The 72,089-nt window shown below is 43.7% G+C and overlaps 1 protein-coding gene across 5 annotated transcripts; it reads right to left on the reverse strand.

The window, feature by feature from the left end:
- Window positions 1-222: 222 nt before the first annotated feature.
- Window positions 223-45,718, reverse strand: MFSD1 (major facilitator superfamily domain containing 1). Of its 5 annotated transcripts, none has more exons than XM_081190335.1 (17): window positions 45,533-45,718; window positions 44,391-44,443; window positions 43,791-43,903; window positions 42,128-42,170; window positions 41,788-41,855; window positions 41,411-41,519; window positions 40,258-40,360; window positions 38,475-38,573; window positions 37,989-38,100; window positions 35,632-35,688; window positions 34,813-34,969; window positions 33,262-33,359; window positions 32,153-32,265; window positions 29,136-29,183; window positions 27,735-27,795; window positions 23,015-23,126; window positions 223-427 (listed from the first exon to the last, which is right to left on the reverse strand). In XM_081190335.1, exons 1-17 carry the CDS (start codon window positions 45,690-45,692, stop codon window positions 272-274), a joined length of 1,662 nt encoding a protein of 553 aa, XP_081046461.1. In that variant the 5' UTR covers window positions 45,693-45,718; the 3' UTR covers window positions 223-271. The 5 variants fall into 5 exon arrangements, with proteins under 5 accessions (XP_081046461.1, XP_081046463.1, XP_081046464.1 ...); XM_081190337.1 differs by lacking the exon at window positions 223-427 and adding an exon at window positions 13,513-13,808 and having other exon boundaries at window positions 45,533-45,717; XM_081190338.1 differs by lacking the exon at window positions 223-427 and adding an exon at window positions 13,513-13,811 and having other exon boundaries at window positions 45,533-45,717.
- Window positions 45,719-72,089: the final 26,371 nt, after the last annotated feature.

Raw genomic sequence — 72,089 nt, forward strand, 5'->3', positions numbered from 1 at the left:
TATAAGGCAACTGCTTATGTTTAGCAACCAGTGATCAAAGTGGGTTGCGAGAGCCTAACCATCCCACTTCTTCTCAATGGGCAAAATTGAGCCTGGCCTAATTTGAAATGAAACCATCCGACTTCTTTTTCCTCTCCCAAATAAAATAATTCTACTTCCCCTTCCTGCCCGCCCTGCCCCCCATCTAACACTGTTCAGGAATCTTCATTTCTAGTTCACACCAGTGCCTCTGGTATAAGAAAAGTGCTCTACATATATTCAAAAGCACAATTCAATTATAGACAATGCTTTTTCGTTCCTTCTCTTCCTTTTGCTGAAATTGCATGTCCTGCAGAAATATCTGAGATATTGAAGCCACACATTGCCATACTCTTCTCTCGCCTTTGTTCCTCATATTCAGTCCATTGGCAAGCGCTGTCACATCTCCCTTTACAAAAATAAAAATAAAAAATTAAGCCCTTTTCCCTAAAAGCACTGGTCAATACTCTGATCATGTGTTCCCCAGATTTCTGGGAGTTTCTGAAGATATGAATATCAGAAGAGTCTTGCTGGACCATCTACTCCAGCTTCCTCACAGCATCCAACCAGATGCCCACGTCATAAAGCAATTACCGTATTTTTTGCTCTATAAGACTCACTTTTTCCCTCCTAAAAAGTAAGGGGAAATGTGTGTGCATCTTATGGAGCGAATGCAGGCTGCACAGCTATCCCAGAAGCCAGAACAGCAAGAGGGATTGCTGCTTTCACTGCGCAGCGATCCCTCTTGCTGTTCTGGCTTCTGAGATTCAGAATATTATTTTTCTTGTTTTCCTCCTCCAAAAACTAGGTGCGTCTTGTGGTCTGGTGCGTCTTATAGAGCAAAAAATACGGTATATATGTAATGGACCAAGGTATTAATTTGTCCCCAGTGTTTTCCTTTTGCCTTTTGCATGCAATTAATGGGGGAAAGTGCATTCATTCCTTTAACCTAATTGTGGCGTTCCAAGCCATAGCTGCTTGTACAGGGTATATCTCTTGAAATCCATCACCTGAGTATTGCCTAATAAAGTTTGTAAATGGCTTCCAAATGAGCAAAAATTACTTTTCCTAGCTCCGTAACAAACGTGCTTTCTATCCAAGAGGAGATTGGTTTTAGATCCTCCATTCATTCCTTTAATGATCAGCTAATTTGAATCTCAAGTCCCAAGAGTGCCACTGTTTCGGTTCAGAGTAATGCAACATTTACAATGTTTTATTGACATGAGGGCTGTATAAGTGCAGCTTCACGTATGCATTATACAAGAGTCAGCAAATTTAGGTGGATTAATAAAGATATCCATTAACTGTTGATCATGCAGGCTGATTGGGGTTTTTTTTTCTCCAGACAAATCAACTTTCTGTTCACAGGAAGTCACTCACACACATATTCAATCTTTCCCACAGTAGTGGAGCTTTATATAAACGCTGAGAGGCTGCTTTAGAGATAAGTGTGTTGGACTTAGCCCGAGACTCATGTTCAAATCCTTACTTAGTTATGGACCTGTCACTTGACCTGTGATATTAAATCATATATATCCGTATTCATGTCCTGTGCATATCCGTTCAAGCGGTTGTAAGAATGAAGCCCTCTTCAGGTGCTGTGCCAGAATTGTTGTTGTTGTTTAGTCGTTTAGTTGTGTCTGACTCTTCGTGACCCCATGGACCAGAGCACGCCAGGCACTCCTGTCTTCCACTACCTCCCGCAGTTTGGTCAAACTCATGCTGGTAGCTTTGAGAACACTGTCCAACCATCTCGTCCTCTGTTGTCCCCTTCTCCTTGTGCCCTCCATCTTTCCCAACATCAGGGTCTTTTCCAGGGAGTCTTCTCTTCTCATGAGGTGGCCAAAGTATTGGAGCCTCAGCTTCAGGATCTGTCCTTCCAGTGAGCACTCAGGGCTGATTTCCCTAAGAATGGATAGGTTTGATCTTCTTGCAGTCCATGGGACTCTCAAGAGTCTCCTCCAGCACCATAATTCAAAAGCATCAATTCTTCGGCGATCAGCCTTCTTTATGGTCCAGCTCTCACTTCCATACATCACTAGTGCCAGAATAGGATAGGTAAACACCATTAGGGGTTGGGGAACATGCTCAGTGGTCTTGCTGCTAACATTCCTGGAGGCACCATCTGCAAGCACACCATTCCCATTCCATTCCAAGTGTATCGATTTTCCAGGGACATTCCGAGAATTACAAAAGCCATCCCAGCTCCTGATCTGATCCCAGAATGTCCTTGTTTTTCCTGCCAGGGTTGCTGCTGCCAAGTTCAAGAAGGAGGGTGAGCCGGCGTTTGTCCCAAATAGCAGCGGCAGTGAAGGAGCATCCTGTTGCCTCTCCGTGGCCTCTGCATGGCAGCTGTTGCCACCTCATTTTCCTTCTTGATCAGTGGGATCGACAGAGCTTTACCACCCAGAGGATAGGAGTGCTCTATGAATGAATCCATTTTTGTTTTTATTGCTTGATTCCTTGGTATGTGGAAGGCAGAGTAAAAATGCTTCAAGTCAATAAGTTCACCTTAGCGCCTGTTTCTTGCAGCACCCTGGCTGCGATACCAACTGAGATCTTGCTTATTAGATCAGCAAGGCTGAATGAACATGCCAATAAAGCATGACTGTGCATGAGAACCGAACAGTGAGAATGGTGCAACATGTGCATTTGCAAACATGCATGCAAACATAGACGCATTTCAAGACAATGTCCGGCAGAGTTATGTCCCTCTTTCTAAACTACAAGTTGCAGCTGAGGGTTGTTGCGAAGAGAAAATAAAAAATGCAAGAGTCAAAGCAAATGGGGAACAACTATAATCTAATAAATAGTTCCCAACTGCATTTCATCATATTCATCAGGGGAAATGGTTCCAAGAGTTAAACCAAAACTGCATCTCCTTCTAGCATTCATTGACAGAAGAATTTGATTGAGATGTGATGCTGAGGAAGGTTTTACTTAGCTGTTCTCTCTGTACCACTTGCTTTAATCAAAATCATGCACCACAAACACATATCCTAAAGAAATGTATTAGCCATACTGGGGAATAAAGATAGGCATAGTACCTTGCTACCAGTATATATTCTCCTCCAACAAACCTGATAGCAGCTTTGGGGAAATGAATTTCACAGGGGAAATAGCACAGAGAAAAGATTCAGCACCTGCCACCTTAAGCTAGGTAAAGGTAAAGGGACCCCTGACCATTAGGTCCAGTCGTGACCGACTCTGGGGTTGCAGCGCTCATCTCGCTTTATTGGCCGAGGGAGCCGACGTACAGCTTCTGGGTCATGTGGCCAGCATGAGAAAGCCACTTCTGGCGAACCAGAGCAGCGCATGCAAACGCCGTTTACCTTCCCGCCGGAGTGGTACCTGTTTATCTACTTGCACTTTGACGTGCTTCCGAACTGCTACTGCCCCAATAAAAGTTGAAGTTCTTAAAGGGGGGGAGGACAGCAAATCACAGTCCAGATCTTATGAATCAAATCCATTTTTGGCCCCCTAGTTCATAGGTACCAGTGGCAGAGCTTCATGCTCCAGCACCAGGGGGCGGAGAGCAGGTGGGAGCGGGGCTGGCGTGTGTCCTGTGGGCGTGGCACCCAGCGTATGGGGGGAGAAGCTGCGATGGCACCCCACAAGGATCATGCTGCCGGGGGCGGTGCGCTCCCCCCACTCTCCTCTTCCTCCGCCAGTGATAGGTACAGAAGGCTACTTTCAGCATCAGTCCAGCAATACCAGTGCACAAATTGGTTGAAAGGTTTATGGTAGGCTTGCCATACATCAGGAAAATTCCTGACATGTTCTGGTTTTCAGGTGTAAAATTGGCGTCGGGGGGAATCAGTAAAATTTATGGGAAAACCTGAATGTATGGCAACATTGTGGGGAAAGCAGCGGAAACAGCTCAATAAGCTTAAAATCACTATTTTTGTTTCCCCAAAAATGCTCAACAATTTGGGTTTGTTCCCCAAAAAAGCTCAACAATTTTGGGGTCTCCCTACTTCCTGTGCACTTCATGAGTGTCAGGAATTTTACATTTCGAAATATGGCAACCCTAATTTGGGGTAAGTTAGCATGTTAGTTCTATTTAGAGTAGACCCACTGAAATTAATAGATGTGGCTAACATGGATCCATCAGTTTCAATGGACCTACTGTCAGCGCAACTTAGCTAGAGATGACCCTTAAAATAATATCTTAAAATATTAATATAATGGAAAAGGCGGGGGGAGGTAATGGAGAGCAAATTAGAAATAACAAGATATCCACATATAAAAAATGGCAATGACTTACACTGAGACTTACATTGAGAGCCAGTGTGGTGTAGTGGTTAAGAGCGGTAGTCTCGTAATCTGGGGGACTGGGTTCACGTCTCCGCTCCTCCACATGCAGCTGCTGGGTGACCTTGGGCCAGTCACACTTCTTTGAAGTCTCTCAGCCCCACTCACCTCACAGAGTGTTTGTTGTGGGGGAGGAAGGGAAAGGAGATTGTTAGCCACTTTGAGATTCCTTAAGGGGAGTGAAAGGCGGGCTATCAAGTCCAAACTCTTCTTCTTACACTGTAAACAATTAGCTAGTTTGGAATTATTTGAGATTCATTATTTAAGACACACCGAACCCTTTCTACACTCTTCGTACTAATTCCCCAAGTGAATATAGTACCCTCAGACAGTTTTCTCCTTGCAAGTTTGATTTATTACTTACACCATTAACCCACTTCCCTCTTTCAAGTTATCATATGAAGGGTCCTTCCATAAGCCCCAGACTTATGTTTCTCTCCATACAGAATTTTATTCATCGACCAGCCTTGTTTTCAACAGCACAAAGCACATTCGAGAACAAATTCCACCCGATTCTCCCCCAGCTAACAGTTCAAATGGAAAGCAGTGCAGCTTGCAAAACCAAGGCAGCCCGAGTCTTTCTTGAAAGCACTTTTAGAGACTCTGCTTCTGGGTTCTGCAGAGGCAACAAGACGACCACTGTGGGGAAAGTATAAGATTGATCGAAGTTTGGTCTGATCCAACAGGGCTCTCATGTTCTCAGGTTATCTTTGTACTCTTTCGGTATTTTGCAAGGCACCTTGAGGGCTCTTTGAAGCCACCTGCCAGGATAGAAGCCTACTATATTTTTACAAAATAATTAAGTCATTCCCAGTGTTCTGGGCTTGCCTCCTCCCAAGTTCTGAATCATGCCAAAATGCAAATAGGGTTTATCAGAAAGCAGATCATATTTACATTTATACACTTGAGCTGTAAATGTGGTATGCTTACAGTTTTAATTCGGGTGTGTGTGTGTGCCAATGTAGCTCTGAGAATCTGCAGGAACATTGAACGAGGTTGTCTGAAGACAATGACTGCATGATAGTCTCTTCAGGCAATATCCCTCTTTGAACAAGCTAGAATTTCCATATCAGCTTGAGCTGAGCACAGAATAAAAAGACTTTGGAACTTCACAGATGGAAGAAACACCCCCCAGGTCTTCATAATGGGCAAATAAATCCCTGGGATCTGGAGCTAAAGGCACTGATTTGTACTTATGGGGAAGAAATCCATAAAGACCTTAGAAAAGATATATATATAAAACACCAAAGCAGAGATGCTGGCATTTTTGATGGCACAGAATTGAGGTAACAAGGCCTGCATATCACCATTTTACCACATTTGAAATATGGCCTGACATTCAAATTTTTGCTAGCTATAGAATTCCAAGGAAGTTTTGCACCTGTAAATTATTGTGATACACTATTTTCAACAAAGTGAGAGAGTACATACATCTGTGCTTTGCTTGGATCTGATAAGCTCCCCTAGATTCCTTATTGAATGTAAAAGATATTTCACATACAACCAAGAGACATTGAGGCCAGGAATTATGCAGTATCTCTATACAAACCTTCAGAAAGATTTTCACACTGAACAGAAAGAAAAAGGTTAAATCCAGGCTGTATTTTCAATGGTTTTAAAAATGTTTGCTCCTCTCATAAAACTTAGCATGTATATATCAGCAGCAACAATGAGGTATTCTTCTTGAGTCAGCTTTAAAATAATGTTGACATTGCAGTCGATACGTTATGGATTGCCATATTTATGTCAGAACGTATTGGCACAAGAATACATCAATAATATAAAATATTTAAGGATAAGTCTTAAGTTTAAATTAAACCTTACGATTCCACGTTCCTTTCTTCATCTTTTTTGCTCTGCTGATCTTAAATGACAGGTTCCGCAGGTAATGATTTTAACATCTTTCTCTTTTTTGTCAGCAACTAAAACTACTATTTTTAAATAAGTCTCTGCAGAGGAAAACTGGAAGTCAGATCTTGGCTAGCTGATTCTATACATCTGTAATAAATGCCTATATTTGCACCTGAATTTGCAGCTAAAGAATTGTATCCAATGGTGTACACACACACACACACACACACACACACACACACACACACACACAGTTACTGGTTCTCTGCATTAGACAAGCAAGAATGTCAATACCATACTTTTTTTACTTTAAAATAAGGTTAAAAATCTGGGGCATCTTATACATGGATAGTGCATATGCCCATTTTCTAAATTTGGGGTCCCCAAAAGTAGGGGGCGTCTTATACATGGGGGCGTCTTATACACGGAAAAATACGGTACCCTTCAGAATCAAAACAAAGTTCCATTAGGCACAAATTAGAATGGCATTAAGCAGATTATTCCTAGTTGGTCCCAAGGATCTTAATGCAACACTAGTGCATCTGAATTACCAGGCATGTTGATAGATTCAACCTTCATAAAGCCCTCTCATCCTTTTAGGTCATCAGTCCAGCAGGCTAATCCCGATAACTACATACTCACATGAATGGCCTACTTATGTCAACTAAACATCTTAGGTTAATAAATATATGTAGCAGTATAGCTCCTCTTCTGCAAATAGGAAAATCACAACTTGGAACTAATGATCTTTTGAGAGTTTCATCTTTCTACTTTACTCTGACCACATGCATGAGCAGCCATGGATTATCCAGTGACAGCAATGTCTACATAGGCTATAAAATGATAGCCATGTTGTCTCTTGTGATAGTAAATTCTAAGTTATTCATGCATTGTGCAAAAATCATTTCCTTTGTCTGCCCTTAACTACTTCCAATCAATTGCACTGGGCAACCCAAAGTATGAGAATGGAAGGGGGGGGGATCTCTTATCTACTCCATTTGTAATTGCATAATCTTCTGTCACATACTCCCTGACCTTAGTCAACTTTTCTCTGAACTAAAAGCTTCAGCTTTTTTGGTTACTTCTCATAGGTAAGGTATGTCATATTTCAAAAGGTGAAAATCCAGGCACAAAAGTTGTTGAGGTTTTTTGCCCAATATGAAAACTGTAAGGTTGCCATATGTCCAGACACAGTTTAGCTCTATGGAAAAAACTGCTGGATTGTGGTGACAAAGTAACAAATATTGAAAAGAGTCATAAGATGGCGGCTCAGCAGGGAGTTGCATAAAGGGGCTCTGCATTGTTCCTCCAAGAAAGGTTTTATCAGCTGTTTTTAAAGTGTTTTAAAAAACCTTATCCATCTGTAATTTGGATGTCTTTCTGGGACTCGGAACCTTGTCTGAACTGTTTATCTCCTCTAGAAAGCAATCCAAACATGGCTGCAGAGATGTGATAGCTTGACTTATTTAATAATAGTTTGGTTCAGACATAGCAGACAATGAGCCAATGGCTCATCAACCCGATAACAAGCCACAGGCCTGCATGCTCCCTGCTGCCATCCTGTGCCCACTTTGGTTCTTCTGTCCCCGCTTGTTTCCTTTAACGTCGGAATGAGGAAATTGCAGTTTCCTCGTTCCTCATTGGATCGATCATATTCCAGCTTGTAAGCAGTGATTAAGCTAGTGTCAGGTGTGCGTGCAGGAGCCAGGCCCTGTGAACAGTGAACAATAGGACTTTGCAGGACTGGGGCCTTCCTAAGTTTGTTCTGAAGAGACAAGGCGCATCCTCACAGGTGAGGCCGATTGGTAACTCACAGCACCTGGTGGCAAGAGAAGGGAAGGGATATAAGGTCAGCATTTCCCTTCGGCTCTTTGCCACAGCAACACGCTTCCTGCCTTGGGCTTCTTGCTTCCTGATCCTTGAACCTCAACTTCTTGACTCCTTGCTTCTTGATCCTCGGACCCTTGCCTTTGTGCTTCCTTGCTTTCTGACCCTCGGACTCTTGGCTTCCTGGCTTCTGGACCCCCGTTCCTGTTCCCACCCCGCCATCTTGCCCCTGATCCTGACTTCCCCTGCAGGGACTTCGATCGCCCGTGAACCAGACTGTGACAGCTAGTTTCTCAGTTAAAATGGTACAGGGAGCTGAGCACATGAGCAAGAAAGGCCCCTGAGTGCATTGTTTGTCTCAGGCTCATAAACCATGGTTTATCGTGACTTTATTGAGACAGTAATTGTTGTTTTATTTTTAACTCCCCCTCCTAATAATTCCTAGCATTGTACTTACCCTTTTCAACAAACTGATGCTCATCACAAGCTGCCCATTAGGACCCCAAGATCTGTTTCTTGGATAGTCGCAGCTAATTGGCAGCCCATCAGCATATATACCTTAAGTTAGTAATGTATTCTAAAAGTTGTTGTTGTTGTTTAGTCGTTTAGTCGTGTCCGACTCTTCGTGACCCCATGGACCAGAGCACGCCAGGCACTCCTGTCTTCCACTGCCTCCCGCAGTTTGGTCAAACTCATGCTGGTAGCTTTGAGAACACTGTCCAACCATCTCGCCCTCTGTCGTCCCCTTCTCCTTGTGCCCTCCATCTTTCCCAACATCAGGGTCTTTTCCAGGGAGTCTTCTCATGAGGTGGCCAAAGTATTGGAGCCTCAGCTTCAGGATCTGTCCTTCCAGTGAGCACTCAGGGCTGATTTCCTTCAGAATGGATAGGTTTGATCTTCTTGCAGTCCATGGGACTCCCAAGAGTCTCCTCCAGCACCATAATTCAAAAGCATCAATTCTTCGGCGATCAGCCTTCTTTATGGTCCAGCTCTCATTTCCATACATCACTACTGGGAAAACCATAGCTTTAACTATACGGACCTTTGTTAACAAGGTAATGTCTCAAAAGTAGTAGCCATGAAAACGTATCTAGGAAATGGGTCATAACCACCACTTCTGCAAGCCACACAACTGCTACTGTCTACCTAGGAGACCACTTCCTACTTCTGTTAAAGTGGACTTTGGTCTTCATAAATTTTGGCCATGATAGATTTGTTAAATTTTAAGTTGGTTTTCCTACAACAGACTATACAAACTCTGTCCCAGCTAAACTGTCATTACCGAGGCCTTTCCCATAATACAGTCTTATCTCATGATATTACATCCAGTCCACTTGTTTATTGGTTGCATCCATCAGCTGTATTATTTGGGCAATCAGTAAGGCCTCTGAGGAATGGAACATCGAGTCACATGTCTGGGCAGTATCAGTACCTAAGACAATTAAATCCTGATCTAATTGACTGCAGCTCTGGGACAATCTGACAATAATGAGTAAATCAGCAGCCTCATTGATTTCACTGGCATTACTCATGCCGGTAACATTACATGCCCAAAATACCTTTTCAGAATTGGGTCAATATAGTAAGGGTCCCTTGCTTGTCAGGAAGGCTTCAGTTTGAATTGCCCAGGCAGGGCAAATGCAAAGTAGTAGCTAACTGGCTTCCCCGTTGCTGACATTAACAGCTGCATAATAGCTCCATGAGCAAGCTTTGCAAACATGTAAACAGCACAATTAATTGCAGTGATTATGCTCTTAGAAAAATAGAGCATTTCAGTAATTTGGAGCACATTATAGCTTCGTGTTTACAGAACTCCAGGCACATCAGAAAATTAAATATATTTAATTTAGGCTTCAATTGTCTCCTCTTCAAGAAAACGTAAGGCAACAAAATCTTGCACACACAGTCAATTCCATAATCTGGCAAGTCAAACTGAGGGCAGGACTGCATGCATGTAATCTTCCTGAGGGGGGAATATATTTTAGGCCTCAACCCCTCAAAGAGGACTGTGGTTTCTTTACATGCAGTGAGTGTGATCAGTCCCAGTGTCACAATTTGTATCCCAGTAGGATATCATATGCTGAATGAGCAATGAGAGTGGCTCTGTGTCTTGCTTCACATAGGTGTGTTCTCCATTGGAAAGTTGTACAGTCCAACTCTTGTTTAAAGATAAACAAGCACAATAAGGAAGATCACAGGGGCAGCCAGCTGCTGGACAGCAGACTGAGCAGGCACACAGGTTGCCTGGCCACAGTCTTACCCATCAATATATATTTTGCATTTTTATTTCAATTGCAGTAATTATTTCTAAATGCTGGATCAACAATACATCTTAAGGAGCACACACAACTCTTATGGAAATCTGTCATCCGTGGTATGCCCCACAGAGGACCTTAAGGTCCTTTAACAGCAACATCCTAGAGGTCCTGGACCCTAAGGAAGTCAGATTAGCCTCAACCAGAGCCAGGGCCTTTTCAACACTGGCTCCAGCCTGGTGGAACACTCTGTCTCATGAGACCAGGGCCCTGAGGGGTCTGTAAGACAGAGTTGTTCCACCTGGCCTTTGGCTTGGAATCAACTTGATCGCCTTCCCCTATTTTCTTTTTCCTTTCTCCCTCTGTGATGGAACTCTTATTTGGGGACTTCCCTGGCTTTTTTCTGGCCCACGTAGGACCAGTCTGGTTAGTTGGCCTTGGTGAAGATTTGACGTTTTCATCCCTAAAAAGTTTTTGATTTGAGTTTCCACTGAAATGAGGCTGCATTTTAATGTTGCATTTTAATCTTACATTTAAAGAATATCCAACACACAATTGAAGTTCATAGTTTGCTATGACTGTTGGGAATTGTAGATCTGTGAGGGGGGAAATGAGTCTCCAGGACTCTTTAGGGGGAAGTCATGTGCTTTACATGAACACTGGATGTGCTTAAAATATATGGTGTGCTCCTACCCTTCACGTCCACTCTGTCAGTCACTAGTTTTATTTCTCTCCTACATCTACCTTTTCCAGCCATCCCATCCAGCTTTCAGGGTCGTCCCCTTTTGACCATCAGTCAGCATCTGTAGGCACTGAGCACGCTCACTCCTCGCTAGGGTATTGGGCAGTGTCCTTCATTAGTTTTTCTTTTTCAAATGGCTGCATCCAACACTACCATTTAACTCCAGCAGCAAGCTGTGCAGTGGATTCCCCCATTCTCTAGCCCTAGAACCCCCTCAAAAACTGCTGTGGGGGGCCTGCAGGCATTGGAAAGGCAAGAGCAGAAATCATTCTATTTGTGACTTAAAGGCTAATTCTGTTATTTGTCAGCCAACCAAGGGGTGTTGGGTGGAGGTGAAGCTAGTGACCAAGCAGAGACCAAGCATGGTCTTCATTGAGGTAGCTCTGCGGGAGTCTTTCCCTCCATATGATTGGCTGAACGAACAAGGTCTGAAGCAGGAAATGCAAAAGCTCTCTGTTCCTTTGTCCTCAAACTGCACACTGGTTTTTCTTCCATTTGCTCAGTAAAGTGTTATCAGGGCTTTTCTCTCTGGCTCTGTTAATAGAAGCACCCTCAGGAGTATATGGGAACACAGAGAAGGTAAAGGGAAGTCCTTTTGTGGCATTGGCTATAAATGTTAGATGTTTTATTATGTTTTTCTATTCTGCTGGAAGCTGCCCAGAATGGCTGGGGAAACCTAGCCAGATGGGCAGTGTACAAATAATAAAATTATTGTTATTATAACCCCCAAACTTTGGCATTTCTTCAGATTCCCCCAAGTATGCTGCTACCTCTGTCTTGTCCAAAGCTGTTGCCACTCTGACTGCATAAACAAAAACAATAGGAGAACTGAGTCAGAATTTAAAATTAGAAGGATTTGGGTTGATCAGAAATGGCTGGGCCAACTTGAGACTTTAGTCCTATGGCAATTTATCCCATGCTTAGTGAAAAGATTTAAGTAGTAGTGTCATTAAATGAAGGGGACTTATTCATAGGCGGGTTTTGCTTTACTGAATAAAAGGCTCCCACACGTTGACTTTTTAAAAACTGGTCGTACTCTCTCAGGGGAAAGATGTTGCCAAATTTGGCTTGAGCTAACTCTTGATAATGTGGAAATTAAGTGATACTGTGAAGTGAGTCCAAGAGATGTGCTCTACTTCAGTGATTACATCTACAGGAGTTGTCATTATTTATATAGACTGTCACTTTTCTGTATGAAATAGTGGGGGGGGGGAATTCCATTGATTTGTATTAATAGGATACTGGTGACATCTAGTGGCTGGCTTAATAACATATCTCCAGTGTGAGTAACTCTGGGATTTCACTTCTGAAATGTAAAATAACATCGCAGTTCTCCACAGGCTTATTAAAGGTTCCAATCTAGCAACACTCTTAGGACAAGCCATGGGACCAAGTGCACGTCAACAAATGTTTCCACCAGAACTGAGTCTCTAGGCTATACTCCAAAATACACTGAAATGGAAAATCGGTAATGGGGATCAGTGGCTAAGCTATGCTCTAAGAAGCCCTCCAGTCAAGTAGAACTTCATTATTCTGGAGGCATGCAAGCATTTCAGTGCTAAACCAGCAGGATGAGCCCATGAGAAAGACCCATGCAGTCAGCCACGTTCAAGCAGTTGTGCTACTCATACGCACTGCAGCCTCAAGCAATAACACCATGTGGGAATGTGGTTCTTGCAGCTGTGGGTATGAACAAGGGGTTTGGGTTGGGGTAAAAATAAAACCAGATGCTGCTTGAAGACTTGCTAAAACTACTAGTGTATAGAATCTTTAATCTGCAAATAAATACAGCATGCTCCCTGTTATACACCCCACAGCCCTGGGAGTCCTCATAAGGGAGCTGTGCCTGCAGGAAGAACTGTGAGGGGAGAGACTCCATCAGGCAAGGCCTTCTTCCACCTGCCTTGCCCCACCCTCCAGTCTCTGCTTCTCAGTTTGTGTTGTATTATTTTATGCACTGTGACCCGCCGTTTTTTTACTGATTATAATTTAGAAATTATTTATTATAATTGTTAAGAGTGGATTTCTGTTTATTTTTTATGTGCCGGTATTTAATATTATTCTATACTATTCTAATGGATTGTTGAATATTACTTTATTTGATATTAGTTGCTTGTTTAAAAGTTATGTCTTATTATCACGTTTTTGTATTGGATTAGATTGTTACAAGGTGTATATTCTTTGTTTCTTCAGCTTGTAAACCGCCTTGGGTATTGTAAAATAGAAAGACGGTATACAAATTAAAAGGGAAAGGAAAGGAAAGGAAAGGAAAGGAAAGGAAAACACTACGCAAGCTCTAACAACCAATTTGGTTTTGTCGACAAAAATGCTGGCAAGGGAATCCAGAAAGTATTTCATGATGATTCAGACTCTCAGAAGTGACCACTGGAAAACATTGATCCACAGGTTGACAGATGAGGCACTGCACTCGCTTTCAATCTCTGGGATTATTGAAACAACTTTGAGGCGACTCTCATGAGGGTGTCGGAAACAGAGTATGCAGTATCGATTTCCATTACAGTCTTTATTGTGCAACCATCTATTTGGTAAGTAGGGTATTAAACAGCAGATAACAACACTGGTGTTTTCTGAAAAGCCAGTGCTAAAGCATTCTTTATGGTCCTACATCTGGTATTCAGGTACCATATTATTTATAGGGCTCCCCAACACTTTCGCTGGATGGTGGACTCTTATTTTTAACTGCAATCGGCAGAAACTCAGAAGAGGAAATACTTGCAGTTGTAATGGTGGAAAATGTTTCAGCTGATGGATTTTGCTCCTGCCATGAAAGGTATAGTAACCTACTAGGAAGAAGAGGAGTTAATCCTAGTTAAATGTTGGTGTTATAGTTAATATTCCAGCTTCAGCCTATGATGGCTTAATTGATTTCCCCCACAATTCATTCCATGCTATGAGTTGAAGTATTTCCGGGGTGGGGGAGAGAGATTTAAAAAACTTATTTGAAGTGGGATGCAGATTTAACATCTTTTCTTTCCCGGATGAATAGAAATCTTACTCCCTGCAGTCTCACACAAGGGACCTGCTGGTTAAATATCAAAAACTTGTTTCACGAACTTCCCTAATTAGATGTGAATACTGCAAAGATGTGTAAAGGAAGCGGGAAAGCAAAAATATGCAAAGCGTTCCCTAGGTTGTACATGAAGCCTGATAAATATCTCCTTAGGCTGCAACAAACACCTACCTCTGCGCCACAAAAAAGTCCTCCCCAATGCAGGACCACTATGTAAGCCTATTTATAGACCAAGAAGCACCTCCACCTGGGGTTATCAAACCAACTCTTTGTTCTTTACAACCCAAGCAGCAGCTTGAGTTACACCACATATTAACCCTCCTGCTTCAAAATAAGCAAAAAAAAAGCCCATCTTGATTATCAAGAAAGGCTTTGTGCAAATAGTGATCATTAACCTGGCCTCCCATACGAACGACTGTGGTCTGCTGGAAGATATGTACCTGACTAAAAACCAAATACTGCCCCTCAGTGTCTTCCATTTTTATACCAATTTATTTGCCGGTGTATATTTTTGCAAACCACTTTCGGAAGCTGCTTTTTTTAAAAGCACTCTATATAAATTTTGTTAGGTAAACAAAACAAAGATTTGAGGAGTGGCGTAGCGTGGGTTGCCAGTGCCCAAGGCCATGCATTGGTGGTGAGTGGGAGGGAGGGAAATAGAGGAGAATACACATGTGTATTCAACAGCCTAACGGTGTCCACGACACCCAGGAGATTGCAGTTGCAGAGATAAGAAGAGTCATTCCATTGTCTGGAGAAGTAGCTTCCTGGTTCACATGGAGAAACCTTTTTTAAAAAACAAATAAATAAAGGATACAGGATATTCTCTCACAAAAATATATTAACTTTTGTCCCATACAGAAAAAGTGGTGTTCTCCTAGCTCTTCACTGGCTGGCTCCATGCCTCTGCATTCAGCAAAGCTCTGAATGGAAAATAGCTGTACTCATGCAGCTCCTTCATGCGATCAGGCCTTCCCAAAAGCTGAAGTGAGTGCAGCTGGCTTCTTCTTCTTCAGAATGTATGGTGCACTCTTGTCAGTCAACATTAACAGTACGTCACCTTCTTTGTTCCTACAGGTCCAAGGATTAAAAATGGTGCTGCTGTGTTTTTTTACTGATTACCTAATCACTTTTTATTAATTAGCATAATCAGCTACAGTCTACAGTGGTACCTCGGGTTAAGTACTTAATTCATTCCGGAGGTCCGTTCTGAACCTGAAACTGTTCTTAACCTGAAGCACCACTTTAGCTAATGGGGCCTCCTGCTGCTGCCATGCCGCCGAAGCACGATTTCTGTTCTCATCCTGAGGTAAAGTTCTCAACCGGAGGTACTATTTCTGGGTTAGCGGAGTCTGTAACCTGAAGCATCTGTAACCCAAGGTACCACTGTATCAAGAAACAAAGTAGATTGCACAAACACAAAGTCTGCCCCCCTGCCGCTGATATATACATTCCCCCAACCAGAATGTTCTCAAGTTTTTAACCAAGTTGAGTTTTGAACCAACTGCCTTAAAGCACACACAGAGACACACACCCTGCCCTAGAAAACAGAACCCGCCCACTCCAGCACTCTCATTTCTGACAGTGGGTAGATGTAAGTCTTGGGGAAGGTCAGAGCGTCCTTGTGTTTGGAATGCCAAGAGGATGGGTGTCCTCTTTCACAGAGTGATATGGGAGCTGGCCTTCAGAAGAGGTCAAAGTGTACAAGCCAGGGTGAACTTACAGGTGGGTCTCAGTGCTGCAGTCTGCCCAGTCCTTATCATTTGCCTGGCCCAGCCCCACCACAGACTTTCAGATGAACCAATGCAGACACCAAACTCCTTGCATGTTGAGCTGAGGCAGCCAGGAGATAGGGAGGAAGGTCTCAGAGAAGAAAAACTTGGAGGTGTTGAAGGGAATCCGAAAGTGAGACAAAAGGTTTAATATTATTAATCTAACAATAGCAAGGAAGTAGATATGAGAGGAAAGCTCTCAGAAGAAGTGAATGTGGAAAGGTTAAAGAAAATGGCATTTTGGGTGGAGGGATAAGGTACAAGTTGCGTGTGAAAGAATCAGAGAAGTTACAGGAAATGGGTGAAAATACTTTTGCGAGGAATATGGGGGTAAAAAGATAAATTATGAAGAAAAAAACCTCCTCCACTAAGAGTCTCAGCAAATTCTGCCTAAGCTCAGGAGGCTGTGACAATACCTGACTCTGTGGTCAGAAGCTCAAAGTTCCCCAGTTGGAAGGCCCATATGTTATCAGGTAAGCAATAAAAAACTCAGCAACCACAAATAAGTACTTCTGAATACAGGTGCTAGAAGACAAAAAAGCAGTGGGCTGCTGCCATCCCACCCTGTTTGTTAGCTTTCCAGAAGCATCTAGTTTTGGAAGTCAATGCTGGACAGATCTTTGGGTCCAATCCAACAGGGCTCCCTCCCTGCCCTAGACTGCAAAGCTGCTTTGCTGGGGAAACAAAGAGCACCATAGTTCAACGGAACAGCCATTTCAGATAATTACCTTTCAATTCAAGCCAGCCATCAAACATAACTTGTTCATTGAGACATAATGGAACCATAAAATTCATACAGAGTAATTTGTTTTGAGTATAATGTTTCCCCATTTGCTTCTGGCAGCACTCAGTAGAAAAAGCCTTAATAACCAGCTTCACAATGGCGCAAGTTTCTAAACAGCAGAAAATTTATCGGCACTTGGAGGAGCTGGGCGACTGCTGTCCCAAAACCAAAAGCCATCAAGCCAGAACACACACACACACACACACACACACAGAAACACAAACCTCCCCAGCGGCCATCACCTCCAGAATAATATACCGTAAGTGAGCCTGCATTCATAAAGGGACCAACGACCCACATATTTTCATGAAGCCAAGTTCTAGAACCTAAGGACATCCAGAGAAGTTGAATGGGCAAAAGGAATCTGCTTCACGCAGCATAAAACTATGGAAATCATTATGCTTTGATGGGCTTTTTGCTTAAAACATTGCACACTGCATTTTTAACAGCCTGGCTGTGTTTTCATAACAAGCAACCAATTCTCTGTAGTGGCTGCCACCGAACTGGGTAGCTTTAAAAGGGAATTGCATAAATTTCTAGAGGACGAGGCTGTCGCTGGCTACCATTGAGGACAGCTATTCACGATACTGGCAGTAGTTCTCTGAACGTTGTGGCCAATAACACCAAAATTTGACCTGGAAGAAAAGGTATTGGACAGAAGCATTTTACCCCCAGAGAGTTGACCATAGATCAGGCCCTTGGCCCCAAAAACATTGGCCACCCCTGCTTCAAAAAGTAATTCTGAACTCAAAACCTAATGGAAGGTTTGAAACTGAAAATCAACAAGTAGGGAGGTTGTAAAGGATGGCATTTGTTGTTGTTGTTTTTAATAAATTTTTATTAGGATTTTCTCTTTTTTTTAAGACAAACACACAAAACATAAACATACATGTCAACACTACACACAAAAAACACATATAATTTTAAAACCTTATTTTCTTAACCACTTTCCCGGACTTCCCCCACCTCCCCTTCTTGCATCCCCATTCCAAAGTTTAGCCCAGCAAGTTCTTTATACCCCAATTAAACCCTTATTAATTTTACTTAATTCGTCTTAATTAGCCAATTTCAAACTTCTAAATTTCATTTTAATACTCAACCTTAACCCCTTTTTCTAAGGTCGATCCACCTTCCCTTTCACGAAATTCCCAATTAATAAAATAATTACAAAAAATCTTAACAAATAAAAAACATATAATTATAACCCTTTAGATTCTAAAGTTCTTTCCCCCCCCCTTCCCCCGGTTTCGATCCCCAAAAATTGTCCTTCAATCTATCAGTTCTCAGCCTGGATCTATCAAGTCCGAGGCCCTTAAATCTCTCTCAGTCCCTTTCAGCCGGTTTTGTTGACAGTCCTTTATGTTGAACATCAGATCTCGGAGCATCTTTGACCCAATAGGGTCTGTATTTTTTCCAACCAGTCCTCCATATTTAAGGAAAGAGTCCGGATCCTGCTTCTTGTTCTTTCTCAGCCCAAATTTCCCAAATGTCCCAAACTTTCCAGTCTTCACCTTGATCAAATTTGTAATCCATAAGTCTTCCGGACTCCCCATAGGGAGAAATCCCCAATCTTCACTCTCCATTTCAAGCCAAATTTCTGACTTCCAAATTTTATCTTCTTTGTGTGCTAGCTTAACAGGCCTCTGGTTGTTCTTTTTCAGTTGCATCATTTCTGCTCCTCCTTCACATTCCTCCAAAACAGCACATATGTCCTGCTTTCCAGCTGTAGATTCTTCTTGAGTCGAGTCCACTACTTCAGCAGATGTGTTTATTTTAGAGCTCAAGGATATGAGATTCATAGACATAACATCACTCTGCTCTTGCAGTTTTCCCAGGAACTCAAACACCCTGTCCAACTCTGCTTGTAATTTTCCATCTGCAGCCATTGTAATGTCCCAAGTCCCCTCTAGAGGGATTTTGGTTACTAAGTGTTCTTTCTCCAACAATCAGGTTATTTTGTTGTTATTGCCTCTCTAATTTTAAAAGCTTACAGTCCAATATAACAAAAGTAACCGACACAAGTAGCAAAAACAGAATTTCCTGACTTTGACAGCTCAGTTGACAGCTGTCAAACACTGTAGATATCTTCACAGGCTCCCTCACGGGTCGCACCCGGATCCGGGGGGGGGGGTTACACTTCACTCTAACGATCAGTTCTAATCCTCCAGTAATAAACTTATCGATCCAAATCGTGAAATTAAGAGTTTTATCCCGAAGAGAAAAAGACAGTCTCTCGATCTTAGTTTTTTAATCCTTGCTTTAAGATGTCTGCAAGGGGGGGGGGGAGGCGGACTTCCTTTTGGCACTTCCCCCGGTCGTACCGAATTCAAAGTAAATTTTTAATTCCAAATTCCGTCTTACTCACGGGTTGTCACTTTTGGAGTCCGAATAATCAAGGAAAGAAGTCAGCGCTCTCCAGCTATGGCTTGCGGCTTCACTCCGTGGAAGAAGCGGTCTACTCTCAGCACCACGCCGCTCTCCGCCACCCGCTCAGGTTGGAGGGGGCGCAAATGGTGCCCGCTGAGTCACCAAGCCCACAGGCATCCGCGCCTGTGGTTTCTGAGGGTCCCCGCGTCGCCGCCGCAGCAGGACCCCTCTTCCACTGAGCCGATTCCCTCCGGAGCTCAGAGGGAATCCGCCATTTGCTGTTCGCGCTAACCCGGAAGTGTAAAGGATGGCATTTGGCCCATTTGCTTATATGCAATTTCATGAAAACCAGGTCATTTTACGTAGCATCAAGCTTAATCTGAAGAAGAAGAAGAAGAAGAAGAAGAGGAGGAGGAGTTTGGATTTGATATCCTGTTTTATCACTACCCTAAAGGAGTCTCAAAGCAGCTCACATTCTCCTTTCCCTTCCTCCCCCACAACAAACACTCTGTGAGGTGAGTGGGGCTGAGAGACTTCAGAGAAGTGTGACTGGCCCAAGGTCACCCAGCAGCTGGATGTGGAGGAGCGGGGAAGCGAACCCGGTTCACCAGATTACGAGTCTATTGCTCTTAACCACTACACCACACTGGCTCTTTAGCCAATGGAAGTAGGTATTTACACCAGAGAAACGTCATGAGTAGGGCAGTATCCAACGAAGCAGTTGTGCCACTAGAATGACATTTTTTCCCAGCGCAACCCCTAAATCTGCCTCAGAAAATGGTGGGAATCCCCTCTTAGTGAGCGGGGTGGGGGCATGGGAAGAGGAAAGAAGGGAAGTTGCAGTGCACAGCTAAGAGTATTAATATATCTGGGCAAAAGGCAGAATTAAAATCTCTATCTGCATAAAAGAATAGCTTTATCATATTATTTCCCACCAGCAGAGTTTCTCCAGATTTAAAAGTAGCCCTAACTTGTTAATACTTCAAATAATACATAAAGAGCTCAACATAATATGCTGGCTTGAAACACTTATCTTTCCATCCACCTGAGTATGTTTGCTATAAAATAAGTGAAAACAAATATTAAAAGGCGGCATACTAGTGTGCTTATTTGGCTTTATTAGCAAGAAGGGGGAATAATTACAATTACAAATAAGCCATCCATTTAGAATTTACATTTTCCTCTAAAATATTTTATTATTATTATTTCTCATGAAATAAGTAGTAAAAGAAATGCATCCAATTGACTTGGGAGTATATGACTTTTTTTTAGGTCATCAATGTTCAGGTATGGTGTGTTCTAAAAACAAGTCTTGTGCTTGAGTAAAGAGAACTGTGTTCCAGAGCCTTCAGCAGAGTTTCCAAGACTGTGTAGATACTGCTTGTTATAGCTTAAAGGTAAAGGACCCCTGACAGTTAAGTCCAGTCGCAAACGACTCTGGGGTTGTGGTGCTCATCTCGCTTTACTGGCTGAGGGAGCTGACGTTTGTAGCAGACAGTTTTTCTGGGTCATGTGGCCAGCATGACTAAGCCACTTCTGGTGAAACCAGAGCAGCGCATGGAAACGGCATTTACCTTCCCGCCGGAGTGGTACCTATTTATCTACTTGCACTTTGATGTGCTTTCGAACTGCTAGGTTGGCAGGAGCTGGGACCGAGCAACGGGAGCTCACCCCTCGCGGGGATTCAAACTGCCAACCTTCTGATCAGCAAGCCCTAGGCTCAGTGGTTTAGCACAGCGCCACCTGCCAGCCCCTTTGTTATAGCTTAGGCAACATTAAACTACTCAGATAATGGAAAATGAGCAGTACAATTGTATGCATGCCAACCTAAAGGAATTTCTACCAGATTCAATGGTATATGATCCCAGTTAAGTATGTAAAGGATTGTAGCCTAAAAGATTCCACACAATACATTTGTGTACAGTGGTACCTTGGTTCTTGAACTTAGTTCGTTCCAGGAGTCTGTTTGACTCCTGAAACCATTTGAAAACCAAGGCGCAGCTTCCGATTGGCTGCAGGAGCTTCCTGCACTCAACTGGAAGCTGCGGAAGCCGTGTTGAACATTCAGCTTCTGAAAAACATTTGCAAACTGGAACGCTCACTTCCAGGTTTTCGGCGTTCGGGAGGTGATTTGTTCAGGAGCTAAGCCGTTTGAGTACCAAGATACCACTGTATTATCTTGGGATCAACATTCAAGTTGAAAGGTGCACCAGGTTATATAACCGCCAGTAACATCTAGTTGTTAACCAATTGATGACTGCATTGCTAGTAATGCAATATTTAACTATTAACAGCTTCACATTAAAACATTTCTGCAGCGATAGAAGCCTGACGATGACACTGAGGCCTGTCTCCTCCTGGAATTTTAATCCATTTCATTTATAGCCACAAGAAATGGCTTTTCTTATTGCAGCAAACTGTAACAGCAAGTTTTACCATTTTATTGCTACCATTACCTTAATAAAGAAAAAGAAATACATTTTAAGCTATTTCCATAGGAAATGTCATGCTTCTGCTTTTCATCAACACAAAATATGAAAATTCCTACATTTTCAAGAAGTCACTTTTAAGGTAGTAGTGTGTTTAAACGGTTTCTAATAAAAAGCTAAAAATTTCATAGAAATAAATAGTCTAGTGAATTAAGGCTCCACTGCTTCCTTCTTAAGAGCAAAAGAAACCTAGAATGTAAATAAAAGATATGAGAGTTCAGAGTGTGGTTATACTGAACAGGTATTTTGTTTTGTTTTTTGCCTCAAATTCATATTGTTTATGAAATTCTATTCGAAGTGCAGGAAAACAGTAAGCGGATATGAGTTCTAAGTAAAGCAGGTGACTGCAAACAGCTGTAAATCCATGGAAACTTTTTAAAAAATAGTTCCATCCCACCCACTTTGGCATAGAATTCAATGTAGCATCTTAAAAATCTTCCAAGAGGTCAGCTAAATGCTTGTTGGCACAAGATCTAATATTGACCGCTTTCCATTCTGTATATTGCCACTCTCTTCCACAGAAGAGTAGGGGGGGTCCTGCGTTGCACAAAATTTCACACTGCCATTTCCACATCTTGAACACAATTCTGCTATTTCAACACACTTCTGTGTGCCAGTGCAGCTAAGTGGCAAACATAGGTGTCTGGCAGCTGCAAAAGCAAGAAAGAGTAAGGCATCTCATCAGCAAGTATTTCCAGCTTATCGGCTATTTTTTAAGCAAGGAAGGGCAGGTTCACACATGCATATTCACCCCCTGGCAAGCGCAGCGCAAACCCACCATGGGCATGTACAATGGGAAGGCATATTCGCCACAGCTGCATCTTTCAAACCCCTTTAAAGGCGACGCTTTTCAGTGGAGTCTATTCACAGCTCTTTACTTATCTCACATTTGGTTTTGTCCTTTGTTACTACAGTGAAGTTTGGCAAAAGGATCAAGCACACCTTGTCTCTGCCCTACATGTGACACTGTCACGGTTTGTGGCCATTTCTCATAAAAGGCTGTGAACCTGAGAAAATTCTTTTACTTTGGATGGGTGCTCATACAGCTGTACCTCAGAAGTCAAACAGAATCAGTTCCGGAAGTTCGTTCGATTTCTGAAATGTTCAGTTTCCAAAGTGCGGCTTCTGATTGGCTGCAGGAAGCTCCTGCAGCCAATCGGAAGCCCCGTCAGACATTCAGCATCCGAAAGAACATTCGAAAACCGGAACGCTCACTTCTAGTTTTCGATTGTTCAGGAGCTGAAACGTTCGACTCCCAAGGCGTTCGGGAGCCGAGGTACGACTGTACTTCATTATGCTGAGCATACAAAGTTGATCTGTACAGACTGCTTTGACAAGCCAAATCCAATGTGTTACCAAAAGTTTTTACGTGGCCCTAGCTACCAGAAGTCCATTTAACTGAGATTTTCTGAATGCAAATAATATGCTTTGCCACCAACTATACATTTTGTTGACTTGCTCTATTGGGCTAGTATTTAGTGCAAAAGGTGGTTTGGCAAGATATCCTTATCTAGAGCATTACATATTGCAATCTTTTAAAAAGAAATATTTTGGTTATCAGTACCTGAGCACCTAATCTGGAGAGATACCTATTCCTCAAACTAAAGTCATTCTTTGGTTGCAATTTGGCTAAGTCATCTTCATTCTGACGTCTGATTTTTTCCCGTCTTTTTGCTCTGTAAAAAAAAGGGAACTGCTATTAACACAAATGTGCCCAGAAGTTTCGTTGCACGTTACACCTAGATCAGGGTTACAGTTAAGTGCAGCTGCCAGATAAATGGAGGCAGAGTAAGTCATACAAATTTGACAGGCAGTAAAGACAGACACTATCTTCATTTATTTATTTATAAAGGTCGAAAAATTGAGTGCAAAGTGCAAGTTTTGACACAGTCGGTCGAGTTTTAAGCTTTGCCTTTAACAACAAAAATGCTTTAAAACAAATACAATTCCAGTACAAAAGCAGAGACAAATGCCCCTAACCAAGACAGCCTGCCTAGCAGCCTGATAGAAAATCCATCAAGATTTGTTTCTCTCAAATGACATTGTATTTGCTTTTGCAGAACTTATCCAAATCAGTCTACCACCACACCAAGATTTCATGATCCTTGCAAGTCATTACCATGTTTGTTTTTTTATTATGAATCCAGAATTTCAAATAAGAAACTGCAGATTAATACCACATTTAGTAAGGCAATCACCCCTTCAGAACACAAGTTACAGTAATGGAGTAACAAGGTGCCATTATTAGTAGGCAAACCATCGTCGTTCCACAATAGAAAGATTAAAAACTGCAGCCCATAAACCAAAAGATCTGCTCCAACAAGTTGGAAGACGACTTCAGTTCAACAGCAACCGTCTCTTCAGCGATGTGTAGATACACCAAATACACGAGTTTTTGCTCCAACTGCGGTCAAAGTGCTTTGACAAAGAAGCAAGTTTGACAATTTACACAAGTCCAGGTCTCGAAAAAGTTCTATGCAAGTTAGTTAAGTTTTCCAACTACTTTGTCCAAGCGCTAGGCATCAAAGTTTCGCCACACACACACAATAAACCACTCTTCGACTGGCCAAGCTGCTGATCAAGCGCTCCCCACTTCCGGTAGGTATTTCCTATTCAGATTTCTTTTCTGCAAGAAATAGTTTAGCAAAAGGTTATTGTAACAGTTTGCTTACAGGCTCTTTGTCGCTTGTCAGAAGTGTCACGGCGCTATACTGAGCTTTTAGATATCAACTGAGAATGGGCTAAGAATCCATCACAAAGGAGCTGGTTCTTCCCAGACAAAGCTTCAGATACAAGTAAGCAACTGTTTTCATGTTGAGATGTCCACTCTGGCTTAAGGGAACAATGCAGTTGGAAACATTCCTGTACATGTTTCACTTAAATAAATGGGAGAACTGTGTGCTCTCATACGCCAACCATTCATTTCAATGGGAGTTGGTGCAAGAGGTGCAGTTGGTGCATTTAACTTTATACATCCAATTTATTGCCTGCCCTTCGCCATAAGCTCCCATGGCAGGTGGCAATTAAATCATACAGTTAAAAAAGCATGTAAAACAGTAAAGCTATTCCAGTATAGAAAGCGGTGGTGGGGTGACACATTATTACAGACTTTAATACTTTTTTGCATTTAGCTATTACTCCTTTGAAAGTGCTAAATGAGGCTGCAGCTTCTCTCTGCAGAACCTCTGCTGTGGCTAATTCATTAGGCTGGCTGGGGCTGGAAATATACAGAACACATTTTTAGCACCCCTAACCATTTTCAAAATATTCACAAGAAATATGAAAACAAAAAGCCACAGTCTTCAATAGGGAAACATTTAAGAAAAGCTAGCTTTCAACAGCTGAGGAAATGGTCGGCATGAATTTTGAGGTTCTGCTTGCAATGCTGAATAGACTTGTACGAAAATAAAAGACAAGGTTCCCGTCATTTGAAAGTGCCAAGTGTAAGAGTGTCTTTCCCACACATTTCAAATCTTGTCCAGCAGACAAATTGCAAGTATTTTTGAGATTCTGAGGACACCAGAAGCAGCTCTTGTATATGGCAAATGCTTTATTTACAGTGGTACCTCTAGTTGTGGACTTACCGTATATACTCGAGTATAAGCCGAGTTTTTCAGCATATTTTTTATGCTGAAAAAGCCTCCCTCTGCTTATACTCGAGTGCGGCGGGTGGCGGCGGAAGGATGAGTGGCGAGAAAGGAATCCTTTCTCGCCGCTTGTCCCTCCGCCGCCACCTGCCTCTCGCAAGGGCAGGCACAGGAGCTGCAGTTGGGAGAGGCGCTGTGCTGCACCATGCCTCTCCCAACTGGGCTCCTAAGCCTGCTCTTGCGAGCGGCAGAGGCAGCGGAGGAGGAACGAGCAGCCCGAAAGGAGCCCTTTTGAGCTGCTTGTTCTTCCTCCTCTTCCGCCACCAGGTTTGTGGTGTGGTGAACCGGCTTATACTCAAGTCAATACGTTTCCCAGTTTTTTGTCCTAAAATTAGATGCCTCAGCTTATATTCGGGTTGGCTTATACTCAAGTATATATGGTCATTCGTTTCGGGATGTCATTCGCACCCCGAAAAGTCCGCAACTAGAGTGCCTCTTCTGTGCATGTGCACGGCACGATTGAGTGCTTCTGTGAGTGCATGAAGATCGCTTATGCGCATGCACGGGCGGCAAACCCAGAAGTAAACACTTCCGGATTTGTAAGCTGAAAGTCCATAACAAGAGCGGAACGCAACATGAGGTATGACTGTACTATGATTATATCCCAACTTTCACCCAGGAAGTTCACGGAGGCATATAAGTTGCTCCTTCCCTCTTCCCCCTACTTGTAAGTTCACAACCACCTTGTGAAATATGATAGACTGAGAGGAAAGCCCAACATTACCCTGTGAGGTCTGTGGCTGACTAGCAATTTAAACCCTAGTTTTCCACAGCCCAACACTCTGCCACTAATCACACTGGTCCCTTCATGTTGCAAGACCTGCATCTAGATATTTTCACGAAAGCAAACTGGCCTCCTCCTCAAAGGAAATATTTGCAATGACCTGCTGATTTCACCAGCATCTTTGCTTTGTAAAGCACCTTCCAGGGGAATATATTTGAACAAACACAGGACTCCTCCTTCTTTATGTGAAGTTATGTTATCTCAGTTTAGTGCTCCTACACATTTCACCTATAGCTATTAATGGGAGGATAAACACAGAGAATTATAACCATGTGCATGACGGCATTTCGGCATCATCTGCTTTCTTCTCAAGGTTATCGCCAGGCTATTTTCCCACAAGGAAATGATTTTCATATGGCAATTCTGGCACATCTAGAGTGACCTCTATGTAGAGTTTAATTTCTTTTAATTTCAAATTCTGTTCTGAGGAACCCTGGGCTTCGTCAGAAATTCCCAGCTGTCATTCAGTTACCAACACTTCCCCGAGAGATTAGCATTCACAGGTCTTCTCTTACAGAGTGTCAAATCTTTTACGTATTGCTGTCACAGTTGGAATGGCAGTGAGGCCCAAGAATCCAGCATCCCAAATGAACTTCTCATCTAGAACAGGGGTGGGGAACATCCAACCTCCAAGGGTTCCAAATTTGGGTTCCAGTTTCTCTCCAAACATACACACTACCTGTGATGTCATGTGAAGGGCAAGTAATACCGCCAGTGAACAGTCAGGAACCTTAAGGTGTATTCCTAATTGTGCACTGACAAGGGAACCACCTATCAGGTGACTGAAAAGAGAACCAAAGCCTACTGGATTGGTGGCCAATCCCTGTCAAGTTAAGGTAACACTCAATCATATCCCTTGTTCAATTTCATTTAAAATTATTTGCTTTTTACTTGATTCAGTAATAAATGATTTATTAATGGTTGATTTACAGATGCTTCCTTTGTAATTTATTATTTAGAACAATATCAACTTGACTATGAATATATATCAAAATACTGAATAACTTTTGTTAACGTAAGTAATGGAAATATTTTCCGAAACTACTCTGGAAATTTGGCTAATGAAAGCTCAGTTTTTCTAGCCAGGAAGGAAGGGCCGTCACTGCATTTGTCGTTTGAGAGAGAGTGAGTTTCCAGCTTACATCTTACATACAAAGCAATTTCCACATGGTGTACACTGGGAATTTTGCTCTGTAGCAAGTAGCAGTCTGATCACAGCAACATACAGGTAACTCGGGTTGCATTCCGGGGGTCTAGGAATATACGCAAAAATGTGTAAAGCCAGGAGGAGCCCCCAGAACCAGCCCCCAGGCAAGGTGTAGGGCTGCTTATCTCAGAGCCCTCCATCCACCTTCCCAAAGCCCGGCAAGCACTTGCTAACGTTTCAAGAGACAAAAATGTCCTTTTTTTTTGCAGCACCGTGAAAATGCTATACAAGTGGTTTTTTTAAAAAATCTCATTTTTAAGCCGCATAAACTGCTTGCTTCGAGAAGATATTTAAACATCACACACCAGGCAACTTTTAACATGCTGCAACAATGACTATTTTACCCTATGCGCCTTTCAAACACAGAAGTTAAATTTGTTGGCAAAACACATTGCGCCATATAAAAGTGAACCGCAACACTGATTTTTTAATGGCCTGCTTTAAGCTATCTCTAACAAGACATGAATGAGAGTTGCCTCACTGCTGAAGAATACTTCCGCCTCATTCACTCAAGTTTACCATATCCGTTCCTGGATCTTTGGCGCTACACCGTTTTGTGTTTCCAAACCAATCTGCCCCTGTAGTCTTGATTGTTTTGTAATACATCAATGCATACTCTAGGCTAGAAACACAGCGACATACTTACTCAGCCACAGCTAGTTTCTGTAGTTTTTCCCTTTTCTTTGCAGACCAGTTAAGGTCACCTCCTACGACAGAAAAGATATATGCATGTCTTTTAACAGAGTGCACGGATGTTTTTACAAACAGTCACAATCCATGTAAATAATAATAATAATAATAATAATAATAATAATAATAATAATAATAATAATAATAATTTATTATTTATACCCCGCCCATCTGGCTGAGTTTCCCCAGCCACTCTGGGCGGCTCCCAATCAGTGTTAAAAACAGTACAGCGTTACATATTAAAAACTTCCCTGAACAGGGCTGCCTTAAGATGTCTTCTGAATGTCAGGTAATTATTTATCTCTTTGACATCTGATGGGAGGGCGTTCCACAAGGCGGGCACCACTACCGAGAAGACCCTCTGTCTGGTGGGTACAACACCATGAGGACCGTTAAAGTATTTACCACAGTTCACTTGGTGTAAGTATTGTGTGCTACATGAAAAATCTAGAAGGTTATAGGAAGTAAGAAGACAGAAGCAGCTCTAGACAAAAGGAACTCTCCCCTGAAGTGCTCCCATACCAAGTACTGTGGGGTTCAGTGCCAAGATCAGGAAATAACATTCCTCTGCCTTCTCTTTAGAAATGAAGAATAAAAGGCAGATTTGGGCCCGCCCCATGTCAGGGTGGGAGTTCGGAGCAGGTCAGCAAAAATTCACAGAGAATTCTTGTCAGAGAATTAACTCCTTAGTCAAAGAAATAGGCCCAAATCAGGCCCAGAGAGCCCAGCAACATTTCCCAGAAGATCCTGCCCCAATGAGACAGTTGTGAGGACTGAAGGTCCCTGCCTTCCTACAGTTCCCTCCTCTTTCCCAAGCAATTGGAGACTTTTGACATCTTGTCCATCTCTGCTGGTTCTGACAGAGTTGCTATGCGACAACAGCTGCAAGGATGCTATTAGCCCAAAGATGGAAGGAAGAAATGATCCCATCTAGGGAAGAATGACAAGCCAAGCTGCTGGACTATGCCGACACGGCAAAACTAACTTGGAGACTCGGGAATCAAGAAGACCAGAATTTTGAAAAAGAATGGGAAAATTTATAATTTACTTAGGAGACCATTGTAAGCAAATTAAAACTTTACTTGGAATCTAACACTCACTTGTAATGTAATGAAAACTATGGATGATTTGAAAAAATGAAATTTGGAGAATGGATTAATATGTAGTTACAAACATTGTAATAAGGAACCATGTAGGGGACAGGGGGGAGTCAAGAGACTCAGAGAATCTCAAGAGATTATTATATAAATTGTTTGATTGTAAATTTGTACTGGTAAAAACAAATAAAAATATATATTATTATTTTTTCAAAAAAGAAATTTACTAGTCGCAAGACTAATATAATGAAGAGACTTACCCCTGAGGAGATTCACAAAGTACAGCATGACAACAGCAATGAGGCCCACTAAAAAGCAAAAAAGAAGTTATATAAAGTTCAAGTATACAAACCAGGCGAGTCTCAATAGTGAGTTTTCAGTGCAGTAAGGCAAAAATCAAGAAAGCAAGCAGATGAAATAGGCTCAAGACAAATAGCCAGGTTATATGAAGGACTCCTTGAACCCTTATGAGACAGAGAAGCCCTGCTCACAGCCCACCAGTCGTCTATCAGGCCAGCAGGTACAAGAGACAAGGCCTTCTTAGTGGTGGCCCCATAACATTATGCAATCCAGAGGCTGCAGCTAGTGCAGAATGTGGCTGCTAGGCTGGCAAGTGGGGCACAGCAGTGGGTCTTGAAAGTACTGCTCTCACTGCAAGTGAGCTACTAGGTCTAGCATATATGTGTTGACACCTAAAGCCCATAAATATCTATCATCCCTAACATCTATCATCTCAGACTCTACAATTTGTAGGTGAGACTTGTTGGTAGTGCCACCACTAGGGACTGCCCAACAGCCCATGAACCATAACTTTTCAGTGGCAGTTCACTGTTTGTGGAACTGCCACCTGGGTGAGGAGCATCTGTCGCCCTCATTATTGAATTTAAGGAGAAATTTAAACACATTCCTGTTCACTTGGGCATTTGATGGCTTAAAGACTCCTGACAAGCCCAAGATCAGTGGTTGAAAATGTTTTTAACTGCTTTTTGGAATAGTTTTTGTATTGTTTTGTTTTTTCATATTTTAACACTGCTGTGTCCGTTGCCCTGGGTTCTTTCGAGAGGAATGGTAGGACATACCATATTTTTCGCCCTATAGGACGCACTTTTTCCCCTCCAAAAATGAAGGGGAAATCTGGGTGCGTCCTATGGGGCGAATGCAGGCTTTTGCTGAAGCTTGGAGAGCGAGAGGGGTCGGTGCGCACCGACCCCTCTCGCTCTCCAGGCTTCAGGAAGACATCCGCAGCGTGGGGAGCCTTGCAGGAGTTCCCCGCAAGGCTCCCCACGCTGCGGATAGCAGCCTGCTGCCCAGCGCGAGGGGCGCCCTGAAGCAGAGCGCCCCCCGCGCCAGGCAGACATCCGCAGCATGGGGAGCCTTGCAGGAGTTCCCCGCAGGGCTCCCCACGCTGCGGATAGCAGCCTGCCGCCCTGCAGGGGGGGGCGCCCTGATGCAGAGCGCCCCTCGCGCGGGGCAGACATCGGCCAGACCCACAAGCTCGGGGGACAGCAGGGAGGCGCAGCGCCGCCATTCCGCTGTTCCTTGACCTGGTTCTGTTGCCTCGACCTGCTTTTGGGGGGGAAATAAAGGGGGGGAATTTCCTTTATTTCCCCCCAAAAAACTAGGTGCGTCCTATGGGACGGAGCGTCCTATGGGACGAAAAATACGGTAAATAAATAAAAAAGTAACATTATGTGGGAAGTGTGTATAGCTCCCTCATTGGTTATTTCTAAAGACCTATCTGCTTACATCAGCTCTTAACTGATTAATTTGAGGCTGGCTCAGGCTCTTAAACTTGCAGTGTTGCTCAATTTTATCTTCTTATTGCTGCTCTATTTTATCTTTTTATTGCTGCCTTTATTTTAAGATTAAATTGTTTGATACTGTAATGTTGTCTTGTGTTTCCTCCTTTTAAATTTGATGAGAACTGCCTATACAGTAGGATTGCCATACATCCAGAATTTCCCTGACATAGCCAGAATACTGTGGTCGGAAGCCGCGTCCGGGCAGTATACAAATATTTAAATGCAAACAAGGCAATGGAATACAAAACAGGTCTGCGGCAAAGCCCAGAGGAGCAGTAGCACCCCCTTGTGGCTCAGATCAGGATGCCAGCCCAACTAGATGCTTATGCATTTACATTGGTCCCAGTCACTAATAAGTAACATCAGGGTTTTCACTCACAAAGCTAGGCATTTCCCCTTCACCTGCTTTTACCTACAGCAGCTCCCCAGTTAAGCCCGCACTGTTAAAGCGGGAGTCAGGAACGGGTCAGGAATAACTCACAAGGTGTCAGTGAAGTTAGCTGTCTAGTCAAAGACACAAAACAGCTCAGATCTAGCGAGCACAGCAACTGTTCCCAGTAGGCCTTGTCCCAATGAGGAAGCTGCGAGGACTGAAGGTCCCTGCTGCCTAAGTCCCCTCCTCCCCAACATCCTATTCCAAGCAACCCGAGACTTCTTCGCCTTGTCTGTCTTTGCTCTGCCCTCTTCATACCTCTGCACGTTCTGGGAAAACAGGGCGAAGGGGAGCTAATCACAGCAGGAGGGAGAGACTCCCTGGATTCTTCAGTAGGCTGCCTGACCACTGCCTCTTGGCTTCCTTCCTCTCCTGCTTCTGCTTCTGGACTTCGCTCTGCCACAGACTCTTCCTGCTCTGTTAACTCTTCAGCTTCCGACACTGTCTCTTCCCAGTCTGCTCCCTCTTCTCCCTCTGACCACTCATCATTGTCCCACCACCCATCCCCCGGCTCTGAGCCTTCTTCCTTTCGGGGTTCCCCAGCTGCTGCCTCCCACCACCCCTCTCGAGTCCAGCCAGGGCATGACACGCACACAGGTCCAATCACTATGTGAAATCACTCAAGTTCAAGAATCCCTGTGAACTAGGGTACATTGGCCTTTATGCAGGTCTAGGAAGAGAGAGGAACATTGTGGGCCTAGCACAGAACCCACCACGTGGTTCGGCATCGTTCTTCTTGAGCAATAGCTTCATGCGAATTATTAGCTATTCCAACAAGATGTCATCATACAGTAGACGCTCCGGTTGCAAACGTGATCCGTGCGGGATGCACGTTCGCAACCCGCAGCGTTCGCAACCCATGTCTGCGCCCACGCGGGTTGCGATTTGGCACTTATGCGCAAAGCACGATTTAGCGCTTCTGCGCATGTGTGACTGCCGAAACCTGGAAGTAACCTGTTCCAGTACTTCTGGGTTTCGGCGGCCCACAACCTGGAAAAACGCAACCTGAAGCGTCTGTAACCTGAGGTATGACTGTACTTACAGCACAAACAAGCACTGAAGAAGATTTCTAGGAAGAGGTAGCCCCGGGAATCCAGGATCATGCCAGCTGCGATGGCAATGATGGCCAGGCCCAAGTTCTGAATTGACTGCATGCTGAAAAGCATTAAGGCGATTAGCTTACAAAGCTCAGTTTTTCAACTAATAAAAAGAAACCAATTGAAAGATATTGCCCCCACTTGCTCATAAAATCCAAACGAGCTGACAGATGAGCAAATAAAAAGCCATATGCATCTATTAAACAATGAGATATAGCTGGTAAAATAAAATAAAAAGTGGCGGGTTAATTTGCCTTCCAAAGCAACGCCACTTCCAGGGAGACACACTCATAACAGCCCCACAACCTGACCTAGACAGGCTGGCAGGAATATACCGTACCCTCAAGGTGGCCCACATGAGAGGAAGGTATAAAACATGTTCAAGATCTGACATACATGGACACCTGCTATCTGGTACACACACACACACTATCTCAGATGGCTAGGTTTCCATTCTTCCAAGCTGAAAGCGATATACCTGGAGTCAGGCCTGTAAAACAGGGCAAGGCCCTGGACACTGGTTTTGCATCAGGGCGAGAAAATCCATTGAGCAGCCCCAGTTTCAAAAATCAAGTCTTCCGTTCCCAAGACTGAATCCAAGAAAATAAGTTTTGATGTTTTTGAACTGGTGAATCAGGTGCAGTGAAAGACATCTTAAAGCAGTGGTTTCTCTGGGCCACACTTTCAGTACAAAAACTTGCTCGTGCCACACCCATTTTTTAAATGATAAAAAATACATTGGCAAACAACTCCTGGCAGTGCTTGATTCATAACATAGAACACAACTACTTTCCAATATGATCATGGGACATATTATAAAGTATAAAACACCCCAGCTACATAATAACATGAATTATTCCCATAATATAATACTGATTGCCCTTGAATCTTCCTGCCACATCCTTTGAGAACCACTGTCTTAATGAAATTCCTAAATGACCTGCAGTGAAAGGACGTGCTTTATGAGAACAAGTCGGTATCGTGCTATTAATCCCAAAGTTTAAAAGACAAATCCTTACTCCAAAGTATCGAGATTCAAATATCTATTACTCACAAGCCATAAGCAGTTCCGAGCTGGTGTTCAGGGACAACGAAAGCTACCATAGGCCACAAGGCACAGGCCAGCAGGGAATAAGCCACTCCCAGGAAACACTGCAGAAAACAGCATTAAAAAAAACCACACACACATTAAACGTGATCTACCAACAGCTCCAGAGGGGACAAGTTATATGGGCTTCACAAATTAGGTGTCCCATTTCTATCCAGTTTGCCCAGTTGTAAGGGGGCCAATCAGAAGGTCGGCAGTTCAAATCCCCGCAACAGGGTGAGCTCCTGTTGCTCGGTCCCAGCTCCTGCCCACCTAGCAGTTTAAAAGCACATCAAAGTGCAAGTAGATAAATAGGTACCACTCCGGCGGGAAGGTAAACAGCGTTTCCATGCGCTGCTCTGGTTTGCCAGAAGCGGCTTAGTCATGCTGCCACATGACCCGGAAGCTGTACGCCGGCTCCCTCAGCCAATAAAGCGAGATGAGCGCCGCAACCCCAGAGTCGGCCACGACTGGACCGAATGGTCAGGGGTCCCTTTACCTTTAAGGGGATGTTTACACTAGCTTGCTCTGAAGTTGAAGCAGCGTGTGCATATTTAAAGCTCCTCGACAGAGATAACACAGTGTATGAGAGGTGCAACGTCCAACAAATGGCATCTAGCACAGCTGCCGAGTTGATGAGTACCAAAATTCTTACAGAGTATACTAATGTCCTAAAGCGGCCTGGACTGCCATAAAAAAATAGTTTCTGGCGTACGTGTAGCATCCTTGGGAGGAAAGAATCACAGTGAGCACTCAGGGCTGATTTCCTTCAGAATAGATAGGTTTGATCTTCTTGCAGTCCATGGGACTCTCAAGAGTCTCCTCCAGCACCATAATTCAAAGCATCAATTCTTCGGTGAGCAATCTTCTTTATGGTCCAGCTCTTACTTCCATACATAATTGGTATATAAATTTTGTTAATAAATGAGAGAATGAATGAGGAGGAAGAGGTTCCTAGGGGTTTGTTCCACTATGGAAAGGGTCGGCAACCTTTTTGAACTAGTGGGCACATTCCAGAAGTTGAGAGTGTGTTGGATGTGCCAACCACAAAATGGCATAGCTTAACACAAAATGGCTGTGATAGGGAGTGTGGTATAACACAAAATTAAAGAGACAATCACCCCTGACAACCTTACGCTTACCATGGGAAGTCAGCTAGATCCTGCTGGTCCTGCTTCTGTGCATTTCACACACCGATGCTGTTGGTGTGTAATAACAACGGGGAGCATTCCTAGGTTGTTGGCATCCATCCGTCTCGGGAGACAATGTATGTGCCTTCAGGGGTAAAGTCAAATCACTGGAGAGTTATGGCGCTTGTGGTACCTATTTATCTACTTGCACTGGTGTGCTTTTGAAAAAATAGTTTCTGGCGTACGTGTAGCATCCTTGGGAGGAAAGAATCAGAGCTACACACAAGTATCCATTATTTTACATCCCATATAATGCACAGAATGCGGTTTGTTGTGGGAGATGCGCCTTATTGCATTAGATAAAAGAAAGTGTGGGGGAAATGCCTACCATGGCAATCCACGGGTTCCAGAAGGTAAAGGCCAGCGTCATATGGGAAGCCAGAGTAATCACTACAGCACACATCACCCAGGTGACATTCCTTCCAGCTTTGTCCACCAGGAATCCAAAGACAGGAGACATGGGGGCCGAGATGATATAGACAATGCTGTACAAAGGAAGGCTATTTCAGAAGAGCAAGGCAACCACGCTACAAAACACTACAACCACTCTAGGTTTTCCAGTGTGCTGCGACTTTCCTCTTTCCCCCACCCGCAAAAATTCAGTTCCTGAATTATTTTTTAGACCTGATATTTTGTGATATGCAGTCATGCCCATCGATAAATTCATGGCAATTTCATTGGACCGGTCAACTCTTATAAAAAAATTGAATTATCACTGAAAAGCTACACTAGCAGTCAAGGGGAGGTGGAATTACAATTCACAAAGAAAATATATTTTAAATTGTATACATTTTTGTTATAGTATATATTATCTTAGAAGATCATGCCATTTTCAGGTGGTTAAGGAAGTGATCTACATGAAAGGACTGTATTGTTTTCGGCACACTTTTCTGTAATTGCAACGCCTAGAGATTTGCCTTTGTAAGTAAGAAATCTGAAGATTCAAGGGGAAGGAATGCTGCAGGTATTTAACCGTATACTGCATACATATGCCTCAGAGTAAATTTTCAGTTTCTTTTATTGATCTTTTATCCTACCAAGTGTGTGCTTTAGGTGTGCTGCTCAAAGTCAAGGTTCTTGAGCTGAAAAAATGTACGCAATGCAATTATTTGGTTTGGGTTTTTTTACTTAAATGGACAACACTTACCTGTTGATTGCACTTGCTTCTTGAGGAGAAAACTTGAATTTCTCAATGAAGAAAACCCTGTAAAAATCCATATAAAAAGTTTTCCGATCTTACACCTGCTTACAATAACTATGGGGGGAAAACAGCCTGCAATTCTAATAGTGCTGATTTGTAACTAGGCCATAATAAGAAAAGCTCTGTTGAAAGAGGACTGCTGATTATTAAGTAATGAGGAATAGGAAATTGTATACAATAAATATCTGCTAACACTCCCCAGAAAAGGAAGCTGTGAGAGCAGCATGAAGAAGACTGGACATGACGTTACTCATAGACTGATGCTAGGAAAAAACACTCTGACCCAAAATAAGCCCTGATTATGTCACTTGACTTTTAATGGAAACGAAAAGTGGGTGGAGGGGGGGGTGAAAATTAAGGCAAGACGGAGCAAAATAAAAATAAAAATAATTTATTGTTATTTATAGCCTGTCCATCTGGCTGGGTTTCCCCAGCCCCTCTGGGTGGCTTCAAACAAAATATTAAAATACAATAGTCTATTAAACATTAGAAACTTCCCTAAACAGGGCTGCCTTCAGATGTTTTCTAAAAGTCAGATAGTTGTTTATTTCCTTGACATCTGATGGGAGGGCATTCCACAGGGCATGCACCACTACCGAGAAAGTCCTCTGCTTGGTTCCCTGTGACCTCACTTCTCGCAGTGAGGGAACCTCTAGAAGGCCCTCGGCACTGGACCTCAGTGTCTAGGCTGAATGATGGGGGTGGAGACGCTCCTTCAGGTATACAGGACCAAAGCTGTTTAGGGCTTTAAAGGTCAGCACCAACACTTTGAATTGGGCTCAGAAATGTACTGGGAGCCAATGTCGGTCTTTCAAGACTGCTGTAATGTGGTCTTGGTGGCCGCTCCAGTCACCAGTCTAGCTGCCGCATTCTGGATTAGTTGTAGTTTCTGGGTCACCTTCAAAGGTAGCCCCATGTAGAGCGCATTGCAGTAGTCCAATTGGGAGTTAGCTAGAACATGCACCACATTAGACATTTAGGGGGCAATCCTATGTCAAGGTGTGTTGGCATGAGAAGCTTAGGATGCAGAGGATCTCCAGCTCTACTGGCTGGTTTCTGGCTCAGCTGGCATTAGGTCCTCAAACCTGGCTCCGCTGAAGACATGCTGGTATAACTTGCTCGTCTTGGTTCAGATGCCTGAGCTAAAGCTGGCCAAACTAAGGCCACTGTAAATACAAAAAAGGTGAGACATTCTGGGTGGGACAATCAGAGTTTGGATCTCCAGCAACTTTATACGCCAGCTCCTTGTACTTAGGATTGCTCCCTAAAAGATTAATCCAAGAGTATCAAATAGGATACACTGAGTTCCAGCGCTGAGGGCCTTCTGGCGGTTCCCTCATGGCGAGAAGCCAAGTTACAGGGAACCAGGCAGAGGGCCTTCTCAGCTGTGGCACCCACCCTGTGGAACGCCCTCCCACCAGATGTCAAAGAGAACAACTACCAGACTTTTAGAAGACATCTGAAGGCAGCCCTGTTTAGGGAAGCTTTTAATGTTTGATGCATTACTGTATTTTAATATTTTGTTGGAAGCCGCCTAGAGTGGCTGGGAAGCCCAGCCAGATGGGCGGGGAATGAATGAATGAATGAATGAATGAATGAATGAATGAATAAAAATAATAATTATTAGATTCTGAAGAATATCCGAGTTTTAAGTGCAGAACTGAAAGTTAGTGTCAAAGCAGAACCAGATTACATAGTTGAAGAAAATATACCCTCTAAGCAAGACTTTGCAAACTGACACACTGACTCCTTCCTCAAGCCTTGCCTCAGAAGATTTTGAGCCAAAAATGGAATATGTCATAGAAATGGCATATGCCCAGATCTTCTTGAATTTGGTATTTGGTAGTCAACACTCTAGAGCCACAAAATTTGGAACTCGGAAACCTAATGGCAACATCCGTTTATGTTAGGCAAACTTCTAGGCCATAAAAACAGGGCGCACACTTACAATGCACGTGCTTGCACATTTTGGTGCCACGTCAGAGCCAGAAAAAAGTAGGGTGGATGAGAAAGATTTTCAAGAGGTTGGAGTGCCTTATTTGGCTTCCTGCCTTATATAGCTCTTTGGGCCTCCGAGTGTTGCTAGTGGAATTACTACTTCTTCAACTCGTGGGCTACTTTTCTACACAGAGGTGCCCAGCAGCCTACAACACCAGAACAGCAACACATTTTAGGGGACATTCTAAATCAAAACAACAGAAAACATAAACAGTTTTTATAAATAATAATAATAATCATCAGGTATATCAAACATTTGCAACAAGTTACAAAGTGGCATGTCTTTTGTCAAAGCATGCACTTACTTTCCAAGTCCAATGAAAGGGAAGACGGCCACATAGTAGCAAACGCAGATAATAAATATGAGCCACAAGGACAGCGAGAAGTCTTTCACATCGGTTAATTTTATCACTTCACCTTGAGAAAAGAGAAACATCAGTTCCGCTATTTTAACTCAATCATTTCTATATTAAGGCCAACTAAAATCAGCAAACCCCATTTCCCGTCATTGACTAATTCTAGCTTTTTTTTTTTTTTTTACTGGTGGGAAGCAGAAGCTGCAGTTTCTCAACGGAAAAAACTCTAGAATCGTGAGAAAAGTGAAATTGGGTCACTTCAAAATGAGTTTTGAGTTTTCCTATCACGTTATGGGAAACCTACACATGCATTCTGGCAAGTGGGGAAAACATGTTCAAAAAGATCGTCTCTGCTTCCTCCAGTACATACATACATTTTCAAAAACTATGGACTGCAGCCTAAGGTTCCATTATTGAAGCCTGACACCCACTTACCAGTTTTTCCCTGCTCTTTGCAAAGAATTTTCTCTGCTCTTTTATCCAGATAACCAAGAATGAGAGCACAAAGTAGTGAAAAGATACATGACACACCGCCTGCAATGCAGAGAAATTCAGTGTTACCAGCAGAAGCTACTCACCATTTACGGAACTGTAAAATCCATTCATGTTATTAGCTGGTTGCTTAAGTCATTAAGCAATGACTTACATGGGCGAAGCAGCCAGCGTTAAATACCACTACTTTTATCACTAACTGCTACATTGGTATACTGCCGTTCATCCAAGAAAGATTTCAAGGTACTTTAGAGAAATATAGACAGTTCACAAATTTAGCTGTGACATCATTTGAGTGATATTCATACATGTCTGACTCAGTCCCTTCATTAGCAGAGCTAGAGAACATGAGCTTCATCATTGTAACTTGGCATGGCATGGCACTTACAATGAAGCACAAAGACAGTGAACACAGAACCATTCTAGTCCGAGAATCTGAGTTATGTCATCACACAACGCTATTCATAATGCTGTCTTCCCAATTATCCAGTGTGTTTCTAATTAATTTCTATTTTAATTGCCGTAAAACAGCTTAATATTTTAATCCAAGGTGTCAGATGGTTAAATACTAATAAATACAAATATTTACAAAAGTTTACTAAGTATTATATTTATGAATATCCTGTAAACACATATAAATGAATAAAAGCAAGTCTTCTGCCAAATTAAAAGGAAAGGAGTTCCAGATTTTACTAAAATGTTTGTGCAGTTCAGTGCTGAGCAAACCACAGATCAGTACATTAAGCACAAATAATTCAGTGTTTGGTAAAGATGTTGAAACAGCTGCATCACCACTTGCTGCAGGTCATGTGTACACTACTGACTCATTCGATCTTTATTGCCCTGAAAAAGTTCACCAAAGGCTATGTATATGCTGCAGCTCTAATGCAGCCTTGCTTTCATTGTGTCAGTTTGTATAAAAGGTAAAAAAAGAAAGGTAAAGGATGCCTGGACGGTTAAGTTCAGTCAAAGGCGACTATGTGGTTGTGGTGCTCATCTCGCTTTCAGGCCGAGGGAGCCGGCGTTTGCCCACAGACAGCTTTCTGGGTCATGTGGCCAGCATGACTAAACTGCTTCTGGCACAACAGGACACTGTGATGGAAACCAGAGCGCACGGAAACACCGTTTACCTTCCCGACACAGTGGTGCCTATTTATCTACTTGCACTGGTGTGCTTTTGACCTGCTAGGTAGGCAGAAGCTGGGACAGAGCAAGGGAAGTTCACCCTGTCGTGGGGATTTGAACTGCCAACCTTCTGATCAGGAAACCCAAGAGACTCAGTGGTTTAGACCACAGCGCCACCCGTGTCCCTGGTGTATGGTGCCAGACAGCAGGAGATATGCAATATGCAAATAAGAGATTCTCTCTTTCTCTCAGATCTAGAGTTAAAATGATTCCATGGTAGCAACCTTTCTGATGTCAAGATCAGAAAGTCCTCCATTGCTCTCATTATCTAGCCTCAAACTGAAGCTTTTAACTTTGTAGTTTACAATAAAAAAGTGGGTTTACAGAGTTGGAACTGAATTTCAAGCCTTAGTATTTTATCCAATTAAGCCATACACAGAGAAGGCCTTCTGAAATCATGGGACATTAAGTTAGTGATTACTAACACAAGTCCACTAATTTTAATGGGCCTAATCTGAGTCTAACAACCCACAATCTTCCAATTCATCAAAGAGGAAACCAAAATGTTCGTACAAAGTTAATACTGAAAGCATTTACTAACCTATCAAGAGAGCTATGCCAAGAGTGGTGTGACCCGTAGAACCGATCAGATCTTGAGCTTTGGAGTACACCCATCCCATAATGTTCATATTGACAGTGCTCCCCTGGAAGAGAGATGATCTGCAACTGTAACATATACTTCCAACCAATTTTACAAACAGGCCAAAAAAACCCTTAAAATAACATCTATATTTGAATACAGTGGTGCCTCGCAAGACGAAATTAATCCGTTCCGCGAGCCTCTTCGTCTAGTGGTTTTTTCGTCTTGCGAAGCAACCCTTAGCGGATTAGCGCTATTAGCGGTTTAGCGGCTATTAAAGGCTTAGCGGCTATTAAAGGCTTAGCGGATTAGCGGCTAAAAGGCTATTAGCGGCTTAGTGGCTTACAAAGGGGGGGGGGAGCGGAAAAAAATCGGAACACTTGCAAGACGTTTTCATCTTGCAAAGCAAGCCCATAGGGAAAATCGTCTTGCAAAGCAGCTCAAAAACGGAAAACCCTTTCATCTAGCGGGTTTTCTGTCTTGCGAGGCATTCGTCTTGCGGGGCACCACTGTACAGTGGTACCTTGGTTTAAGAACTTAATCCGTTCCAAAAGTCCGTTCTTAAACCAAAGCGTTCTTAAACCAAGACATGCTTTCCCATAGCAGCGGAGGACTCAAGTTACACTCAACAGGAAGTGGAACATGTGATTCCAAGACAAAGTTCACAAACCAAAACACCTACTTCTGGGTTTGTAGCGTTCTTAATCCAAGTTGTTCATAAACTAAGCTGTTCTTAAACCAAGGCACCACTGTATCTGATTTATAGAAATTAATTTAAATATCTAAGTTAGTCATGCCCATTAATCTCAATGGGTGTTCTCCAAGCAGAACAATCCCTATGTCCCTAGTTAAGAACTGTTCTCCCCACTGCATAGAGAGAAATAAACAGGAAAATGTTATGCAAGTGGCTTCCCCTTCTCCTGCAATGAAACCCACCCACCTGTTTCGAAGGGTCTCCCAACATTTTTGGGCATATTTGAGGGGGGGGGAGTGTCAGACACAGAGAGGGCGATGGGCAAGTTCCACTTTACAAGCAAAGGTTGACACTGATGGATGACAAATGTCAGGGTAGTAATGATTAAAATTAGAACAAAAAAAAAATTTTTAGACTTACAATTCTAGCCATGCTGAGTTGCAGTCCAAACACAAGGTTTAATTCTTTTCCTTTAAACCAACTGACAGCATAGGTATTTTGCGCCACTGCTAAGGACTCTCCACCAATCCTAAATGAAGCAAGAAAGTTCATGAATACAGATATTTGAAGCAACGTGGATGAAACACCGGCCTTCTAATGACAGTAATGTATCCATGCTGATACAGAAGTTTTACCTTAACGCAAGAACTAGAAAACCAAAAGGCAAATAATCCAGCTGTTCAGATGCAAGAGTGCAGGGTATTTTTCAACATATAGTTCCGTATGGGCTGCCTGCTTTTTAAGAGGGAGACAGGGTATATAGCAAAAGTTGAGACACAGCCGAGGTGTGAACTCACCCAAATACAAATCTGCCGGCTTCCATCAGCCAAAAAGCGTTACATATTGCTCCCACAGCAAAAATCACCTGTAAAAAAAGGAATGCATGTCACATTTCAAATAAGTGTTAGAGCCATGCCATATGCGTATATTTCAGACTGCAATCCTACACACTTTCCTAGGAGTAAGCCCCAATGAACTCAGTTAGGTAGACATGTATATGATTGCAATGTTAGGGAATCTTACACTGAAAAAGCAGGTTAAATAGTAAGCATTTATTTTTCCATATTTGGGACATAAGCATTAATTTTTCTGTATTTAGCCATTGAAAAGTACATGAATATTATCTGTTTCACTCACCTGTCCAATACAGACAAAGGTGCTGAATATTATTGTGCCCCACCTGCAAGAAAATGAAGACTTTAAAAATACCTATGTTAATATTTGCAACTAGAAAATATAACAAGGGTTAGGGTAAAAAATGCAATATTGCAATGGTTATAGTAAATAATAATAATAAAATAATAATAATAATAATAATAATAATAATAATAATAATAATGATAATAATAATTTATTATTTATACCCCGCCCATCTGGCTGGGTTTCCCCAGCCACTCTGGGCGGCTTACAACACAATATTAAAATACAATAGTCTATTAAATGTTAAAAGCTTCCCTAAAAATGGCTGCCTTCAGATGTCTTCTAAAAGCCTGGTAGTTGTTGTTCTTTTTGAAATCTGGTGGGAGGGCGTTCCACAGGGCGGGTGCCACTACCGAGAAGGCCCTCTGCCTGGTTCCCTGTAACTTGGATTCTCGCACTGAGGGAACCGCCAGAAGGCCCTCGGCACTGGACCTCAGTGTCTGGGCAGAACGATGGAGGTGGAGACGCTCCTTCAGGCAAAAATATCAATAGCACATCAAGGAAAACTGATTGGTAAAAAAAATAATGTTCTAAAGGGCTGTCTGATCAACAGTTTCTAAAAGACACCTGAAAGCAGAGATGACTCCTCCTGAACTTCTGCTGGCAAAGAGTTTCACATGGTTAACTTATTACACAGAACTGTCCCTATACAAAACCCCATGGTTGACTAATGTTGTAAGTTAATGTCGACTAGGACTGAAATACAGTGGTACCTCGGTTTAAGAACTTAATTCGTTCCAGAGGTCCCTTCTTAATCTGAAACTGTTCTTAACCTGAGGTACTACTTTAGCTAATGGGGCCTCCCACTGCCGCCGCCGCACGATTTCTATTCTCATCCTGAAGCAAAGTTCCTAACCCAAGGTACTATTTCTGGGTTAGCAGAGTCTGTAACCTGAAGCGTCTGTAACCTGAGGTACCACTGTAAAACTCTCCTGCATCTCTGGAGACAAGCCTGCAAAACTCCAATGCAAGAAGAGCCTGCTGGATCAGGCCAAGAGCCCACCCAATCCAGCATCCTGTTTTCACAAGGGCCAACTAGATGTCGTGGGAAGGGAGGAGCCAAGTGCAACAGCACTCTCCTCACTTGTGTTTTGAAAAATTAAACAAGTATTAGCAAAACATCACATTATTTGGGCATAAGCAAAACGTGGATCAAGTTGTTACTTTTGAGATGGATGGGTTATACCAGGGGTAGGCAATCTAAGGCCCGGGGGCTGGATCCGGCCCAATTGCCTTCTCAATCCAGCCCGCGGACGGTCTGGGAATCTGGGTGTTTTTACATGATTAGAATGTGTCATTTTATTTAAAATGCATCTCTGGGTTATTTGTGAGGCATAGGAAATCATTCATTTCCCCCCCCCAAAAAAATATAGTCTGGCCCACCACATGGTCTAAGGCAGCCTTTCTCAATCTGTGGGTCCCCAGATGTTGTTGAACTACAGCTCCCATCACCCCTAGCTAGCAAGGCCAGAGCTCAGGGATGATGGGAGTTGTAGTCCAACAACATCTGGGGACCCACAGGCTGAGAACCGCTAGTCTAAGGGATGGTGGACCAGGCCACGGCTGAAAAAGGTTGCTGACCCCTGGGTTATACAGTTACCTTATTCCAAAGACTCTGTCTATCAGAAAGCCTCCAAAGAAACAGAGAACCACATTGGGCCAAGAATACCAGGCATACAGTGCCATGAATTCAGCTGTGTTCACCTTCATATCCTAAAAGGAAGAGAACACCGTAATCTTTTGACACCACTTTGTGTTATGACACATTCATACAGAAACATCTATCCAGTGAAATGCTTTTTCATTACAGCACCATGCAAGTCTACATTGGGGGCTGGTTGCCGGTACTATACCACGTCCCTCTAAAAAGATGAGCAGAGCTCCTGGGTCAGTCTTCAGGAAAGACCCATCAGGGCTGGTGGGAGGTGCAATGTGGGGAACATCAACCTCTAGCACTCATGGCCAAACAAAAGCAAACCTAACACATAAATCACATCATATTTAGCCATGATGTTTCTTGTTACCAGAGAGTGAAACAGCAATCAGTTTAATTATAGGTCCTTTTTTTTTAAAGCAAGATCAGCACAATATTTTTTCTCTCAGTTACTCCTAGTCATCTAACGTGTGACTAAAAAGGTAACCTCTCTGGAGGGAAAGGGGGGAAATCCACCATATTGCAGATATTCTGTACATCACTCACCTTTTGGACCTGAGTTTGCAACGCTGCGGGGTTGTCATAGCAAAAATAGCTGCCTATACAGGAAAATTAAGACAACAAAATTAAACATGAACTCCGCCCCCCTTTTTTTAAGTAACCTGGAAAAGCTGTATTAATAGCAATAATGGTAAACATTTTGGATCATACCAAACCACCACAATGGGAAGAGGCAGGAGAAAAAATGCCCTCCATTTTCTGTCCACTGAGAAGCAAGAGAAGGAGCAGCTACACCTCCACCTTCCCTTCTCAAGATTCAGCAGCCTTCAAGCAACAGGTAATGTTTCTGATGGGAAGGGTATGTGTAAGGGCACAGATTCAATCCCTGAAATTTCTAGGCAGGGCGAGGGGGAATCCCTATTTGAAACCCTGAAGGGAAGTTGGTCAGAAGGGTAGGCCAGCTTTCCCCAGCCTAGCAGCTTCCAGACCTTCTGAACTATAACTCAGATTAGCCTCATTCAGGCATGGACCAGGCTGGATGGCACTGATAAGAGTTGTAATCCTAAACATCTGAATACCAGGTTGGTTATGCTGGCATAACCAGTACTGAATGAGACCAATCAAATGCCTGCCTCAGCAGAAAGTAGTTTTCTATATCCTCTTTACATGCTTAAAAGCTTCCACCGCCTCCTACAAATCCTTCCGTAGGGAGGAGAATTTAAAAAGCGAAACTCCACTTCAGCAAGTCATCAAACACAGGGTGCTTGACTTCCCTGTTTGCTTAAGGTTTTTCCTCCCCATGGCATATAGATGCTTCCCCATTCTGGTGCTTGCACAGCAATCATCAAAGAACACCAGGAATGCAAGTTTTGTTTTTTCTTTTTGCAATCTAAAATGCAAAACCCCAGTTCTCAGGGCGGGGTCTAGCTTCACCCTGAAACACACAGTAAAGAAAATTAGCATTTTCTGGCATGTTCCCAAGATCACTCCCCAAAGGTCAATGGTTCCTGAAAAAGATATGCTTCGCGCCGCCCTGCCGGCCCCACGATCAAGCAGCTGTCGGGGTTTGGTTTTGTTTTTCCCCAAGGCAGGTTTTCCCACCGTCCTCCCCAAGAGCCCCCTTCACTGCAGACCAGTCCCGGGCGAGAAAGGGGGCAGCAGCAGCGGCAGCCTCGCTTTACGCTCACCGAAGCCCAGGAAGCACATGAGCGCCAGGACCAGCATCCGATGGGCCAGCCGCTGCGGGTCGCACAGGGCCGACATCGGCTTCCTCGCAGGGCAGCCATCGTGCTCCGGCGACGAGTCCCCGTCCAGCAGCGCTTGCTCCTCTTCCACAGGCGCCGCCATCTCGACGGGGCGAGGAGCGAGGCGGTCACGTGAGGGCGCGGGTCACGTGACACGCGTCCGGGGAGAGCTTGGTGGGAAAGCTTCGCCGGCGCAGGACAACTGGCAGTGCAAAACTGGCAAGGCAGGGGGCGGTTTCGGATTTCCCTCACGTATAAGCTAAACAAGCTGTAGCTTAGGGGCCCACTCTCTTGGGGGGGGGGGCAAAAAGATTGAAGGGGGTGGAAACTGGATGTACATTTCCAAAATATAAGATAAAAATAAACAAATGAAATAAAACCAACAGCGTTTTGTGTTGTGTAGGCTCCTATTTGTTATGTGCAAATAGCTTTAGATACCTATTAGGTCCATAAATTACCGTATAGCATATATTCAACACAAAATACAGCAACAATTTGTTGTTGACAAAGGACAGCTGGACACATAAAGGACCTCATTCCCTTCAGTAGCTTAGGGCCTCATCGAACCTAAATTTGGCCCTTGTAGTACCCCACCCAGGAAATAATAAATTGGGAGCAGGTGCACAGGGGGTGGAAGGGTAGTCACACAATGTCAATTATTATATTATGATTTAGTATTTATTAAATTTGTTTTCCCGTCCTTCAGAGGTCTCTGGGCGGTTCACAGCAGGTAAATGCAAAATAAAAGCACAAATGCAAACGAGTCTCATCGTGTGGCACCTCGGACACTAAATAGCGTGCCTTCTACTTGCCTCCCCCCACGCTTCTCTACATACCTAAACTTTTTTACCTTACCGAAATCCATCAAGAATTTATAAACAGCAGTTTTAGGTTTTAGTTTTCTGTAAGGATCCGACAGTGGCGGTAGATGGCCCATGAATAGACACCAACAGATGTTGTAATTGAAGATACTGCCATTCTACACTCATGGGTTATTTGTACTTAAGCTGTAAAACAGGAAATGGTTTTTTTTAAAAAAAATCCATCTGAACATTATCAGTTCCACCTATTTCTTCCACTAAAGACTTCCTCACGATCTTCAGATCTGCATTACCACACATTATATATTTAGCACAAGTATATGGATCAAAACTGACCAGCCAACATACACCCTGTGTTGTTGCTAAAACTTTGTTTTATTATATTTAGACCCCAACACTATCTAGCCAAAGAGAGCGGTTAAATAAACCATCTCTGGAGTTACCCAAGCTAGAGTATAGAAGGAGAAAATTGTCAATCATTTTTAACAAATATGCCTTATGATATAGGCTACTACAATGGTACCTTGGGTTACAGGCGCTTCAGGTTACAGACTCCGCTAACCCAGAAATAGTACCTCGGGTTAAGAACTTTGCATCAGGATGAGAACAGAAATCGTGCGGCGGCAGCAGGAGGCCCCATTAGCTAAAGTGATGCTTCAGGTTAAGAACAGTTTCAGGTTAAGAACAGACCTCCAGAACGAATTAAGTTCTTAACCTAGTGCGGGAGGCAGTGGAAGACAGGAGTGCCTGGCATGCTCTGGTCCATGGGGTCACAAAGAGTCGGACACGACTAAACGACTAAACAACAACAACAACCACTGTATCTGGAAAATTAAAACCACCTTGAGATTCTGGCTGTTGCATGTTCTTCGTAGGCCTTTTCAGATTAGAAATAGGGCCAAACTGGTCTGAAGAAAATCTGCTATTTCAGATCCACCACTAGAGCAAAGGACACCCCATTTAAACCCCTCTCCCCATCCACTTCCAGCCAAAATTAAGGGTAAATCACATTCAGAAGTCTTGTGCTCCCTTAATTTGCTCTGAGTCTGTCAGGGAGAATTCCTTAAAACTGATAAAAATATGGTACCTCTCCCCACTGAAGGTGACACAAATCTCAAAAACTGCCAACACCTTCTGTTGGATAGGATGTTCACAGAGAGGCACATATCTTCTGGAACTGCCTAGCACACTATTTGATTGGATAAGTAAATAACCAAACAAAACATGCAGCTATTTTCACACCGACTTTTCTTTAACATCTGGGAAGGAGATAACAATACTTTGGCATTTAAGTAACTAATTAGTGGCCACATGAAACTCACCTGGCACTGGAACAATGTTGAACATTTAATATTGTACAGATGGCATTCCAGGACATGGAATATTGCAATGGCACAGAAACTGACATATCAACTGAAACATACAAGGGGTCTCACCGGAGACCTGCACTTCTGTGTGTGGCATTGTTTCTCATCAGGTGTTAAATAAGCTCAGAAAATTCCACCGGTCTCAACATTGCTTTGGAACAGAGCCTAGAACCATCAAAACATCACCAGAACCCTGCATGTTACACCATGACCCAGAAACACTTGTTTTTAGTTTATTCAAATAGGGGGAAAAACATACCTGAAAAGTAAAGGCAAGGTTTAAAAGCAATTTCTATTCTCTTCCTGCCTAATTTATGTTCATAATTTCTGTTTGGTTGTTTTTTGTTTTTGTATCGCTAGTATTGTTATAATGAACATCACACAAAATAAGACCTGTGTCAGAAAAGGTAGGAATTCCTGCCCTTGCTCAGGGCCATCTTACCCATAAGTGCTAGGGGTGCGGGGCACCCGCGTGCCGGGCTCTCAGGGGTGCCAGGCTGAGAATCCGGGGCCCGAGAGTTGAGTCCGGGAAAGAGCCAGCCTGTCGCTCGGAGCGCCATTGTGGGCTCTTCTGCTATGGGTGGCTCTGCGCCACGAGTTCAGGGGCGACCGAGCCAGCAAGATGCTGAGATGACCGGCTGGGACTCCTGTGCACCTGGGACTGGACAACCTGGAGGGGGCGCCGGGCGGATCTTTGCACCCCAGCTCTGCATATGCTTAAGACAACCCTGCCCTTGCTGCTATATTTTTTTATGGAAACACATCTAATTTAGCAACAAATTAATGCCAAAAAATTAATTGCCCAAAACTGTTGGAGGCAGCATGCTTCTGAATACTAGCTACTGGAACTGCAGGAGAGGAAAGTGGAGTGACACTCAACCCATGATTACCATGCCTAGATGGGATTGTAACTAAAGTTACTAAATCAGAGTTGTAGAGCCCAGTCCTATGGATATTTTTACCTGATAGTCATTTCCACTGAATTCATTGGGACTCGCTCCTAAGTAAGTGGAAGCACTACTCGGGTGTGCTCGGGAGATGGAAGGATTACTGTAATTGCAGCATCTTCGGTGCCTTCTCCCAAACATATTTTCTAGAATGCAAATTCAATTTTTTTCAGTGTAACTTTTATGCCAGAGGCATAAGATCATATGCCACTGGAAAAGAGGAAATCGGTACTGCATAGGCCTGAGGAGATTTCACCCCTCCCATACCCAAGAATCTCCTGACCATCTCCTGATGGTCTCTGCTGACTCTCCACAGAGAGAAGGAGGCGTGTCCTGCCTATCTACTTATTCTGCCCAGCAACATATCTGTGTGTGAGAGAGAGAGTCAGTCAGTCAGTGTATCGGAGAGTGAGAGTTAGAGATCCTAGAGATAAGATTGCTGCTAAGAGCAGCTGCAGACTCTCAGTGTAGCATTGATTTATGCTTAGAATATTCAGCTCTGTATATAGCTTTGTATCATAGTTGTAGTTATAGAATAAAAGGAAGATATTCTACAGAGCTGCTCTCCGAGTGGTTTATACTCTGCAAGACTCTGCAAAACTCTGCTGCGCAACGACTGTATTATTGAGACAGTGAATCCGGTGCTCTCAGCTCTAAGCTGTGAGTCCACAGCACTGTGACCTGTTCCTGTGAGAAAGGAGGTCTCTGGCGGTGCTACCCAGCTCGCCTAGCCCAGTCGGGGTTGAGGTACACGAGTCCAGTTGGCGCACTGGCTCTAGGGCGATGCTGACATTGGTTGTGGGCCCAGTCGTTGTTACAGTCGTCTGACCTGACGTTGTCCCAGGCGTCCCAGGCGTCCCAGGTTTCTGTTGCTGATTGCCGGACGGTGGAACGGACGCTGCATGCTGGACTGATTTGCGGTGCCCAGAAGCAGAGCTGTTTTGGAGCAGAGTATTCAAGCTGCCGCTGTTGCTGTTGCTGCTGCTTGATTTATGGAGGTATGTTGCTGACTGCCAAAGGAAGAACATAGCATCCCTGTTTGCCTGTTAATTGCGCTCTGAGTGGGAGAGAGAGTGGCTGAAGGAGTCAAGGCTTTATCTGTGTTGCACGAGGGAAGTGTCTTGCTCTAAGTAATAGCAGACATGGCCTGTGCACATTCTGGCCAGATGGCTCTGTCCTTTCCTCTCCTCACGCCTGAAACCTATGGAGTTTGGCAAGTAAAGATGAAAGCGCTTTTACAGAGGGAAAAGCTATATCACACGATAGAAGATGACCCTCCAGATAAGGATGATGATGATTGGGCTGAATGGCATGCTGCAGATATGAAAGCCCGAGGGACAATTGTTTTGAGTGTTTCAGACCACTTGCTGGTGAACTTAGAGGGTCAAGAGACTGCACAAGCTGTTTGGCATAAGTTGAGAGATATGCATCTGAGGCAGAATGCTGGTTCCAGTGTGATTTTCTTTAAGAAGCTGTGCAGGCTGCAGTTGGAGAAAGGTGGTGATTTGCCTAGCCATCTGTCTCAATTAAAGCGTCTCAGACAGGACCTTGTTCAGCGAGACCTGGCTATTTCAGAGGCTGTATTTGCAATGCTAATGATCAATAGCCTAGATGAGTCTTATGATGGAGTGGCCGCCCAGATTTCCACAATGCCTTCTGACCGGCTAACAGAAGATTATGTGTCTTGCGTGCTTCTGAATGAGTGGGATCGCAGACAGGCTGTTAAAGAAAGCCGGAACTGTGCTGTTAAAAATGTGCTTGAAAATGTGCCTGAGTCTTCAGCAGGGGAAAGTGAAAGTGAAACTGCTGCTGTTAAAGCTTTGAAATTGAAGCGGTGCTTTTCGTGTGGAGCACAAGGCCATTTGAGTTTCCAGTGTAAGAAGTCTTCAAAGAAGAAGGGAAACTTCAGAGGCAGAGGGGGAGGAGGAAGAAATCCCCAAGCACCTGCTACTTCAAAGGCCTTGATCTCTCGCTGTTCCAGTCAACGTGGGCGGAGTTTCTTCGTGGTCGACTCTGGCTGTTCAAACCACGTGGCCAAAGATAAGAATCTCTTTGTTCAGCTTGAGAAGCAAGAGAAAGAAATTCATCAAGCAGATGGGACAGTTCTCACGAGTGTGGCTCAGGGAACTGTGTTCTTAAAGAGCCTGAATGCAACTATTAAGAATGTCCTGTATGCGCCTGATATTCAGGACAATTTGTTGAGTGTTTCCCAGCTTGATCGTCAAGGGTTTAAGGTGGTGTTTGCTAAATCTCGCTGTGAAATTCTTAGAGATGGCAAGCTCATTTTGTATGCAAAATGTGTAAATGGATTGTACCAATTGCCTTTTGTTTCAGGTACAGGCACTGCAGAAGCAACTGAGAAAGAGTGTTGCAATTTATCTGTGGATAAGAATGAGAAGTTGCATGACCAATGTATTCATTATTACTACCGTATTTATGCTCATTTGAATTTCCAGGCTGTGGCAAAAATGCCTGATATGGTTCAGGGTATGAAATTGAAAGAATGTCCCTACCACATGAAATGTGTTTCTTGTGCTGAAAGTAAGGCAAGGCAAGCTCCCAAAGGTACAGAGTCTGGGAGAGAGGCCAAGAAACCATATGAAGTCATTCATGCAGACTTAGTGGGGCCTCTAGCGCTCTCTAGAGGCAATTCAAGGTTTTTCATGGTTCTGATAGACTCCTATTCGAAATATGTTTGGGTCTATATGCTGCAGAAAAAGTCTGAAGCCTTTACCAAGTTTCGCCAGTTTTGTAAATGGCTCAGAAATGTACATAATGAGAATGTATGTTTTCTTTTCACAGACAAGGGTGGAGAGTTTTGTTCAGAAGAGTTTGAGAGTTTTCTTTCTGAACAGGGCATTGAGCATAGGACCGCCACGCCCAGATCACCCTGGCAGAATGGTTTATGTGAGAGAGTAAACCAGACCCTGCAGCAAGGAATCAGAACACTGTTACATGATTCGGGGCTGCCCAATCCCTTTTGGGCTGAAGCTCTTTCGTTTTTCTGTCACGTGTATAACAGGAGGTACCAGTCTAGTGTAAATTGCACCCCATATGAGATGCTTCACGGAAGAAAGCCATGTGTAAAGCATTTTAAAATTTTTGGTTCGGAGGTTTGGGTGCACACCTCGCAGGGTGACAAACTGAGCAAGCGTGGAGAACATGGTATTTTCCTAGGATATGAGAAAGGGTCTTATCGTGTTCTGATCACAGACACGAAAACCATAAGGCTGACCAGGAGTATCGATGACAATCCACAATGGGACAGGATTGGCATTTTTCAGTATCATCCCATTTGTGATGATGGTGCAAAAGGGGCAAAGAAAGTTAAGAGGGAGGCAAGTGTTGTTGGTGGTGATAATCCTGATGCCAATGTAGTTCCAGATGATGGCACAGATTATCAGAGCCCAAAAGCCTCAGGTGAGTCTGACGCTGACTCAGACTTAGCAGCTTCATATACTTTAGCTCCCCATTCTCCCAAAGAGGAGGAAGCACCAGAACAAGAGGATCAGAGAGTTTTGCGCAGATCCGAGAGAACAACCAAGGGTGTACCACCGAAAAGGTTTTCTGAAGAGTATGCAAAGACTGCGGTCACGAGCAACTCTGGTGGGGTTTTTAAACCAAGCATGAAGTGTGCTGAGAGTAGTAGCACAAAACGCTTTATTTATTTCCTTACCTGATATTTGAAGGAAAGTGTGTATTTCAGTTCTGAAATTGGTTTGTTCAAATCTGCCTAATTAGAAATGTCAATTTGCATTTGAGAGGAAGAAATGTGTGTGAAGATTTTTCCAGAAGCTGCTTATTCAATGGTATTGTAAAAGTGTTTTATATGCCGGGAAAAGAGATACCTGCAGATATGTTAACCAAGGTTGTAAGCAGAGAACAACTTTTGGAGTGTGTGTGTAAATTGCAGTTATGTTAAAGATTCTTTAAATGGTCGGATGAAAGGATGAGGAGATTTCACCCCTCCCATACCCAAGAATCTCCTGACCATCTCCTGATGGTCTCTGCTGACTCTCCACAGAGAGAAGGAGGCGTGTCCTGCCTATCTACTTATTCTGCCCAGCAACATATCTGTGTGTGTTAGAGAGAGTCAGTCAGTCAGTGTATCGGAGAGTGAGAGTTAGAGATCCTAGAGATAAGATTGCTGCTAAGAGCAGCTGCAGACTCTCAGTGTAGCATTGATTTATGCTTAGAATATTCAGCTCTGTATATAGCTTTGTATCATAGTTGTAGTTATAGAATAAAAGGAAGATATTCTACAGAGCTGCTCTCCGAGTGGTTTATACTCTGCAAGACTCTGCAAAACTCTGCTGCGCAACGACTGTATTATTGAGACAGTGAATCCGGTGCTCTCAGCTCTAAGCTGTGAGTCCACAGCACTGTGACCTGTTCCTGTGAGAAAGGAGGTCTCTGGCGGTGCTACCCAGCTCGCCTAGCCCAGTCGGGGTTGAGGTACACGAGTCCAGTTGGCGCACTGGCTCTAGGGCGATGCTGACAAGGCCTGCCTTGAGCACTGTATATCTTTTATTTTTGAGACGCTGATACTGGTCTTTTAACAGATGGTGTCACTCTAGAGCTGTATACCTTTGGGCTTGCTGAAGAAAAACCCAGGCAAAGTGTTCCGTATTTCCTTTGCATGATTAACACGAGTAAAACTTTTTATATTATTACAAGTGTGAAATCTATATTCTGAGAACTAAAGCTGGTAGCCTCATAATCAAAGCACTCTGCTAGCAGAACCTTACTGAATAAATAGGGTTCTGTTACTGTACTGCGTTGGAAATTACAGCCCCTGCTACAGCAGCCGTGGGCATTCTGTTTTGCTTGTTTATTCTATTGTGCTTTTATCCCACTCTACTTTGGATGGCTTAATCGTTTTTCTATCCAGGCACATACCAGCCAGCCCCTGGTGAATTTTAACATCATGCACCCTCATGTTTGTAATTTGGGTAGGAGGGCTGTATATATTCAGGGACAGGGAGCCGGGTCGTGCTCCAGATGTTGTTCCCACCATCTCTGACAATTGGCCATGTTAGCTGGAACTAAAGGAAGTTCAGTTCCATCATCTGGAGGGCTGCAGGTTCCTCATCCCTGTTCTAGAATCTGGATGCTGTCTCAGTCCTTGGGGGGGAGGGGAAATGTTTAAAGGTCAACTCCAATTGTTGCTAACATTTAAAAATTATATTCTCACCTTGGCCACTTACCCTCAGATACATATTAAGGCATGTAAGGCAACCCTGTTTAGGGTTTTTAATGTATGATGTTTTATCGTGTTTTTAATATTCTGTTGGGAGCTGTCCAGAGTGGCTGGGGAAACCCAGTCAGATGGGCAGGGTATAAATAATAAATTATTGTTATTATTATAGTAATGGATCTTGGCATGCACATTCTGTTTTTGTTCTGAGAGGTTTTTCCTGCTGGGTGAAAGGGTCTCAATCATGGGTGTCTATTTTGTATTGATTTTGTATTGATTATATTGATTATATTGATTATATTCTGTGAACAGCCCCGAGATCTCATGATAAGTATATAAATCAAACAAATAAGCAAACATATAAATAAATAATTTCACTTTGCATCATTTAAAAATATATCTGCTGGGGGGGGGTTGTGTTTTTAACTGTTTCTTGCTTTTTTATGGCCCATTTCCTTGATACACTTGCGTAGAAGGTGATTAATAAAAGAAGAAAACAAGGAAGAGGGAAGAAGGAGATCCTTCCTAAGACTCTGAAACTGTTCTTCACCCGTACTTGAAAGTATCAATCTTTGCCAAATGTGATATAAAATCTACATAGAAAGTACTAGAAAAACCAAAAATATCCCTGACACTTTTTATGGTTGAGAGTAAATATGGATAGTTCTAGTTACTGGTATCTAGCCGTGTTGGTCTGCCGAAGAAGTGTGCATGCACACAAAAGCTCCTACCGATAACAAACTTAGTTGGTCTCTAAGGTACTACAGTGGTACCTCAGGTTAAGTACTTAATTCGTTCCGGAGGTCCGTACTTAACCTGAAACTGTTCTTAACCTGAAGCACCACTTTAGCTAATGGGGCTTCCTGCTGCCACCGCACCGCCAGAGCACGATTTCTGTTCTCATCCTGAAGCAAAGTTCTTAACCTGCACTATTTCTGGGTTAGCAGAGTCTGTAACCTGAAGCGTATGTAACCTGAGGTACCACTGTACTGGAAGTAAATATGGAGACATATAACACCATTCCTTCAGGAGCTGCACTGGCTGTCTACAGGCTACCAAACCCAGTTTAAAGTTTTGACTGAATGGTATAGGACTAAATAAACATAGACTTATCTCCTTCCTTACAGAAAGACCTGCCCTACAGAGACTCCCAAGGTCAACTTCAATGGTTCCTTACATTTGTTAGACATTTGTTAGGTTCCATTTTTGGCAGCTATCATCCTGCCAATGCAGCCTAAGGATTGAGAAAAGCAATGAACACCACCAGATTAATGTAGACATTTTATTCACGTGTTTGGTGTCACAACTCTTGCACTCACCATACTACAGGAAGGGTGAGGCCACTTGATCGTTTCCCCAGTTCCTTTCCATTCTGGGACCTAATTCTCGCCACTCATGATGCAATGTGTAGATAATCAGCAGTGGGTCTGATGAGAGTGAGTCCCAAAACTCTGGATGGCCACAAGTCCCCTATCCCTGGCCTAAAGTCTTACGGTTATGGGATTCTATTTTAACGAGCAGTTCCAGGGCCCACGTCCCTAATATCCTATCACAGAATCATAGAGCTGGAAGAGATCCCGAGGGTCACGTAGCCCAACACCCTTGCAATTCAGGAATCTCAACTAAAGCATTCATGACAGACGGGCAGCCAACCTCTGCTTAAAAACTTCCAGTGAAGGAGAGTCCACAAATAGACTCTACCTGCACTACAAAGTTAGGGATGTGGGTGGCGCTGTGGGTTAAACCACAGAGTCTAGGGCTTGCCGATCAGAAGGTCGGCAGTTCGAATCCCCGCGACGGGCTGAGCTCCGTCCCTGCTCCTGCCAACCTAGCAGTTTGAAAACACGTCAAAGTGTAAGTAGATAAATAGGTACCACTCTGGCGGGAAGGTAAACGGCGTTTCCATGTGCTGCTCTGGTTCGCCAGGAGCGGCTTAGTCATGCTGGCCACATGATCTTTATTGCTCCTTCGGCCAATAAAGCGAGATGAGCGCCACAACCACAGAGTCAGCCACGACTGGACCTAATGGTCAGGGGTCCCTTTACCTTTTTACACTACAAACTTAAACTCCACTAACTGTCATGGTTTTCCCTCAAAGAATGTTGGGATATTGCAGTTTCATAAGGGCACTTCACACCATAGCTGTCAACTTTTCCCTTTGCTTGTGAGGAATCCTATTTGCAATAAGGGAATTTCCCTTAAAAAAGGAAAACATTGACAGCTATGCTTCACACACCCCAAACTACTCCAGGGTTTCCCAAAAATAAGGAAATGACTATTTAATGGCCCTTACTAAAAGCAGGAGTTTTCCTCAACATTGAGCAACACGAAAAAACATCTCCTGTAACTATGCCCACTTCAAAGTCACCTGTGTTTTTCTTTTCAGATAATTAAAGTCAGTTTTCAGATACAGTTAATTTGCTCTGGAAATGCACTATTATATCCTTAGGTTAAATACTAAATCAAGTATAATAGCTTGCACTATAGCTTTTCAATTCAGTTCAATAAAGAACATCTCTCAGGAGAAATAGTATGCTCTCCCCCATCAGTTTAAATTCAAAATAGTTACCACTTTATCCTTGCCTGATTTTCCATCACGGCCGCCTTTACCTTGGAGATGACCTTGTTGTGTCTGAAGCTTAATGTCTTTAATATACGGTATGAGTTAAATCTAAGATGATTCTCAAATGCATTGCAGGTAAGTGTTTATGTCACAAATAAATACAGTAGACTACTCTTATGCCCACACTTTAGAATGTTTATTACTGAAGCAATTGCTGTCTTTACATAAATCAAAGCACTCAAAGTGCCATATGATACCAAATGTTTGGTTTAACAGCATAAAATTGAGCAAAAGCTGTATACAGCACTTTATAGGAGCTATAAAATTCGTGGGCCTGCAGTCTCACGTTTTTGCATCACCCCTAATCAATCAGAGTTTTCTCGGCATTCCGGATAATAAATACTCAGTTGAAACAACTATTAGCTTTCAGAGTTACTCTTTTTAAAAAATTATTATGGTCTCGAGCAAATATGTTGCAAAATTTAACAAAACGGCAATAAAGAAGTAGTGCTTTTTTGAGGGTAGCCAATACAATTTTGCAGCGAAAACCTATGCATTTTTATTTGTAAGTTTCACTGCATTCAGTGGACCTAGGAAATAGCACATAGGAGGGTGCAGCCCAAAGGCATACAGCTATGCACATTTACATGACACCAAGTCCAACTGCACTCATCAACTTTTTCTTCCTTGCCACATGGGTCTTTCTGTCACCGAACTAACTAAACATTACACTGCAGCTACATACGCAAAGTCCAAGTACACCTTCTCCCCGTGCAAAGTAGTGAAGAAAACTTGCACGGGAGAAAGACAGACAGTGCTTAACACTAACCCTTCCAGTACCCTGAAATCCTATGTTCCTCTATCTTTTATCCCAAGCTGTCTTCCTCCAGGCCTAACATAACATGGCAAACACAAGTCTGAAACCCAATACAGGTAAAATCATCTGCAGCATAAATTTCTGGCAAAAAGTGACTGATGGGGAACACATTTCCTTTGTCCTGTCCTTTCTCCCCTTTGTCAGGCTTAGAAGCGTAATGTGTAGTTGACCTATAGGGACTATAATCTGATCCCTTCAGTAGGATCCAGTTTGTAATGCAGACAACACAGTCCCTTTCTGAGCCTTTCAGCTTTATTGTCCTGAACATACAACTGTTGCATCAACACATAGCCCAGCTCGGGGACATAACATCTTCCATTGTTCTTTTTATTCCAGTTTTTGCTTGATCACAGATGAGAGGGTGAGTTGTGAGAATGCCTTCATATCCCACCTGAATCATGAGGGGGCATTTTCATTACATTGGTCTTTGGGAAGCAGCTGTTGTCAAGAGGAAAGCAAATCAGCACTCTGTCCAATTAAGGTTTTAGACTCTCGTTCCAAGTCTGCCGTGGCCAGGAGCCACTTTAAATCTCATATTAATCAGGATTTATTGACCTACCTAAGAAAACCCTATATGTCAAAACTGCCCGCTCATTGTTCAAATGAGTGAGACCAGTCTCACTAAGGCTGCAGTCCAGCACACTAGGGCATAAGGGCCATCAAAGTCAATTGAACTTACTCCTAAATAAACATGCATGGGCTTGCATTTTAACAGCACAACCCTGAACATATTCTCAGGCCTTCTTGGTGGTTGCTCCCAGAATTTGGAACTCTCTCCCTAGAGAGGTTAAACTGGCTCCCTCCTTGTTGTCTTTGCGCCAAAAGGTGAAGACCTTTCTATTCCAACAGGCCTTCCAACAGGGAACTGACTGCTTTTGAGGAAAGGGCTGGTGCTGTGATTTTTTTTATTGTTATTATCTGTGTTCGATGGATTTTTAATACTATTTTAATTGTATTAGTGCTTAATTACAATTTAATGATCGTCTTTCAGCTAGTTCTGTTTTATCTGTGTAAGCTGCCTTGAGCGCCAGACTTAGAAAAAGGAGGGATGTAAATAAACCTTAATCCCATTGTGCTCAGCTTCCTAATAAGAGGCCTAGCATTTCAGCCAAATAGTCCTTAGGCCAGCTGGCGTTTTTTCATCTTCAGCTTCCCAGCAGAAATTCTGAGGGTAGCAGCCATGTCTTGCTATCCAAGGTTGCTGTTGTGGCTTTTGGTTTTCAAACATTTTTTTACTGAAAGCAAGAGTAAGTACACAGCAGTTATATACAGAGATGATGTCAATGACATTCTTGCGGCACTTTTTTTTTACATAGTTATACTGTACAACTTATCCATGAACAATTTTCAAGTAAAAAAATGATCAAATAAGCTATCCAAGATTGTTGTAAGGATCACTGAGGGAAAGCACTAACTAGGCTTTGGGAAGGGGGAGGGAGCACTCTAGGATCCTGTCAGATCCTTCATTTCTCCTTCCAAAAACCCAGCACCTCGCTTACCCAACTTTGGTAAGGCAGCAATAGGGCTTGGGTGGCATCAAATGTTACCAAAGGCCACCAAAAAATACCCTTGAGAGTCACATACAGTGGTACCTCGGGTTACAGATGCTTCAGGTTACAGACTCCGCTAACCAAGAAATAGTGCTTCAGGTTAAGAACTTTGCTTCAGGATGAGAACAGAAATCGTGCTCTGGTGGAGCAGCAGCAGGAGGAGGCCCCATTAGCTAAAGTGGTGCTTGAGGTTAAGAACAGTTTCAGGTTAAGTACGGACCTCGGGAACGAATTAAGTACTTAACCCGAGGTACCACTGTACGGCCCTTTTGTCACACCTTGGACCATCCTGAGTTAGGCCAATAAAAGATACTGTCCTAGCTATTAGACACCTTCTTGTTGTTGTTGTTGAGTCGTTTAGTTGTGTCCAACTCTTTGTGACCCCATGGACCAGAGCACGCCAGGCACTCCTGTCTTCCACTGCCTCCCGCACCTTCTTACATATTATTTAACTTTTTAATGGATAGATATGTAAGAAACACCAGCTCTCTGGTCCATCTGCACAGATATACACAGCACAACTGCACAAACCATCTGGAAAACAAGCTTGTCTGGTACATAACAGCATTTTGTGCCAGTTGAGATATATAAAGGATGCAGGGGAAATAAAAGGAGGGCGCAGAAACAGAACAGGTCAGCTAAAATAACACAATGTAACCAGCATGGCCAAAAACCTAATGGTTTTCCAAATCTGCTCGTTTCTGACCCTGTTGCTATTCGATAGGAACATTTGTCTATCTTCAAAGTCATGCCATTTTAAATGCACAAACGCAAACTTCTGCAGGGCCTCATTGGTATAATGAGGTTAGGTCAAAATCCGTTTCAGAGATGCTGCCTTGTGCAGAAGACAAACCGTATGAGTCTACAGAAATGCAGGAAATTCACGCCCTTCCTGCCACTTCTATTGTTTTGCTTATGTTGGGCTTCAGCCAAAATGAAAGCAGCTGACTGACGCCCCTTGTAATCCAATAAAAACTTTTTTTCCTTCATGAAAAATACATAAAAGGAACTGTGTGTACCTTCCAATTGATGATATGCCACACATCTTTATACACAGGGCTTTTTTCAGCCGGAACTCTCTGGAACTCAGTTCTGGCACCTCTCTAAGCCCTTTTCTGTAAATCATTTCCTGGTTTTTATGTGAAGTCTGGACTGTATTAGAATTACTGTTGTTCGAAAATGGAGTTAACTCTTATGGTTGGATGTCAAGCCTATTGAGCAGAGCAGCTCATTCCCGGTGGTCTTTGTCCATGAAAATGAGTTGCAGAGATCGAAAGTCCCCACCTCATCCCCAGGGCTTTTCTCAAGCAATCAGAGACTGCTCCTGCAGGCAGCCAACTTCACCTCTGCCCACTTCATGCCTCTTCTGGTTCTGAGAGCCAAGTGGGGAGCGGGGAGACACCTGTGACTCTTCACCACCCTGACTCACCTCTTCCTCCTGGCCTCCCTCATCCCATTTGCCTACTTCACCTTCTCCCTCTGATTCTGGATTTCTCTGTGCCCCAGACTCTCCCAGCTCCATACCCTCTAACATTTCTCTGATGGAAATAGGGACATCCCATTCCATAATGATACGTTTACTGTTTATACCCCACAGTAAACTCTGGGCAGCTTCCAACATACAGTCGTACCTCATGTTACATTTGCTTCTGGTTGAGCGTTTACAAGTTGCGTCCCACGGCCACCCGGAAGTAACAAAACGGGTTACTTCCAGGTTTCGCCGCTCGCACATGCGCAGACAAGCAAAATGACGTAACGCGCATGTGCAGAAGCGGCGAATCGTGACCTGTGCATGCACAGATGCGTAGACGCGGGTTGTGTTCTTTTCAGGTTGCGAACTGGCTTCCGGAACGGATTCTGTTCGCAACCAGAGGTACCACTGTATATACAAACATAAGAAAACATTAAACATTTAAAAAAACCCTTTCCCTATACAGGATTGCCTTCAGACTGCTCAGGGATTGGCTAACTCCATACCCTCCAACATTTCTCTGATGAAAATAGGGACATCCTAAGGAAGGTCCGTATAGTAAAAGCTATTGTTTTCCCAGAAGTGATGTATGGAAGTGAAAGCTGCACCATAAAGAAGACTGATTGCCGAAGAATTGATGCTTTTGAATTATGGTGCTGGAGGAGACTCTTGAGAGTCCCATGGACTGCAAGAAGATCAAACCTATCTATTCTTAAGGAAATCAGCCCTGACTGCTCACTGGAAGGACAGATCCTGAAGCTGAGGCTCCAGTACTTTGGTCACCTCATGAGAAGAGAAGACTCCCTGGAAAAGACCCTGATGTTGGGAAAGATGGAGGGCACAAGGAGAAGGGGATGACACAGGACAAGATGGTTGGATAGTGTTCTCGAAGCTACCAGCATGAGTTTGACCAAACTGCGGGAGGCAGCGGAAGACAGAAGTGCCTGGCGTGCTCTGGTCCATGGGGTCATGAAGAGTCGGACACGACTAAACGACTAAACAACAACAACAAAGGAAAAGTGGGACATTCCGGGTCAAATAAGAAACCAGGACAGCTTCTCTAAATCTGCAGCTCACTAAGCCCTGTTACCTCTTCAGTCAATCAATCAATCAATCAATAATGTGAATTTGTTAATCTGCATCTCAGGGAAGTTAAATGCTTAATATTGCTACACATTGGGGAAAGAGGAGACAAGTATTTTACTTACATATTTATTTTTATTTCACAACATTTATATACAATACTGCTTCATTGTATGAAAGCTTCAAGGTGGTGTTTGAAAAGAATAAAAGCAATGACATTTTCAGTAAAATGTTTAAAACAAGTACTTAAAACATCAAAACTAAAACTAAACTAAAACATTAAAAACATTAAAAGAAGAAGAAGAGTTTGGATTTGATATCCCGCCTTTCACTCCCCTTCAGGAGTCTCAAAGCAGCTAACAATCTCCTTTCCCTTCCTCCCCCACAACAAACACTCTGTGAGGTGAGTGGGGCTGAGAGACTTCAGAGAAGTGTGACTGGCCCAAGGTCACCCAGCAGCTGCATGTGGAGGAGCGGAGACGCGAACCCGGTTACCCAGACTACGTGACTACCGCTCTTAACCACTACACCACAATCAGCAAGAAGAAAAGACCAGATTAAAACACATGTCAACATTCCACAGGTCGGGGCAGGCTTGCCTAAACAGAAATGTATTTAGCAGGTGCCAAAAAGAGGACAGTGAAGGCGCTTGCCTGATGTCAGTAGGAGTTTTGAAATGTAATTGCTGCCACACTAAAATATCAATTTCTTACAGGTGCAGAAAGAGCATTATGTGGCAGCCATAACAGCACCAGTTCCTGAGATCAAAGTATTTGAGTGGCATTTGATATGGCATAAGGTGATCTTGCAAGCAGCTACCCAATGCAATGAAAACCAACAGTTGTTACAAAGGAGGGATAAAAAAAAAAAGCTGGCAGAACAAATTACTTAATAAACTTAAGCAAGCGACGATACTTTGATTGAGCAATCATAAAAAGCAGCAGGGACTCGTGGCATATAATTCTCAACCAATCCACAAACCAAGTGCTTCCTTTGCTGTGTTATAGAGCAGCATATTTATTTCCTGCAGAGGCCGAAAATGAAAAATATGCTAACACAGCAACAAAAAACCACAGAATATTTTATTTCCCTTAAGGGCATCTAGCTCGGCAGCTGATTTAAAATTTTCATTCCGTAGAGATTGCATTGCTTTGCAATTTTTATATCTCCGAGTTCATCACCCGCGGTTTAGAAGCTCCAAATAACTTCATAAATATGAGTCATTACATTAGGAGAAATGTGTATATATGGCCCAGCTTTTTTATAGTAAAGGACAATGAATAAAGTGAATTAAAGCAGGCCAAACAAATTAATAAGCAAACTGCTCTTTTAAAAAATAAATAAATAAGCATGGAGTTATATTAACTCATGGAAGGCAAGTTACACGAAACTGGAAGGTCATGTTGCTCTAAAAATATTTCTCATTGTATGTCCATATAGACCATTATTACAAAAGTGGCAATAGGTTTTGCTTCTTTTTCTCGAAAACTCAAACTGAATCATAGCCTGATCCTAAAAAAAAAGGGGGGGGAGGGTTGCACAGCTACAAGGACGATGAAGGTCTTCCACATTTCTCAAACACACCACCATCTTGGACCATCACAGTCTTTGGAAATGCATACTTTTTCCTGATGGACGTTGCATTAAGGAGCACCTGACTATACCTTAACAAGGTGTGCAGAACCAATGGAAGTATGTGAGAGAGCAGGTAAAGGCAGGGATCCAGTTGTGGACTTGTTCACATTGGAACAAAATGTGGATTTGCAAAGGCCTGTCTCTGTATTAATGTAGGGGGCATCCACATAATGTCGTCCCAATCCCAGTGTTTGTTCACATCCCAGTGGACATGTCCTGAACCGTGTGAAGTCCTATGTTTGATGGGGAGTCAGGCAGGTGCATATCCACACCTTGGTTCATTGCGTAGAAGCTCTGTACCAGATTATCCAGCCAGTTTCAGGTTTCAAGCACAGGGCATGGAAGCAGCAGTAGGTAGTTACTACAGCTCTTTGCTATGGTGCCCTGTGTTGTGTTGTGTTGTGTTGTGTTGTGTTGTGTTGTGTTGTGTTGTGTTGTGTTGTGTTGTCCTGTTATGCAGTGTGGCTCTCATTAGGCTTTGGTCCAGCCCACTCATCAGTGGGGGCAAACGAATTTTGCCTGGCCTGCTCATTGATGAGAGAGAACAGATACCAATGGGAAACTGATTGCAGCAAATTAAATAACCCTATTTAATGCAAGTGTTGGGGTTCTACCTGCCATCAAGGGGCCAGAACCAGGATTTCCCTGGGCCAGTATAAATAATAATCCATTTTTATTGGGACAGGAGTTTCTAGTTTTCTTCCTGTGCTGATACAGCTTTAAGAGAGTTCAGAATTTATGTATCATGTTGATACATTCACCTGGGATTTTCATACCCCCCAACATTTCTCTGATGAAAATAGGGACGTCCTATTCAATCATCATCATCATCATACCCTGCCCATCTGACTAGGTTGCCCCAGCCACTCTGGCCAGCTTCCAACATATATAAAACCATAATAAAACATAATAAAAATAACTTTGCTATACAGGGCTGCCTTCAGATGTCTTCTAAAGCAGTGTTTCCCAACCGGTGTTCCGCGGCACACTAGTGTGCCATGAGAAGTTGGCTGGTGTGCCGTGGGAGGGAGGCGGGCGAGTCGGGTGGTGAGAGGCGGCGGCGGCGAAGATCCGCGTCGAGCCGGGGGCGGCTCCGCGGTGGTGGTGCCGAGGTTTCTCTCTCCATTCTCCCCTCACACACACACACAGGAAATAACACAGGATCAGCTGACAGGACCCAGCCAATGGGGCGGCGGCGGGGCAGCGCGTGCAAAAGGGAGGAGCGCGAGACAGCGGACGAGGAGGAGGCTGGCATGTCCGGGCAGCAGCAGCAACAACAGCAGCAGCAACTCCCGGCGACGGCTCCTCAAGCCCCGGGCAACCCTACTCCCTCACCGGCCTCGGCCGCCCTCCTGCTCCACCTGCCGCCGCCTCCCCCGCCGCCGCCGGCCACCTCGGCCCCGCCGCCGCCCCCTCCTCCGCCCGCTATCGCCGCCACCACCACAACAGCCGCCGCCGCCTCAGCTGCCACCGTCCCTCAGTCCCTCGCTTTGCTGCCTCCTCCCCCCCACCCCCAAAGCTTGGAGGTTCCCCGGCAAGGGGGAGGGAAAAAAATTGAAAACTTTCACTTTCGTGCGTCCCTCCCGGCGTGACGCTGCGCGCTGACGTCACGGGGCTGTAATGGTGGTGTGCCGCGAGATTTTTTTCCTCAAACAAGTGTGCCTTTGCCCAAAAAAGGTTGGGAAACACTGTTCTAAAGTTTGTAGAGTTACTTATCTCCTTGGCTCAGAGGTCACATAACTCCATACACTCCAGGATTTCTCCAATGAAAATAGGGGCATCCCTGTGATCTAAACCACTGAGCCTAGGGCTTGCCAATAAGAAGGTCGACGGTTCGAATCCCTGCGATGGGGTGAGCTCCCATTGCTCGGTCCCAGCTCCTGCCAACCTAGCAGTTTGAAAGCACGTCAGAGTGTAAGTAGATAAATAGGTACTGCTCCAGTGGGAAGGTAAACGGCATTTCTGTGTGCTGCTCTGGTTCACCAGAGGCGGCTTAGTCATGCTGGCCACATGATCCGGAAGCTGTAAAGCGAGATGAGCACTGCAACCCCAGAGTCGTCCACGACTGGACCTAACAGTCAGGGGTCCCTTTACCTAAGGGAAAGCGGGACATTCCAGGATCAAAGCAGAAACCAGGACAGCTTCTGTAAATCCGGGACTGTCCCTAGAAAATAGGGATGCTTGAAGGATCTGGATTTTGGAGGGCAATGCCATTTGTTTCATTTTTCAGGGAATTCAGGAGTCTGGGATAGTATATATGAGCTACTTTTCTCCCTCTCATTTTTTGATCTTCATGGGATCTTAGCACATCTGGCATCACTCACTACAAAGCACCACACTGATTCCATTCTGAATAGCGGTGCCTGCCTGTATAACTTCTGTGCCTCTGTAGCATCTGAAGTGTTCAACATGGATTTCATATGTTACCTTGGTTATACTCCAGCAGAACCAAAAAGGCAGCCAGAGTTATGCATCCTGTAGATAGAGTAAATAAGGCATTGGGGAACCTGTGGCCCTCCATAGAATACAACTCCCATCATCGCTCACCATTGCCCATGCTGTCCAGAGCTCATGGAAGTTGGAGTGATCCACAAGTTCCCCTTTCCCTAAAGTCAGTAGATAGGGTGGGAAGGATGAACAGATCTCCAGTACCCCTCTTTTGCCTCTGGGAAATCTTTCCTAGATGAACTTCTCCCCACCCAAAGGAAAGGCTCTGTTGAAAATCCCATCACTGCGAGAAGTAAGCTCATAAGCAGGGCAGGCTTTGGCCTTTCCTATAACTGCCTCAAGACTTTGGAATGTCTAGCCTGGGGAAGTTTGCAAAGGCTCATCTTTATTAGTCTTTTGGAAACAGTGCAAAGCATATCTGTTTCTTCCACCACTTAGCGGCTTAAGTGTTTTTGATTGCTGGGCTTGACGACATTTGAGCTTAGCTCTTATTTCAGTGCTAGCTGTTATATTTTAAATTTGCACTTCGGACATTCATTTCGATTTGATTTTTGTATTGCAGATTTATTTGTGTTAATGTCCTCAGAGCATTTGCAAGGGCAGAATGAGAATTCTAAAGGACATGAAAACTTGTTTGAGAGCCAGTGTGGTGCAGTGGTTAGAGTGTTGGACTAGGACTTGTGAGTCCAGGGTTCAAATTCCCACTTGGCCAGGAAGCTCACCTTCCTCTCTCAGACTAACCTACCCCATGGAGTTGTTGTGGTGATTAATTGAGTAGGGGGAGAACCGTGTATGATACCTTAAAAAGGAAGGAGATAACAGAGGGAACCTCAGGGATGAAGTGGATATAAAAGGAACAGGGAGGAGAGTTGAAAGAAACTGGTAGTTTGGCGGAAGGGGGGAAAGGTGCAAATTAAGTGAAAGGAAGAAGAAGATGACAGGAGAGGAGTTTACAAAAACAGGACAGGAATGTGGAGTGTGTGAAGAAAATAGAAAACCTCTGCCACTTAGAGCCTCTAGATTAGCAAATTCTAGAGGGAGGGTGAATCATTATACTGTCACAGGCAACACCTGTGCTGGGGCTGAGGAATACCCACCCGCAAGGAAATTGCTGGGGCAACAATTTAGCAATTTCCAAAGAAATTGTGACTCTTGGACCTGAGTCATTTTCAGGCCTCCCAAGTGTCATGTTCTCCTCCTGGCTTGGTCCCAGAGGCAAGGGGGAAGCTAGGAGAGGGGGCTGGCTAAACTACAGAGGCATAGGATAGCAAGACATCAGGGCCCGATAGCATGGGTGTGAAGTAAAACCAAGGCCAAGCACAGCAGAGGGCAGGCAACATCCCCAAAGCGAAGTCTTAGTTTAAATCCAGGGGTCAGCCAGTCAATAATCTGGGCTGGTCCAGCAGGGAACAGTGTTCACGAAATATACTCGGAGTCGAGTGTGGATTTCATGCTCTTTATTCAGCTCATAGTAGTGAGGAATGAAAGTTCCCCCAAAATATCTGCTTTATATACATTTACTCAATGGGCCCCACGTGATTGGCTAATTCCTGGATTCTCCTGTAGGCCAATCAGGTTGCGGATTCACTTCCACCTAGAGCTGGACTGGGTGGCTCCTGCGGACCAATCATGCTGCTGCATTGTTCTAGGACCAATCAGACTTCTGCATTCTGAATCCTATTGTTCTAGGACCAATCAGACTGCTGCATTTGGATCCTATTCAACTCAGTACATAACAGTTCAACTGGGAGCTTATGTATGCTCCAGTCACCCAGCCGCAGGCCAGTTGCAACCGGTTTGCCCAGAATTCAAGGTTCTCTGCTTCCCAGGAGTGCACACACTCCATCAATGGGGGGCTACTTGAAGATTCTGACACCAGCATTTCCTGAGGCTGGAAGGTACTTTGACCCCCTGATACTGTAGGCGAGACAGCTGTGGAGGTGAATCAGGAATCCCTCTGAGTCTAGGACCTCTGGCATCACTTGTGCGGAGACGCTGGAATCAGGAGTCTGTGTGAAGTCTTCAGACTTCCTAATATGCAGGTTTCCATATGTGGAAGAGCCCGCCCTGGCAAAACAAACCCTGTGTTGCAGCCTCTGGGTCCTTAAGCCCCACCCCTAGCACCAGACACTCAACTAAGACTCATTGGGTTTATTTGGGCTGGTTTTCAAAGTCAGAATAACAGAAGCAAGTCTAGGTGGTCGGAAATTCGGAAGCACTCTATAGAGTTGACCGTTTCCACTGGCCACGGAAGAGAACAAAGAAGCATAAGACTGTAGGAAGAGCCTGCCGACTCAGGCCAATGCCCCATGTAGTTCATGTAGTTCATGTAGTTCATGTAGTTCATGTAGTTCATGTAGTTCATGTAGTTCATGTAGTTCATGTAGTTCAGCATCCGCTTCTCCCAGTGGCAAACTAGATGCCTGTGGGAAGCCAGTGTGCAGAACCCAAGTGCCGACATTAACAGAAATCAGCAGCTGATGTCATTAGGAATTCAGAATTGTGGTGATCACAGCCCAATGGCGCAGGAAAGGCCCTTGTCCTGTGCTGGCAAATTCCCATTTCCATTTGTGGGCAAAAAATACCTTCCTGAGGCCTTCTGCTTTGTTTGGTTTGGGCAATAATGCAAGGAGGTAAAGAATGTGCATCCATATCTGGTTCTGTCATCGTCCCCGGATCCAGACGTAACCTATAGAAAGCATCAAGTCTTATGCTAGAAGGAATTTAAATAAATGAGCTGAACTCTCGTTTCTGCTTTCTCAAAAGCGGCAGGCGTGGGGGCGACGCATCATTTCCTGAAAGGAACATATGGTTTTTATTGTTCTGCCCACAACGAGGTTAGAATTCATGCTGCGTTGAAGTTTTATAACAGAACTTTTTACAAGGTTCCAGTTTTGATACGGAAGTTGACATTTGGGGGGTTAAGCAGTCCACAGTGGTACAGATAGGTCATTTTACACTCACTTACTGCAAAATGTGGTAAAATAGCCCTCTTGCATTGGGGTGGGAAGGAGGGGCCTTTTCTCAGTCATTCCTTCCCCCTTCACCAGCTGCTGCTTCGCCATTTATTTTTCACTCAAAAAGGGTTTATACAGTCCACAATCCCAGCAAACTTAGGGGGTCAGGTAATGAACATGGCACCCATGTAGCCAGTCATCTTTGGCTATTGTGGACAGATTCACACCACACATTTAAAGTGTCTTCAACACACACTTAAAGCTCATGATTTGCCCCCAAGAATCCTGGGAGCTGCAATTTGTTAAGAGTGCTGGAAATGGCAGCTCTGTGAGGGGGAAACTGCTCTCTCCATTCTCCAAGAGCCATGCAAAATCACTCAAGGAGGGCTCAGAGGAAGATTGGTGAGCCATATGGGTTGAGGAGTCTTCACTCTACTCTGCCTAATGGTACAGCTAAACCCTGTTGTCTGAATGGCTGCATCTCAAGAGCTTTTTCTGCACACTTTCCTGACTTTAAGATCTATGGATACGCTTTGTGGTCCCATCTGAATGCAAAGCATGCGCTCTGTCCCTCTCACTCTAACTGGGCCCCTTCTCTAAAACATTGGCATCCCAAACCTCCTGGAACCTGAGAGATACCAAGCATAGATTTCACTGGGGGTTCACAAACACCTCCCCCTTTTTATTCTGCTTTCCCTGCTTATTTCAAATCAGCCAAATTCATTAAAGGTTTAATAACACGGGTGTGTTGGTGTGTTGGTGTTTTTTCTTCTTCTTTTAACAAAATGGGGGGGGGGATCCTTCCTAGCCATCTCTTTTTGTAAGCAAATATTTTAGCCTCCCTTTGTCATGCTCACTAAGTTTACTGGCAGGGCTAGGAAGAGGGTGATGCGACGGATGGTTTTGCTGTTGCCAAAAGGCTGCTAAGGAACTTAGGAAACCAGACAAAACCCTGGCTGCACATGCCTTTGTCTGAATCGAAGGCGAAAGGTGGGAGTTTCCCTGGCAAGGGGCAAAGCTAGACAATTCTGCTCTCTTGCCAGTTGGGAATGTTGCTTCAGCTGTGGCAGCAGAAGCAAGGACAGTTTGCTAAAAGAGATTTACAGGACTGAGCTACGGAGGTGTCTATAGAGCAACAGCTGTTCCACTTGCTTTAGCCATTAAATTTACACATTTAATTGGGTAATCCAAGGTCAAAAGGAGCTACAAGAGAGAAAGAGGTTGGTCAGGGGGTGAATGATCTTCTGAGTACCAGGGCCAGGAAGAGTGGGGAGTTGGAGCTTTTGCTTCATAGTAAGAATACAGCTCTGCAAGATTTTGACTATATGCATATGAAACCAGAGGTCCTTCCTGGATACCACTGTCTTCAGAGGTGCAGTGAGTGATGTTTGAAGACAGGGCCTTTTCAGTGGTGGCATTTTTGCTGGAGCAAGATACGAACCTCCTGCTCTGCATTCTGCTTGCCTGTCTACTCAGAGCTGTCCATGGTCTGACTTCCTTACCTAAACTCTTCCTTCACCTTCCTGGTCCTCCCTGTAGACCTTTGTCAAGAACACAGGGATAGGTAAGCCACTTTATCTCTCACCCACAGGCTGTTCCTGAAACAGACCTGGTGTTACAACGAAACCTCCTCAAGCAGCTAGCGAGGGGGGGGGGCACTGCTCCAGAATGGTCCACCACTGATATCTGATATGGATGCCTTGGAAACTTTTTGTTTCCCCATGCTACATCAGGGACAAAGTGGGAAATTAAGATTGTGAGTGTGTCGTGGACCACTGCTGCCACTGGGTAAGCCCATCAGGGTAGCCAAATGTCATAAGAGGTGACCCATCAGAGGATATTAAGCCAAGCCTGCAGCCCATCCTGCCTTGGCTGCAGCCCTTTGTTTTATTGGTGGTGGAGCACTTCCTTTGTCTGAAAATGACCACCAATTCCACCCATAGTATTTCAGGGCTGGGAGCTGCTGCGGTTCAGCGCAATACAGTGCAGTTCAGTATAATTGTGTTCCTGGCATGCAAAGGGATAGCTGCCTTCCACTCATCTGCTGAAAAAGACTTGTTGCAGTGAGGACAAAACCAGTCCTCCATCCCAAATATCCTGTGTTTATTTAATAACACCAGAAGAGCTCTGCTGGATCAGGCCCAACTCGTCTGGCACCCTGTTCTCATGGTGACCAACCAGATACCTGCAAGAAGCACACCCTCCAACATTTCTCTGTTGAAAATAGGTACGTCCTACCATACCCTCCGATATTTCACCAATGAAAATAGGGGTGGCGCTGTGGTCTAAACCACTGAGCCTCTTGGGCTTGCTGATCGGAAGGTTGGTGGTTCGAATCCCCGCAACAGGATGAACTCCCTTTGCTCAGTCCCAGCTCTTGCCCACCTAGCAGTTCGAAAGCATGTCAAAGTGCAAGTAGATAAATAGGTACCACTCCGGCGGGAAGGTAAATGGCGTTTCTGTGCGCTGCTCTGGTTTCGCCAGAAGTGGCTTAGTCATGCTGGCCATATGACCCGGAAGCTGTCTGCGAACAAACACTGGCTCCCTCAGCCTGTAAAGCGAGATGAGCGCCGCAACGCCAGAGTCATTTGCGACTGGACTTAACTGTCAGGGGTCCTTTACCTTTACCTTTTTTAAAAAGTGGGACATTCCAGGATCTGTAAATCCAGGACCATGCCTGAAAAAGAGGACCACTTGGAGGGTCTGAAGCATACAGTCTGTGAAGTGGAACAGAATAATAATAATAATAATAATAATAATAATAATAATAATAATAATTAATAAATTTTATTTATACCCCTCACTCCCCAGTGAAGACCGGGCTCAGGGTGGTTAACACCAGGTATAAAAACAATTGATTAAAATACAACTTAAAAACAAGATTAAAATACAACATTAAAATGCAGCCTCATTTCAGTAGAAACTCAAATCAAAAACTTTTTGGGTATGAAAACGTCAAATCTTCACCAAGGCCAACTATCCAGACTGGTCCTATGTGGGCCGGAAAAAAGCCAGGGAAGTCCCCAAATAGGAGTTCCATCACAGAAGGAGAAAGGAAAAAGGAAAGGGGGGAAGGGGGTCAAGTTGATTCCAACATACACTCATTACTTCTAAAGAGCTGCAACCAGCCCCCTTCCAAATCCCTGAGATTAGGAGCAGAGGGCTTCCAGGTGGTGCCTGTCATTTGGGGAATTTAAGCACTGAATATGAGCTGTGCCTCAGAAGAAAATAAAAGAGTTTGCGTCATATGAAGCAGCAGAAACGGCAATGAATCCTGGCAAAGGTTATGCGCCTCATGTCTAGTATGCACATCTGCCATACATCACAAGACTTCTCACTTGCACTAACACAATGTAATCCATATAGGGTGATCATCTTGTCTGAAGCGTCCTTGATTCAGAATGAAAATGTTTTAAGACTGCGGTCCGCATTCACCAATGCACAGGAAAATTAAAGGGCCGAAGTGCACTGCGCATTCAAAAGCAGCACCGCATGGCTATAAAAGTTTGAAAAACCAGTAGCCATCTCGAGTTGTTCTTTAGTGAAACATCCTCTCTATTACCCAATAAGTCTTCTGGATTTCC

Source organism: Podarcis bocagei, assembly GCF_964188305.1.
Source record: "Podarcis bocagei genome assembly, chromosome: 4".
In the NCBI taxonomy this organism is placed as follows: domain Eukaryota; kingdom Metazoa; phylum Chordata; class Lepidosauria; order Squamata; family Lacertidae; genus Podarcis; species Podarcis bocagei.

Bases quoted from the DNA above. Each gene is read 5' to 3' on its own strand.
- MFSD1 (XM_081190335.1), bottom strand. From the start codon at position 45,692: ATGGCGGCGCCTGTGGAAGAGGAGCAAGCGCTGCTGGACGGGGACTCG. The intron at 44,444-45,532 runs GTGAGCGTAAAG...TTTCCTGTATAG, and splicing joins CATGTGCTTCCTGGGCTTCG to GCAGCTATTTTTGCTATGAC. The intron at 23,127-27,734 runs GTAAGTATGTCG...TTTTTTTTACAG, and splicing joins CAGAAACTAGCTGTGGCTGA to AGCAAAAAGACGGGAAAAAA.